Consider the following 61,927-nt stretch of genomic DNA (forward strand, 5'->3'; position numbering starts at 1 on the left):
GTTAGAGCTCAGTGCAGAGCAGAAAATGACTGTGTTAACCTTCAGTAACATCACTGCTGCTCAGCCTGGCAAATTTAATCAGGCTGGGCTTCAGTCTCAGCTCAGTGCAGCTGCAGTTTGAGTTTCTCTGAATGTGGTGATTGCTTTGGTTGCTCACAGATTGCACTGAAGATGCTGACTTGTCTGCAAACACTTGCCACTGGAATCAGAGACCATCAACCTTCAAGTAAAAGCTGTGTCTGCAACAAAGGTGCAACAATATCCAGCGACCACAGCAGTCACACTGAGGTTTGTGGTGCAGCACTGCTGGTTGCTGCCTTGTGACTCATTTCACCCAGTGACAGCTTCAGTGACCCTGTCTGGTGTCTCTAAATACTTTAATTCAGTTATAGCTGCCTTTATTTCTCCGTTTAGCTTGGATATATTTTTAACAGTTCTCTGAAAGCACAGTTTGGATGGATATCATAAAAGGAAAACAAATCCATTGTTCTGACATATTTCCAATTCACTCATTGTGGTCTTTAGAAATCATTTACAGCACATTTACAGGTAACACTGTACAGGAAGATGTAACAATGATACAATGCTGTGTTTGTCTGGGTCTCGATTTCAGCCTCTGTTGTGCAGAAACCTGTGAAAAACATGGGCAGGTGTGACCTGCTCAGAGGTTTAGTCACAAAGTGCAGATTCAGCTTCAGATGTCTCCATATGTGCTCACCTGATAAGCTTCACACTTGGCAGGTCGGTAGTTTTGGACCTGAGTGAGCACAGCGCAGAGAGTTTGAGTGGTTTCATCAAAAAGTTGCTCTCTGTGGGAGTGACTGCTGTCTGCAGGTGCCATCTTTGTTTGGCTAGCCCCCCCAACCTAGTTACAAAACTGCACATTGTGACCCTTGTACCATGCACTTCATTGCATCCATATTGCCTAAATTCGAAGCAGGCTGTGTCTCAGGAGTGGGTCACCTGCTTGCTGGACTCTCAGCCCCTCGTGTGCAGATATTTCCAGCTTATCATCACAGTGACGAACCATCTGAAGGATGTGTTACAGGGTCATTAAGTTAAATTTAGCAGCCTGTTGGTGGTTTTTGCTGCTCTCCACATCTGTGCAGTGAAGAGTCTAACCCGGTTATTTTACTTTGACTGTAATTTACAGGTGTTTCCAAAAAGCCTGATTCACCTGCACCTGCGACCCTTCAAACTACACGACTAAAATCATTTATCACAATCAAAGAAACCGGCCCTGTGGTTTGGGTCTCAGACATCTGAGCGATGATGTTTTCCTAAAAGCTAGAAACCTTCAGAGTCCTGTCTGAGGGTAAAGACTGACTCAGGGGTAAAGTTAGAGTTCTATTCAGCTTAGATGGTTTCATAGCCCTTTTCACTCTGAGCACTAAAAACACTTTTTAGGATGTGCTACATTCAGTCCTTCACACAGCGCTCTATTCTAGGCCTTTAGGTGCTTCCTGTCCAAAAGGCTGCTAAATTTAGCTCAATGAGCCTGTAACACATCCTACAGATGGTTCGTAACTCTGAGGATGCACTTTTTTTTGTCGCATTTATATTTAGCACAAATTTGATGAGCTGGAAATATGTGCACACCTTTAATTTTGTAATGAGAGGACATTTTTCTCCTGAGCTCACATGGAGAAGGTGCACCGTGGTTTATGATCTGTATTCAGGCTCATCTGCTGCGCAGAGAGGAGGCGGAGGAACAGAGGGTCACAGGGGATTGAAGGAGAGAGAACCGATAAGGAGAGAACAGAGACACTTTGAAAAGAAAGCAGCTCAGCTGGAGATGAGCGCTGCATACCAACGAGGAGGCCTGCAGGGTCGAAACAAAGCCGCCCGAACAGCATCAGCGCGTCTCTGCTATTCTCTCTGAAGCCACCGCTGACCCAAAACTGGGACTAACGACGGCGGCTTTGAGCTCTTTGTTCAAACGGTGCCTCTGAACTTCATGTCTCACTCTGATCATCCCTGAAAATATCCACCCTAACAAGAATCCTAATCTGCAGTTCAGCATCAAAGCGGCTGAGATTTCAGAATAAAAGACTCACACAGCCAATTGATCAGATCTGACTTTGAAATGAAGTTCTGGTTCTCCTTATTGATTCAAGATCTCATGAATTCCTCTTCAGAGTCTCATTAAAAGATTCAAATGCATTATTTTGTATTCTGAGTCCAATACCCACCCCCCACAGTTTCTTATTCTTCCTGTTCAGAAATGCTGAATTCTCACAGCTGCTGAGTCACGTCAGAGCATGTCCTCAGTTAAGTTTACATTTCCCTGTCCAAAGACTGTCCTTTGTGAGGTTCACTCACATTTCTCACTCTCTGGATTGATTGCTATATATAAGCTACCCAACTTTTTGTTCAGTAACTGCAAAGCAGATCTAAAAAGATCTCAGAAGTCCAGTCTTAAGTATACAGAAGGCATTCATTTTACCACAGCAGAAAATAAATGAGGGAGGGAGGCCGACCATCCACAGGGAAAGGATGGAAGGGAGAGGAGACACTCTGAAATACTTTGGCTGTTGTCTGATGGCGATTTGGTTAAAAATAAATAAATATTTGCATTCATAGCTGTGCCGCCAACAGTCAGAAGCACAGGGATCAGGAAATGTCAGGCTGGATATCAGCAGAGGCCCTAAAGCTGTTCTTCCACTGCAGCACATCCATCAGAAGCTACACCTTTACTGTACCGTGTCTAAGAGGAGGCTGCAGGAGCAGCTGGAATCGAGGATGCAGCGGGGTGTCCTTTGCAGAAGTGTTAGCAATCTTAAATGTGGGGGTGTTGAAAAATTCATGTTCAGAACCATTTTTATGATTAAAAATATCACCGTAGGTCATGCATGACCTCACGAGGTCACTCGAGGGTTCCTCACACCTTCCTGCTGTGAGAAAAATCAAAGTGTGTGCAGCTGAGTGACAGAAAGCACACACTCCTGCTGATGTCTCAGAGATGAGTTATGATTTTAGGTTCAGACTGTAGATCTGTGAGTATGATCCGGCTCTAAGTGGAGAACACTCTAAAGAATACCTGAAAGCTGATGTTTGGCAGCTGCTGGTGCTGAAACTGCAGCTGTATGTGTGTGTGTGTGTGTGTGTGTTTGTTTGTTTGTTTGTTTGTTTGTTTGTGTGTGTGTGTGTGTGTGTTCCTGTAAGGGTGGATGGGTTTCTTCAGCTCTCTAGTTGCATCTTTGTGTCAAACTGTTGTGCGGCTCATGAAATCTCCACCTTCTGTCAGATGCTAAAGCAACAAAGTGCTGCTGAATGAACGAGCGGCTCTGTGTGTGGCTTCTTCCCCGACCTCTTAATATTTACCTGTGTTTATGTAGTGAATAGAATCATCTCTGTAGTTGTGAACTGCTGGGAGTTGTGTAGCTCCATACAAACATGAGAGAGAAGTGAAAATAAAGCAGGTCTAATAACTCTCATAACTGAGAGCATTTCAAGACTGAATTGTTTCTGTAGCAGCTCTCACTCAATATCACATTTCTAGACTGATATCTAAAATGATAACTTATGGCTCAGTCACACGAGAGGAAAAATCAGTGGTTCCCTGGTGACTGAAATGAATGATTCCAAGCAGTTGTGGCAACCAGCTCCACCTCTGGGTTTCAATCACAAAGTGATTGAAACCCAAGTGGGGTGGCGCTGTCACTTGGTGTTGGCTCTCACTGCGGTATTGTATCACTTCCTGTTCCTGTTTCGGAGCACAGTGTTTTGCTGTCTGTTAGCTGTTATATCTGTATAACTAGATTTATCTGGATAATAACATATTTTAGTGTAATCTTCACCTACTTTAAATAGCATACTCTTTGCTGAATCACCTGTATTCACATTACTCACTTTATTTGTTTTTAGAAATTCGCTAGCTTAGCGCAGCTAGTAGCTTAGCCCTTAGCCGACTCACTACCAGCATGGCTTCTTCTCCTGTCTCTCCTGCACTTTCCTGCTCTGGGTGTCACATGTTTAGTTACTCCTCGGCCTCCTTTAGCAGTAACGGTACTTGTAATAAATGTAGTCTGTTTGTAGCTCTGGAGGCCAGGCTTTCTGAACTGGAGACTCGGCTCCGCACCCTGGAAAATCCTACATCTAGCCAGGCCCCTGTAGCGGGTGCGGACCATGGTAGCTTAGCCGCCGTTAGCTCCCCCCAGCAGATCCCGAGCAGCAGGGAAAACAGGCCGGCTGGGTGACGGTGAGGAGGAAGCGTAGTCCTAAGCAGAAGCCCCGGGTACACCACCAACCTGTTCACGTCTCTAACCGTTTTTCTCCACTCGGCGACACACCCGCCGAGGAACAAACTCTGGTTATTGGCGACTCTGTTTTGAGAAACGTGAAGCTAGAGACACCGGCGACCATAGTCAAATGTCTTCCAGGGGCCAGAGCAGGCGACATTCATGGAAATTTGAAACTGCTGGCTAAGGCTAATCGTAGATTTGGTAAGATCGTTATTCACGTCGGCAGTAATGACACCCGGTTACGCCAATCGGAGGTCACTAAAATTAATATTGACTCGGTGTGTAACTTTGCAAAAACGATGTGGGACTCTGTAGTTTTCTCTGGGCCCCTCCCCAATCAGACCAGGAGCCACATGTTTAGCCGCATGTTCTCCTTGAATCGCTGGCTGTCTGAGTGGTGTCCAAAAAATGACGTGGGCTTCATAGATAATTGGCAAAGTTTCTGGGGAAAACCTGGTCTTGTTAGGAGAGACGGCATCCATCCCACTTTGGATGGAGCAGCTCTCATTTCTAGAAATCTGCCCAAATTTATTAACCCTCCTAAAACCTGACTACCCAGGGTTGAGACCAGGAAGCAGAGTTGCAGTCTTACACGCCTCTCTGCAGCTTCTCTCCTCCTGCCATCCCCCCAAAACCCCATCCCCATAGAGTCGGTGCCTGCTCCCAGACCACCAAAAACCAAAGCTAAAATCAGCAAAAAGCTATTTAAGCATAAAAATTCAAAAACAATAAATAATACAGCTTCATCAACTGCACCAAAGAATAAAACAATTAAATGTGGATTGTTAAACATTAGGTCTCTCTCTTCCAAGTCCCTATTAGTAAATGATTTAATAATTGATCAACATATTGATTTATTCTGCCTTACAGAAACCTGGTTACAGCAGGATGAATATGTTAGTTTAAATGAATCAACACCCCCGAGTCACAGTAACTGTCAGAATGCTCGAAGCACAGGTCGAGGAGGAGGATTAGCTGCAATCTTCAATTCCAGCTTATTAATTAATCACAGACCCAGACAAAGTTTTCATTCTTTTGAAAGCCTGACTCTTAGTCTTGTCCATCCTAATTGGGAAAATCAAAAACCTGTTTTATTTGTTATTATCTATCGTCCACCTGGTCCTTACTCAGAGTTTCTGTCTGATTTCTCAGACTTTTTATCTGATTTAGTGCTCAGTTCAGATAAAATAATTATAGTGGGTGATTTTAACATCCATGTAGATGCTGAGAATGACAGCCTCAACACTGCATTTAATCTATTGTTAGATTCAATTGGCTTCTCTCAAAATGTAAAGGAGCCCACCCACCACTTTAATCATACTCTGGATCTTGTCCTAACATATGGCATAGAAACTGAAGACTTAACAGTATTCCCTGAAAGCCCCCTCCTGTCTGATCATTTCTTAGTAACATTTACATTTACTTTAATGGATTACACAGCAGTGGGGAATAAGTTTATTACAGTAGAAGTCTTTCTGAAAGTGCTGTAACTAAGTTTAAGGATCTAATTCCTTCATTGTTATGCTCTTCAGTGCCAACACAGTACAGAGCAGCTACCTAAACTCTGCTCCCAGTGAGGTCGATTATCTCGTCAATAGTTTTACATCCTCACTGCGTATAACTTTGGATACTGTGGCTCCTCTGAAAAGGAAAGCTTCAAATCAGAAGTGCCTGACTCCGTGGTATAATTCACAAACGCACAGCTTAAAACAGATAACCCGAAAGCTGGAGAGGGAATGGCGTCTCACTAAATTAGAAGATGCTCATTTAGCCTGGAAAAAGAGTTTGTTGCTCTATAAAAAAGCCCTCCGTAAAGCTAGGACATCTTACTATTCATCATTAATGGAAGAAAATAAGAACAACCCCAGGTTTCTTTTCAGCACTGTAGCCAGGCTGACAAAGAGTCAGAGCTCTGTAGAGCCGAGTATTCCTTTCACGTTAACTAGTAGTGACTTCACGGATTTCTTTACAAATAAAATTTTAGACATTCGAGAAAAAATTATTCATAACCATCTCAAAGATTATTCTTCATGTTCGGCTGCTTTCAGCACTGCTGGTATTTGTTTAGACTCTTTTGCTCCAGTTGATCTTTCAGAGTTAACTTCAATAGTTACTTCCTCCAAACCAGCAACATGTTGTTAGATCCCATTCCTACTAGACTGTTCAAAGAAGTCTTTCCAATTATTGATGCTTCTATCTTAAAAATGATCAATCAGTCTTTATTAGTTGGCTATGTACCACAGACCTTCAAGGTGGCTGTAATTAAACCTCTGCTTAAAAAGCCATCACTTGACCCAGCTGTCTTAGCTAATTATAGGCCAATCTCCAACCTTCCTTTTCTCTCAAAGATTCTTGAAAGAGTAGTTGTAAAACAGCTAACTGATCATCTGCAGAGGAACGGTTTATTTGAAGAGTTTCAGTCAGGTTTCAGAATTCATCACAGTACAGAAACAGCATTAGTGAAGGTTACCAATGATCTTCTTAGAGCCTCTGACAGTGGACTCATCTCTATTCTTGTCCTGTTGGACCTCAGTGCAGCTTTTGATACTGTTGACCATAACATTTTATTACAGAGATTAGAGCTTGCTATAGGTATTAAAGGTACTGCACTGCAGTGGTTTGAATCATATTTATCTCATAGACTCCAATTTGTTCATGTAAATGGGGAGTCTTCTTCACACACTAAGGTTAATTATGGAGTTCCACAGGGTTCTGTGCTAGGACCAATTTTATTTACATTATACATGCTTCCCTTAGGCAGTATTATTAGAAAGCACTGCATCAATTTTCATTGTTATGCAGATGATACTCAGCTTTACCTATCAATGAAGCCAGATGACACACATCAATTAGTTAAACTGCAGGAATGTCTTAAAGACATTAAGGCCTGGATGACCTCTAATTTCTTGCTTCTAAATTCAGATAAAACTGAAGTTCTTGTACTCGGCCCCACAAATCTTAGAAACATGGTGTCAAACCAGATACTTACTCTGGATGGCATTACTTTGGCCTCCAGTAACACTGTGAGAAATCTTGGAGTCATTTTTGACCAGGATATGTCCTTCAATGCACATATTAAACAAATATGCAGGACCGCTTTTTTGCATTTGCGCAATATTTCTAAAATTAGAAACATCCTTTCTCAGAGTGATGCTGAAAAGCTCATTCATGCATTTATTACTTCTAGGCTGGACTATTGTAATTCATTATTATCAGGCTGTCCTAAAAGCTTCCTGAAAAGCCTTCAGCTGATCCAAAATGCTGCAGCTAGAGTACTGACAGGGACTAGAAAGAGAGAGCAGATTTCTCCCATATTGGCTTCTCTTCATTGGCTCCCTGTTAAATCTAGAATAGAATTTAAAATCCTTCTCCTCACCTACAAGGTCTTGAATAATCAGGCACCATCTTATCTCAAAGACCTCATAGTACCATATCACCCCAATAGAGCACTTCTCTCTCAGACTGCTGGCTTACTTGTGGTTCCTAGGATACTTAAGAGTACAATGGGAGGCAGAGCCTTCAGCTTTCAGGCCCCTCTTCGGTGGAACCAGCTCCCAGCTTGGATTCAGGAGACAGACACCCTCTCTATTTTTAAGATTAGGCTTAAAACTTTCCTTTATGATCAAGCTTATAGTTAGGGCTGGATCAGGTGACCCTGAACCATCCCTTAGTTATGCTGCTATAGGCCTAGTCTGCTGGGGGGTTCCCATAATGCACTGTTTCTCATTCACCTTATTTACTTTGTTTATACTCCACTCTGCATTTAATCATTAATTGATATTAATCTCTGGCTCTCTTCCACAGCATGTCTTTCTCTCCCCTCAGCCCAACCAGTCGCGGCAGATGACTGCCCCTCCCTGAGCCTGGTTCTGCTGGAGGTTTCTTCCTGTTCCTTTCCTCTGTCACCAAGTGCTGCTCATAGGGGGTCGTTTTGACTGTTGGGTTTTCTCTGTATTATTGTAGGGTCTTTACCCACAATACAAAGCGCCTTGAGGTGACAGTTTGTTGTGATTTGGCGCTATATAAATAAAATTGAATTGAAAAAATTGAATTGATTGCACAGGTCACATGGTGGGAGGCAACCTGTCTCCAAACAGTTGCAGTCTGACTCTGACTGACTGCAGCCACTCTCAGACAGGTTGGCAAAGTCACTTTGTGCTAATGTGTACACCTCATCTGTGACACGTTTCTTCGCAATAGGGGATTTGGCTCAGCTGGCTGTATTCTAGGTATAGTCCTATGAAAAGCAGGGTTGCTGAGCACTTGTGTCGTTTTGCAGTTAAATCACCGTCAACTGCTTCACTATTTGTGGAGGAATTTCTGTTTCAGATCTGTGAGGTTCTGCCTGGACTCTGAATGTAAGTAGTTCGTGGAAATTTCTGTGTATTTATACAACAACCAATATGCAATAGTCTCTGACCTATCCCAGTTAATTGCTGCATCATCACAAGCTGGCTGCATGTAATTTAAAACTTCACCTGTTCAGTTGCAGACTGACTTATCAACGTCGTGATGCACCAAAGCCATTTTGTAAGTGGTCGCAGGCCTGGCCCTCATCTTCAGTGTGACCATTTCAAAAGCAACAAACTCGCAATCTCAATAATTTTGCTCAGTCTCCAAACATTTTTCCCTGGTGTGGCTGTAGCATTAGAATCATAGCAGGTGGCGTGCTAAGTTAAGAGCTGATGCTAAATAGCTTAATTAGGAAGTTGCATCCACAGACTGTATGGGAACAACACACACACACACACACACACAGATACCTGTTAATCAGTAACATCCAAATAAAATCCCAGTATCTCAGCAAAGTGGAGTGGAACTTATAGGACCCCCCCAAACAGCTGTTATGAAGGGGGAAATTATCCACAGGAACAAAAGCAGTTTCTGTATCAGGTTGTAAACATGTTGATTTAACGTGGGAGTCTATGGGGACTGACTCTCTGCTGGCACCTCTGCTGGACTGCAGAGGAACTGCAGCTTGTGGTGCTTCAATTTCAAAGTGATGTTTCAGCCTCTGAGGTTTCCGCGTATTTCCTACCACAAAAACACCAAAGCACGCGTACACAGTTCGACTGGATTTAGAGACTGCTGCGGTGTGACATTCAGAGCTGTTAGTGGGAGAAGATGAGCTGCTCTGACTTGTTCTTATTCCCAGGATGTCACGTTTTTATCAAAGCTGCTCGCAGATATGTTATGTATCCTCTGGAAAAGATGCTTTTACGCACTGGCTGCTACAATATTTTAACATAAATCACATGACTGTCAACCAGTCAACAAATGAAGGTGTGAACAGCCAAATATTCCAGCTCTGGATCCGCAGTAAAAAATTCCTTCTAAGAGGATTCCCTTCAAGTGTAAGACTGGAGATTGGATGGGTTCAGCAGCTGTTTTTGGCTGAGGGTCACCACAGCTGGTCTCTCTGCATGTTTGATTGGGCAGACTTTTACACCGGATGCACACTGTAAACCCAGATTTTGATTTGACTTAAAAATATTGAGTTCATATTACTTATTGCCCAGTATGTGAACATTACTTGTTAATGTTGAGTAAGCTGAACTGTTTCATGTCCTTTTTTATTGTAATTGTGTTTTTAAGTCCAATCCACAGCTCCTACTGAAATAAACTGAGTTTATATTACTTAAATATCTGTCATTTCACAACATTACCTATTAATTGTCATGACTTGAGTGTGTGTGGCAGGCAGGAAAGGACCCCAGGATGCAGACTCGGACAAAGGTTAGAACAAAAACGGTGGATTTATTGACAACAGAAAAATCCAAAACTCAGTTATACTGGGGCTGGACAGTTGCCAGGACTAATAACAAAACCAGGGCGCAGGAACACACACAGCACAAGAACACTAGACGACGACGCAACAAAGAACAAAGGAAACTGAGGGCTTAAATACACAATAGGTAATCAGGGCAAGAGGAAACAGCAGGGCACAGCAGGTGAAGCAAATGAAACTAATAACACAGGGGAAGCAAAAACAAAGCACAGGGAAAACCACACTGGCAAAATAAAACAGGAAGTGACTAACCAAAGAACACGCAGAGTCACAACACTGGGAACAAGACACCATAAGAAACACAGGAGGTCAGAGTTAATACAAGACGACAAAACAGACATAACACCATAGATACAGGGGAGACAGGGACAAAGGGAACAAGAACATCAAAACAAACTGGGGACTGAAACACAGGAAAAATAAAACGCTGGGCAGACGGCCCAGGACATGACATTAATGCTGAGTAGACTGTACTTTTTGATGGTCTATCTTATTGTAATTATGTGTTTGAGTTCAAACAATCATCAGGTTTTGTACCTGCTAAAAATCTAGTTGATGCCAGTTTTAACAGATTGGATTAATGAGCAGCAGCATGGTGTGTGGTGGTTAGCAGTGCTGCCTCACAGGTAGACTGACACCTAAAAGGTCTGGGTTCGATTCCACCTTGGCCTAGGCCTCTTGCTGTGCAGAGTTTGAAATAGTAGATATTTGGTGTTTTTGTGTTCACCCTCTGGTTCTCTACTTGTGCAGTTTTTCATTGTTCCATGGACAAATGTTATTTGTAAATGTTAATGTACCAGCGTTCAGCAGGGCTGAGTTTTATCATGTTTATGTATAAATGTAAACAGACACAGTTCAACATCATAAAAAATACCTCAGCTGCAGGCAGCACGGTGGCGTGGTGGTTAGCACTGCTGCCTCACAGCTAGAATAACTATCTAATAATCTGGGTTTGAGTCCACCTTGGCTTGGGCCTCCTGCTGTGCAGAGTTTGCATGTTCTCCCCGTGTCTGTGTGGATCTGAAGACATGGGGTTAGGTTAACTGGTCACTCTAAATTGCCCACAGGTGTGAGTTGGCTGTCTCTCTCTGTATAAGCCCTGCAACAGGCTAGCAACCTGTATGGGGTGTACCCTGCGTCTCACTCTGTCAGCTGGGATGACATAAGGGCCCCCCCCAAAAAGGATAGGGGATGAAATTGTATGGAAAAATAGATGTCATGATTGATTAAAGGACATATTTTAATTTGTCCAAAGTATAAAAGAACAGTTTGGTCAGTTAGAGCATACAGTTTAGAATGATTGCTTAAACTAAGTAACTTCAGTTACTGAAACTCTGTTATTAGTACATTCAACTTAAATCTTTCATTCCAAAAGGGCGTCAAGTACATTGAACACAGTCCACTGCACTTATTCAACTGATGCTCATTACTTAAAAAATTTAAGGCAACGAGTTACCTTGGTTTTTTTTTATTTAAGTAGATTCAATTTATCCGGGCTTACAGTGTACTTCTACTTTCTATTTTACCTCTTATTTTTATTTATATATACTTTTTTTATTTTACTGTGCCCTAGTTTATCCTCTGCACAATACCTTTGCTACACTGACTTTCCCCACTGTGGGACTAACATTTCTTCTTCTTCAATAAAAACAGACGTTCTCTGAGAGACATGTAATAGAAAATGGATTAGAACTTGAAGTCATGGCCTTGAGTTCCAGCTGAACCACAAAGCTCTGGGGCTCACTGGAAGGTGGGTCATTAGTACCCCATGGGTGACTTGGGACCATCAGCAAAACCTATAATGTCAGAATGTCATTGAGCAGAAGCTTTGAAAACTGCAGGAGAATTTGATGTGAAGGTGAGATCAGATTTCTGTGAAGAGTCCGTCTGACATAAAGGAGAGCAGGTGTTGGCAGGCAGCCAGGAAACTTGAACAGTTGTTGACAAAAGCAGCACAAGTCAAACACCTGCAGGGGTTCAACATTAAACTGAAGAAAAGTGGAAGAAGTTTTAATAACAGTCGCCTGCTGCGACTTGCCCACGCTACGATACATTTGACAAAATAGGGAAATCCTCATCAGAAATTTCAAGTCTCTGCATGTTGGTTTTCACAGGATCCAGTGAGCTGAAGCCAGCTGCTGACAGGAAGAAAGGAAATCAGTGTGAAAACAGACTTTGTAATCTGGAAAATGGATCTCAAACATCTGCAAATTGGAACCAAACATTCAAAACTACCTAAAATGTGCTCAGCTTGTTGAGACACCTTTAACAGTCAGATCCATGTTTTTGTAGTCTGGCAATATTTTATTGGTAATTCAGTGAGCAATCATCATTCTCTGCAGGGGCATTTTACTGCACTGGCACAGAAACACCCATCAGACATACTTCTTTAATCAGGGTTCGGTATTTTCTCCCTACTTCAAATATGATGCGATGCCTGCAGGCAGAGATGGCAGCCAGGAAAACGTGCAGCTCTGTATTTTCAGTGTGTTTCTGTTCGGGTTGTTTGCATGCAGGCATGTAGGTTTTATTGGATTTGCTTCCAGTGCTGAGGCACGCTCCAGCAGGGTGAGCTCTCAGTTTTCTGCCTTCAGGTTCATGATGAGCGCCCTGACACTCTCTGAGTCTCAACATGCCGTGCAACCGCAGGCACTTCAGAGAGCTTAACAACCTCAGAGGCTGTCTGACGGAGTCAGGGCTCCGTGGCACGCTTCAACCAACCGCTGCCTTATGGGTCTGAGCAGGCAGCCATCACCACATTAGAACAGTGAGCGAGAGTTTGGCTGCAGGAAAATGGTTTCAAACCTGCAGCACAGGCAGCTGCAAAGGGCCAACATTTAAAAAAGGTCACACAATAAAGCACACAAAGGAACACCAAAGGAGAGCACAACCATCACTGTGTGAGGCCAACAATACAGAGACATCATGGTGAACACACAAATTCCCCGACTGAGATGAGAAAGCAGAGATTGTGCCTTCTTAGATGGAGGGAGCTGAAGCTGAAATGCAGGACTTTATGCTCCAGGCTGGGTCACTACTCTCAGACTTACCTGACTTCATTTTATTACCATTTTTAGCTTCGTTTCCACTTCCTGTTGCTGAAGTTAAAGCAGGTACAGACTCATGGGCATTCAAGTACATCAGACACTAATGTGACAGAGAGGCAGGGAAGGAAAGCTTGTTACAAAAAACACAAGAAAACAGCTCTGCAAAGGGTGCAGGTGAGGCCAACATAAGATCCAAAAGAAAAGAAATATAAAAATGGTGAGTGAGAAACTCAAGGTCAGAGCTGAGACTGACCTGCCAAAGACCGAGAATACGCAGAGAGGGATAATAAGGTACGGGTACCCTCAATCAACACAGTAACAGGGGCGCAATAAGGAACCGAGGAAGCAGAAACTAATGACCTGAATGTTCTGACAGGTCACATGATTTGTTTGTGAAGGAAGACACCTGAAACACTTTAATTAAGAAATAATACCTTTAATCTATTAGAGAATCAGAAGCTATCACATGCACATGTAGGCAAATCTTGTTGAGGGAGACACAGGTTTTCTCAGCAGCTGCCTGTGCCCCCCCCCCCCCTCCCCCAGCAGAGCACCGCTCTAAGCTAAACGTAACAATTTTATACTACAAGAACTTTCAGTTCAAAATCAGATGGAGAGAGCCGAGGTTTAGACTTGGCCTTCTCAGATTGGTTCGTCGAGTGGTTGGTTCCAGGATCATGGCACAAGCTTCTCCAATCAGTAATAAAAACTCCATAAAAGACACACACCTTCCTCCCTCACATGTTCCTAATCATGATTCAGCAGTTTTATTCTCCGTAGCAACAGAGTACAATGACCTACACACGCCCTTCCCTCCTCAGGCAGATGTTCATTTTTTTGGCAAAACCTTTGAGGATAAGATGAACATATTCTTCTCTGAGACCGAGAAGGTCATAAATAAGATAAACATGTCACCCAAAGGCCGTGAAGTTGGTCCAGCACTATCTATCTATCGCTCTGTCTAATGTATTATTTAATTGTTTATTATTTGGTTCAGCCACTGTTTATTAATTAATTTACTGGAGTTTATTTTTAAACATTTGTCATTTTATTCACTCAGTAAAAAATAATCCCCAACAGTTCAAACAGATGAAGCAGAGAGAGGGACAGGGAACAGGTGAAGGAGGTGTAGATGGTTAATAAGGCACAGGTGAACTCAACACAGTAACGAAGGCCTGAAATTAAATAAAGCAGTGTTGGTAAACTGATAACAAATATTAGCAAAGAGTAACCTTTAGAAGGACCAACAGTCAGATAAGTCCTGGATGTCCTCTCCTGTATCCTCCCGTCTGCATCTCATGAAGGACTGAAAGAATAAACAGGCCTCATAGCTCAGCCCGTGAAACCTACTGAAAAATCATGGTTTGATTGGTGGTTATGCTGCAGGCGTATTGTGTCAATGACCAACCTGCTTGATCACAGCAGAATCCACTGAGGTGGTGAACAGTCTGGAAGTATGGACCTGCTGCTGGCTGGTTTTCCATGAGGTCTGCTGGCTTTTCCTTCAGTGTGACAGTGGAGTCGTCGCTCATATTTGCCTCCTCTGTCACAGTCCCGGGTCAGTGTACACTTATTTCAATGATTCATTGGAGTCCTGGTTTCTGGGAGCAGGTCTGTTGGTCTGAATTCTGAAACTGGTTTTTGTGGAATTCAGCTCCTGATTTGAGTCCCAGCATGTGTACAGATGTTCACATCTGTCCAGTGGCTGTTGAGGAAGCTTCTGGCTCTCAGCCACCCCCCCCAGCTGCAAATGGCTTCAATTAAGAGCCCATTAGTCGGTGTCCCCTGAATCTCATCCCTGTTCATGCAGCGCCAAGTTTCAGAGCAGTTGGTCCGAGCCAGCAAACGGAGCTGATGTGGCTGCCGCGTCTCGAGCTAATGACAGGAATAAATGAGTATGGAAGGTAAATGAGCTCCAGACTGAATCATTAAGAATCATTAATGAACTCTGGGTCTGTTGGTCAGGTTTTAAATGTTACTGTGGGCTTTTGCTTCTAGTTTCCACTCCAAAGATCTTTAGCTATTTAAGTTTTACTCCTCTTAATTTATGGGTTCACATTTTGCTTTCCTGCTGAGATAAACAGCTCAGTCCTCCTTTCAGCTTCTTCCTACTTTCCTCTTTAGTTTCCTCTCCTAGTTTCCTCTTTTTGGCCGTGTTTCCTTTTCCGGTGACCAAAGTAAAACCATCATTATAACACCATTCACCTCGAAGACTCGGTAAGTTCACTGTATTTTGAGTGTCCTACACAGACGAGTTTTTACGGTGTTTTAGACACCTGAACGTTCACCTGGCAGATCTTCTGTCTTTGAGTTCCTGCTCACATTTCTTCTGTGTTTCCAACTTTCATTGCTTTTCTCACAATTCTGAACTCATACAGGAGACTGAAGTACTTTTTCACTTTAATTATTCTTTACTTACTTCAGTGAGATGTGAGTGCAGTACTTTATACTCACTGTCATTTCTGCCTTCACTTTCGGAGAAAGCTGATACTCTTCTGGTCTCGTTTCCAGTGAAAGGAGGTCTTTGTTGTTGCGCTCTCACCATTACATTCCATAACAGTAAAGCCGAGTACACGAGGAACATTAATGGGCTTTAATGACATTCTTGTGTTTATTCAGCCCAGAGGCCGCGGCCGGCCGAGCCCTTCTTGTAGAAGGTTCTGCCTCAACTTGCAGAGGTTGTTTTTGAAGAATCAGGAGCCTGAAGCATTTTAAGTGGAAACTGTTAGAACAAATGAAAAATGTTCTGCAGGAGTGAATTGATCCAAGCAAGCATTAAATACTGGTAGTGTTAATACTATTTACAGTATGAAGACAAAAACCTCACAAAGAATTAAACCAGTGCAGCTTTTGTCCTTCCATAGACAGGGAGGTGTAACAGCCTGGAGCAGTGTGCCTGTGCACTGTCCAGCTACTTAAATGCACATCTTTGAGTGATCCAACAGTCCCTGGATATAAGGGGAATTCCCTCTATATGCACAAGAACGTCAAAACAACATGAAAATCAGAAACCTTTAGATCTGCAGTTCTGCAGCACACCCTGACCTCTGAGCCGTAATATAACAGGAAGAGGAAGTTTCCCATGCGAATAATTTTTTTCTTTTAAAGCTCCTAAAAGGGCGACAGCGAGTGATTTATCACTGCTGACAGGAGGTCAGAGGTCAGGTGCAGTAACATACAGTATCCCCACAAGCCTGTGGTGTAAATCAACACCTCCCGAGTGTTCCTGTTGTGCTGAGCACGCTGAACACTGCAAGAACAATAGTGTGATTTTTACAGCCTGCGGGGTGAGCGAGGTGTGGGCTGAATGGCTCATATTCATCGCTGATGTGCACGACGCGTACGCGTGCACACTCCGTGGGCGGAGCTGCTGACCCAGGGGTCAGTTCACTGGAAGTGTAGGCTGATGAGTCAGCAGCCACAGGCCACACAGCGCCACTGATTCCCCACGAACGACCGCACACCGCACACACTGCAGGTACACACCCCAATCCATTAAACACACTATTAAAGTTTGAGTGTTTGGCAGCGGTTAGCCTCCACAATGAGCCAACGAGCAGGTGAGTGTTTTTATAGGTGTCGACTTAATGGAGCACTAAACACTGCTGGTTAGTGGGCGACCACACTCATCTGTCACTGCTCTGGTTAATGATGAAGAGGAGGAGAAATGTGTAGCTGAGGTCTTTGTTCAGAAAGGAGACGAGTCGCTTCAGGTGGAATCAGATTTCTGCACGACCACCAAAATCTTTCAGACAGTCTCACAGGCTCAGCGCCGTCCTCGCGAAGCCTGAGCACAACTTCTTTGAACAATGGCTGGAAAAGAGTTCATATTTAAATCTTTACTTAAGTAAAAGGATTTAAATGCTACAGAATAAATACTGTTACAGTCCTTTAAGTACAAAAGTAGGCTTGTTTGGTGAGTTCTGACATTAAAATTTTAGTTTCCAGATTCAGGAGGGGGGAAGGTGAAAGAGTATTTTGGGAATCTTTGCAGTTCTTTGCACATAGCTGAGCTGTGCATCGCAAACATGGGAGGAACAACTGCATATATTGTGGAATCTGGATCTTGTTTTCACTTCAGGAATCACATTTCTCTTCACACTCGGAGGGGAATCTGATCCTCTAAACGGGGCAGTGGGAAGGTTTATGGGCTGAGCTGGAACCAGGCAGCTGGACAGTGTGATGTGATGTGCGGTGGAGGAAATCCAGGGAATTAGAGTGGATATATGTGAAGGCTGCTCTGAAATGTCCGAGCCTGTGGGGGGAATTCTTCTGCTCAGGGATCCTCATCCTCCGCTTGAAAGAAGGGGCTCGGTGTCACATCGAATTCTTTTCGAATGAGATTTCAGAGCTTTGGTTGCATGAATGAGAAGCTGTCAGCAGAGCGAAGGTGGGAAGGAAAGTCTCAATCACATCTGCAGCACGTTGAGTTTAAGTGCTCCTATTATTACTACAAATGAGAGGTTTGGGCCTGTTGCCAAGGCAGTTACCCTCACTTTATATGCCCAAGACCTTTTCTTGTTTTCCTTCTGAGATGCTCACACAGTCTCACAGCAGTTTGTCGTGTAGTTATGAAATTTAATCCATTCATTCACGCTCATGGACTTTACTGATAGAAGTTTGAAAGAGTTGTCACCCCCACAGTTTTTCATTTCCACAAGTGAGGTACTGTGTGGACGTCACACGGCCTCCTTCTTATTATAAGTATTGATCTCTGTCTCTGCACTTCTGAGCCAACAAAACTAAAAAAAAAACCTATTTGAATCACTCTAAAAAGCTCAACAGTGACTTTGCTGGAATTTGTCCCTTTCATATATATATATATAAAAAATCAAAAATAGTCTAAACTGAGCCTGATGTGACAGATGAGGTAACGTCTACACACCTATGAACTCACCAATTTGAGTGGGTAAATGTCAGTTTACTGTGACAGCAGGCACGGCTCATTCTCGACAGGAATTTAATGCAGAGACATCGGATTTGGCTTTTAGTACCCTATGATCATGTGTACTGAGCGCATGAGAGAAATGCCACCATCTGCTGGGGTTGCACCCCTTGCCAGGGGTGGGTGGTCTCACAGAAACAACAGTTCACTGACACTTAATAAAATATCAATAATTAAAATGCAGACAACATGCATCTAACCAGGCAGTCACACTCATCACTGTGGGCCACTTCATCATTTCATGTTAGACCTGCTTTTTCAACATGACGTGTTTTGTAGTTCTACCTCAGATTTATTGGGGCTGAATTAGGCACTGACAGTCTGAAGGCAGAAAAAATAAAAGTGTACCACTCTCTGAAAGTGAAGAACTCCTGGTCGCGCTCTAAAGCCGCGTTTCCATACGGGACGACTCGGCACAGGTCGACTCGGTCAACACGATTTGGCACAGTCGTGTTGTGTTTCCATTGCAATTGAGGACCACCACAGTGTGGGTGGAGTCGATATAGCAGCGCGGGCAGCAGTCTCATGACGTGACTCGTGTACAGCTCAAAACACAACACAACAATAGATGAGAAAGAGGCAAGCTAACAGCTAATGCCAGTTTAATATAATCATCATGCATAAGTCCCCGTACAATGTTTTAGAAGAAGAAGAAGAAGAAACAGCCTTTATTGTCCCACAGAGGGGAAATTTGGGTGTAACAGCAGCCGCAGTTATTATAAATATAAGTAAAGATATAATAATTTACACTATTAAGAAAAGAATATATATAAAATCAACAAACAAGATTAACCTTAATACTACTAATAATAACACTATATACAATGTACATGATGTGCCTGTGTGTTGAACGAAGGTTATCATTGTTAACTATAACCCTATACCCCCGAACATAATCAGCTCAGTGTACTTCAAAATTGCGCCGTTCGCGGACTTACAGCAACAATTACTGTAATAACACCACAGTAATGCCCTATATTGGTTGTGAAGTGCAGTTTCTCAGCTTTCAGAAACTGCTTGAATTTTTCCGATAGGACAAACGGTCGCGTTATTACGGTAAATCAAAGGCTCTGTGTTAACCAGCTGTTCGGCTGGTAGGGGCAGGTAATGGTGCTTCAACGGAGATCGCCCGGCAGTATAGGGTTATAATATGTATGCTGTGTGAGCGTTTCAGATGGCTCCCATGTTGCAAAACTAGTGCTGCAAACTGTCGGTCTGGGGATTCAAACGGTGCTTTGTGCTTTCAGTTTCTTGCTGTTGGGTTTTAAAAATGGTAGGCTTGATTCTGGTGAAGGAGTCGCTCTCATGCCTCCGATAGTGACGACACGCCCTGGCCAATCAGTGGCATGCTGTCCTCCGCGTCACATTTTTGTATCGCCTTGTATCGTTCAGAACCTCGGGTGAGTGGGTACTAAAAGATACCTGCAAACTTGTACCAGTTACTAATGGAAACGGCGTCAAACCACGGCGAGTCGAGGTGACCCATGCCGCGTTATCCCGTATGGAAACGCTACTTAAGGTACACTATCCCGGGGCCTCCTCCCGTAGAACCTCACTCAAGAGGTGCCCAGGTGGCATCCCAATCAGATACCCAAACCACCTCAACTGGCTGCTTTCGATGTGGAGGAGCAGCGGCTCTACTCCCGAATGGCCGTACTCCTCACCCTGTCTCTAAAAGAGAGGCCAGCCACCCTTCAAAGGAAACTCATTTCTGCCACTTGTATCTTATACTTCCCATCACTACCCAAAGCTCGTGACCATAGGTGAGGGTAGGAACATAGATCGACCAGTAAATCAACAGCTTCGCTTTCACACTCAGCTCTCTCTTCACCACGACAGACCGGTCCAGTGTCCGCATCACTGCAAAGCAGCCCCGATCCGTCTGTCGATCTCCCGATCTCCTGACCCCAAGATACTTGAAATCTTCCACCTGGGGCAGCAACTCCTCCCTGAGCCAGAGAGGGCACTTCCCCATTTTCTGGCTGAGGACCATGGCCTCAGATTTAGAGGTGCTGATTCTCATGCCAGCTACTTCACACTCGGCTGCGAACCATTCCACTGTGAGCTGGAGGCCACCACCTGATGAAGCCAACAGGACCAAAGAGCAGAGATGAGACTCTGAGGCCACCAAGGAAGAAGCCTTTCTGCCACCTGGCTATGCCTAGAAATTCTGTCCATAAAAATTATGAACAGAATTGGTGACAAAGGGCAGCCCTAACGGAGTCCAACACCCACAGGAAACAAGTTTGACTTATTCCTGGCAATACGGACCAAGCTCTCACTGCAGTTGTACAGGGACTAATGGACACCGCATACTCCCACAGCACCTCCAACAGGATACCCCAAGGGACACGGTCGAATGTCTTCTCCAAGTCCACAAAGCACATTTAGACTGGATGGGAAAACTCCCATTGACACTCGAACATCCTTGAGAGGATAAAGAGTCCAGCGTTCCACAACCAGGATGAAAACCACATTGTTCCTTCTGAATTCGAGGTTCAACTAACGAAGGACCCTCCTTTATAGCACCCTGGCATAGACCTTACCGGGGAGGCTGAGGAGTGTGATCCCCCGATAGTTGGAGCACACCCTGTGGTCTCCCTTCTTAAAGATGGGGACCACCACCCCAGTCTGCCAATCCAGAGACACCGTCCCAGATCTCCACGCAATGTTGCAGAGGCGTGTCAACCAAGACAGCCCTACAACATCCCAAGCTTTCAGAAACTCAGGGTGAATCTTGTCCACCCCAGGGGCCCTGCCACCAAGGAGTTGTTTAACCACTTCAGTGACCTCACCCCGAGACTCTGCTTCTACCACAGAAGGCATGTAAGTGGGATTAAGGAGGTCCTCAAAGTATTCCTTCCACCACCTGACTATAGCCTCAGGAGTGCCCCACTTACACTATAAACCGTGTGAGTAGAGCATTGCTCTCCCCTCCTGAGTCACCTGACGGTTTGCCAGATTTGCTTTGATGCCATCCAAAAGTTTTTTTCTGTGGCCTCTACGAACTCCTCCCACACCCAAGTTTTTGCTTCGGCTGCCACTCGAGCTGCGTTCTACTTGGCCTGCTGGTACCTGTCAGCTGCCTCCAGAGTCCCGCAGACTAACCAAGCCCGATAAGACTCCTTCTTCAGCTTGACTGTTCCCTTCACCTCCAGTGACCACCATCTGGTTCGGGGATTACCACCAGCTCTAAGCAGCAGCCTCAACAATGGAGGTGGGATGCTTTCAAAGTTCTGCTGGAGGTGGGATTTGAAGATCTCGATGGACTGGGGCCTCTGCCAGGCATTCCCAGCGCACCCTCAAACATTTAGGTCTGTCCAGCATCCTCCCCCACCAACTGATCCAACTCACCACCAGGTGGTGATCAGTTGACAGCTCAGCTCCTTTCTTCACTTGAGTGTCCAGATCATACAGCCACAGATCTGGTGATACGATTACAAAATCGATCATTGACCTGTGATCGAGGGCAGCACGGTGGCGCCTTGGCCCAGGCCTTTCCCTCTCTCCGTGTGGAGTCTGTATGTTCTCCCCGTGCTTGCGTGGGTTTTCTCCGGGTCCTCCAGTTTCCTCCCACATTCCAAAGACATGCACTTACTGGGGTTAGGTTAATTGGCTACACTAAATTGCCCATAGGTGTGAATGAGAGCATGAATGTGAGTGTGAAAGGTTGTTTGTCTCTCTGTGTTGGCCCTGCGACAGGCTGGCGACTTGTTCAGAGTGTACCCTGCCTCTCGCCCTATGACAGAAATGCCATTCGGGTTCGATCAGGCAGGCTGTTCTTCCCACTTGGCCTTTTACACTTGGCACACTGCCAGGTACTGTTCCCCTGGCAGCCACCAAACCCAGACTCCTCCATCAGATTGGCAGATGGAGAAGTGTGATTCATCCCTCCAGAGAACACGTCTCCACTGCTCTAGAGTCCAGTGGCGGCGTGCTTTACACCACTGCATCAACACTTTGCACTGAGCTTGGTGATGTAAGGCTTGGATGCAGCTGCCATGGAAACCCATTCATGAAGCTCTCTACACACTGTTCTTGAGCTGATCTGAAGGTTGATTTTATGTGGCCTACCACTTCATGGCTGAGTTGCTGTTGTTCCCAATCACTTCCATTTTGTTATAATCCCACTAACAGCTGATTGTGGAATGTTTACTAGTGACTGGACTTGTTGCACAGGTATCATCCTATCACGGTACCACGCTGGAACCCACTGAGCTCCTGAGAGCGACCCATTCTTTCACTAATGTTTGTGGAAGCAGTCTGCATGCCTAGGTGCTGGTTTATACACCTGTGGCAGTGAAAGTTACTGGAACACCTGTGTATCTTCCTATTATCTGGCTTCATGCTAACATCTGCAGTCTGGCTAAGTGGTCACATGAAGGTGGTAATCAACCCAGTATCTATCAGTGTAGCAACAAATGCATTCACATGAAAGAGGCGGCCTTTACAGCATCTGACCAATCTCAGTTTTTACAAAGGAAGATAAAACTGTAATATTAGAAAACATGAAGAGGATCAATACAGTGTATGAGAGGAAAAGTGATGTATGGCTGCATTTAAAGGGAGATGCCGATTGTGTAAGGTGACAGACTCAACGCCCTTTGTTACGGCACAGCTAAACTACGATTAAATATGTGTATAGATATAAGTGTGTGTGTTATATTTATTCTTCTATAATATACTTGGAAAACTGTCACAACTATTACAACACTGGGACCTGAGGGCAGAATCTCGTTCCACTGTATGCAAATGTGAATGACAAAGAATCCTTGTAAAATTAGCATTGCATTAATTTGCTGCTCAGATGTTTCCTTAAGGTGTGCACAGCCTCATCCTTTCAGCTACAACCCTGGTTGTGCTAAACTGTGTGAAAACACCAGCAAATATTAGAAGACAGGACAGCCTGGCAGCAAGTTGCAGGATTTGGTGTTTCAACAGTGAAATGGCTTCAGAGTCACAGCCAGCAAGAAAGAAAAAGGTTTAAAGTGGACTTCACTCTTATAGCCATGTCAGTGCTCGTGTGAACTGTGGAGTGAACGCAGCCCTGTAAGCCTTTACACTTGAAGCATGGACGACTTGCTCCAAGCGGTGCAGCATCTCTCTCTCTCTGTGTAATCTACAGCTACGCATCACTGAAATGCAGGTAAACACCAACACGCTTGTACACCTGTTCAGTAATGTGAGCATTAACTGACAGTCACTGCCTGGACATGGAGGCCCACGGGCTCTCCCAGGAGTGCTGCCATATTCCAGGAAACCGCTTATTCAGTAGGTGGTGGTTTTGTGCAGCATAAGTTACCATGGCAATGTATCACCTTTTTCCTACTGAAAACACAGTGTTAAACCTGAGGCATCGGTGGGCAAACTACGGCCCATGGGCCATACCCAGCCCGTTGGTCTTTTTAAGCCGGACTGCTGAAGATTGGTACAGAATTGCCCAAAACAAATCCGATCATAATTATGACTGATGTCGAGGATTCTGAGAATGGCTACAACAAACTGACACTAGACTTCGATGCACTGGCAAAAACAACACTGTTCCTGTTAATTCTGTTAAAGCAGAGCTCACAAAAAGAGGAGAATTTATGCCCACAGCCACAAACATCTGCTTCCACGCAATCAGGCTGGATGTTCACGCCTTTGTGTCATTGTCAGGACCAGAAGATGAACTTTAGTGATAGTATGCATGTACACATTTACAAAACTACAGGTTCCACACACACTTTCTGCAGTGCTTTAGTGTTTGTGTCAGAGCTTCATGAATCTGGATGCTTCAGAGACCAAAACAGGAAGAGTCAAAGATTTCACCTGTTTCACAGATCAGCAGTTTATCCACCGTCTGCCACACTCACTGCTCACCATAACACACACACACACACACACACGCACACACACACACACACCAGTGGGTATCATTCACTGTGAAGAGAGACAGCAGGAACTAAAAAGGAGGAGGGGGGTAATAATTGCTGAGTCTCCTTTGACTCTCAACAGCTCCCCTCCCACACCTGTTGAGTCCATTAGCACAGACACACACACACACACACACACACACACACACACACGTGCACGTGCGCACACACACACACGCACACACACAGATAAAAGAAACACTTCCAGCTTTTATCTGAGGGAGCAGAACAGCGAGCAGCTGAAGGATGCAGGTGAGGAGGAGGAGGAGGGGGCTGTGGATATTTCAGGTATGCAGAAGGTTTACAGCTGCAGTTTCTCATGAATATATTCTCAGAGAATCAATGAAATCACTCCTCCTTAAATCTTCGATGTCACATTTTTTACAGTTCCTCATTGTTCAGTCAATGAATCGCTCTCAGCCTTCACCAACAAGGATAAACAGCACTCCACTGATCTTAATGGAGGTTAGTCAGGAGGTCCAAACATAAAACAGGCAGTCATAAAGTGAAATGTGCAGCATGGAGCTGCTGTTTGTGCACTCATTAAATCAGCTTCCAGCAGCTTCAAGCTCACAGTTTATCGTTCCTGCGTTTCACTTCATGTCAGTATGATTTAAATTATTAGAGTGTTTCTGGTTTAAATTATTAGTGTTCTTTTTATACGAAAAAGAGCTGCAGCTGTAACAACTGAAATTTTCCTCTGGGATCAATAAAGATTTTCTGATTCTGCAGCCAGTACTTCCCACAGAATTCAGCTCCCAGTCTGAAATCAGCAGACTGCAGAGAAACAATGAGGTCGACGCTGCGTTCTCACCCTCAGGAATCAGAGGCGGCCTGCAGCAAACAGTCGGCCTCTCTGTGTCTGTGCTCTGATGCACGTCTGAGCAGCGAGATGATCGTCCTGTTTACAGACATACAAAATCCACAGTAGAGTTGGAGCGGTCACAAAGGACTGGAAGTTCATGAGGCAGGAGCCCACGGTTGGATCCTGTGAGGGGCTTTGTGTTTTTAACCTGGTTTATAAAGTTTTAGCCACTTGGCACCAATCCTGGGAAAACCTCTGTGCAGTTATCTTAAAGTGCTGATCGAAAATAAATAATGAATTTCTGGGATCCATCCATCCTGGAGCCCATCCCAGCTGTCACTGGCTCAGAGGCTTCTGATTGGCTCTCAGCATCTTTGCACATTCTCCCACTGATTTTATATTCAGGCTTTTTTTGAGTTTCTGGTTTCGTGTCTCTGGTGTAACTGGGACATGTCAGCTTTGGGAATGAGTGATGCAATAATCACTCTCTGGACCCTTCAAAATAAGAGTCTGAGCACAGCTTTGCATCTTTCTGGAGTGTTGAAGTGCCCGAAGCAGAAGGATTTCAAAGCGACTGTAATCAGCAGAGTCACAGGCAGCGCTGCGGTGTATGTGCTGCTTTTCCCACCAGCTGACTCTGGTCTCTAACAGATCGACTCCAGCCGGCACGGCTTTGAGCGACGCACCACTCGGAGATGTTACCATTCGCTTTTATCCCGATTTATGGGCCATCTGCAGATGTTTATGAGTCAGGAAACAGATGAAGGGCTGAATATCCACATTATCTAAACTCTCCCCTTCAGTACATAAACTGCATGATGCTGAAAAGATGAACGGTGGTTCATCATCACTCAGCTTTCATCAGCTTTTATCAGGGCCTCTCTCTCCCAGGCCAATTAACCTGTCTGCATACCTGCCTGTCTTATCTGTCCTCCCCCGCTATCTCGTCCTTGGATTCTCGTTCTCACTGCGCGCTTTCTGTCTCCAGCACTTCCTGCCTCTTCATGACTCATGTTACCTTCTCAGCTCCATATTCTTATTTATTCAGCCGCACAGCGCCGTGGTGCAGGAGATAAATACTTATGAAGCATCGCTCACTTCATTTTCTGCTTTCTGCTGAATTTGAAGCAGCAGTTCATGCTGGAAACGTCTTTATTTATGGAGAGGAAATCAAATAAATACATGATGCAGCACAGAGGTTCTCATCACACTCACGCCTCCGTGTGTGTGTGTGTGTGTGTGTGTGTGTGTGTGTGTGTGTGTGTGAGGACTTGACATTATCACAAGTGATCGTCAGATCAAAGCTCACTAACTTTTGATTTTTGAACATGTTTATTTCTTACAGCCAATCAGAGGCAGAGTTTTTTTCAGAACGCGGGTGATAAAGTAAAATCATGTATCAGTGACATGTGCACATCTAAGCAGGATATTTCCCCAAACCAAAGACAGCAGATATCAGACAGAAGCATCGACTCTTTAAGCTTCTGCGACTCTGCAGGGATTTTCATGCAGGGACAACATCAAAGAGAAATCTGGAATAATCATTTCAGATGAGCCTGACAGCCTCACATATGTTACCTGCTGTTTGTTTTTCTTTACATAAATAATTTCCACCATAAAATCCTGCAGATCACTGAAAGATGAAGTTGAGCTGAAGCATCTTCCTCAGTGCTCAAAGGAAACCTGCTCACAGCTCAGCAGATCAGGTGCAGAGGAAACATGAGGAAAGGGCACGTCTGTATGAATTTGAGCTCTTTATAAGCTGCTGCTGGTCACAGTTGATGATGAGGCCCTGATTGTGGCTCTTTGGGGAAAATGAATTAGTCGCCACTGCCCAGGGTGAAGTAAGGCTCTGATTCAATAATGTGGACTCCAGAGAAGGAAACAAGTCCATACAAGCTCAAACATGGCGGCCAGTGAGAGCCGTGCAGGTGTGTGACTGTGACGCCGGCTTTGAGCCTCTGAGCTGCTCACTGACTGATGTTTGTGTTGGAATGTGGGCACAGAGAGGATCAGCCACATAATCCCCGACCCTCACACCTCCGAACACTGAGCTGCTCAGACAGCCTGTGTGTGTGTGTGTGTGTGTGTGTGTGTGTGTGTGTGTGTGTGTGTGTACGTTCATTACAGTGTTCACTCAGATGTGAGATCATCTGCAGGTTTCAGAGATTAGGAGGAAGAAAAACAGGAGGAAAAGATCATTTTTTCCCACAACCTTTGTTTTCTCTGGTGTTCAAAATGATAAATTTAGATTGTTGTGACTTTTCCAGTTCGCCATCATACCATACCAATTTATTTATAAAGCACCTTAAAACAACAACAGGGCTGGCCAAAGTGCTGTACAACACATCAATCACAGCAACAAGTGATTGAGCCTCTCTTACATATAATGGCAACTTGTTCCATAATTTTGGAGCCACAACTGCAAAAGCTCGATCTCCTCTGAGTTTGTGACTTTGGAACACACAGCAGCATCTGGTCTGCTGACCTAAGGGAACGAGATGGAGCGTAAGGGAGCAGCAGTTCAGACAAATACAAAGGGGCATGACCCTTTAAGGATTTAAAAACAAACAAAAGAATTTTAAACTGGATTCAAAATCGAACTGGAAGCCAGTGAAGAGAAGCCAAGATTGGGGTGATATGCTCCCGCTTTTTTGCCCCAGATAAAAATCGGGCAGCAGGATTTTGCACCCGCTGTAGGTGAGCAATAGAGGCCTGGCTGATTCCAAACAAAAGCGCATTACAGTAGTCAAGGCGAGACGTTATAAAAGCATGTATCACTGTCTCAAGATTACCTTTGGAAAGAAAAGGCTTGATTTTTGATAGCCGTCTCAGCTGAAAAAAGTAGGATTTCACTGCTGCATTTACCTGAGCGTCGAGCTTTAATGTCGAGTCCATTTTCACACATAAATTTGTGATAATGGCCTTCTCATATGGGGCCAGGGAAGAAAGGTCAACACACGGGATGCTGCCAGTGCCACTGGGCCTAAACATAATTTCAGTCTTTTTGTCATTTAAACTTAAAAAATTCAGTGACAACCAACCCCTGATGTCAGAAAGGCAATCCAGGAGGGGCTGGATAGAGCATACATCAGAGTGTCTCAGTGGGAAATAGACTTGGCAATCATTGGCATAGCAGTGAAAAGACATTTCATGTTTCCAAAAGATAGTACCAAGTGGCAACAGGTACAACAAGAAAAGGAGAGGCCCCAAAATGGAGCCTTGTGGAACCCCCCCAGGGAAGATCAGCAGAGGCCGACTTACAGTCATCAATGCTGACACTGGATTCACAGGATTACTTTGAAATGTTCCAGTTACAGTAGGAACAGGCAGCAGTTAGAGCCTTAGTGGGTGACAGCAGGTTCATTTCTGTACTGTGCTGTACTAGACAAATATGGAGCTGAGTGAAGAGGGTCAAAATTCAGAATATGTAAGATTTAAGTTAATTGGTGATTGGCCAAAGGTGTGAGTGTGAATGGCCCCCATGTGTTAGCCCTGTGACAGGCTGGTGACCTGAACTCTGCCTCTTGCCCTGTGACAGCTGGGATAGGCTACAGCCCTGAGACGAATAAGCAGTAGAGATGGATGGACGGACGGATGGATGGACGGACGGAAGGATGGATGGATGGATGGATGGATGGATGGATGGACGGATAGATGGACGGGAGGATGGATGGATGGATGAATGGATGGACGGGTGGATGGATGGACGGATAGATGGACGCTTGCTGCAGGCTCACTTGAGTGTCTCGTAGTGCTGATGTCAAAAGTGGAAAAAATCTCCCCTCTGAGTCATGAGATGTTGCTGAGTGTTTAGTGACCTTTGACCTCTGTCTGCATCAGTGTCTGGAGTTCGGCGAGGGCTCGGTGACAGGCGACATGTGCGAGGACCTGTGCGTGCTCGGCCTGGTCGAGTACAAACGCTGCCTCTACTACGAGAACGGGAAGAAGGTGATCGAGGCGCGCTGGAGAGGAAACCCCGTCATCCTCAAGTCCAAGCTGGAGAACTTCTCCTCCTATGAGCCTCTGGGAATACTGGACTACGAGGTGATGTCACCGGCTTGTGTCTGCTCATTCCAGGAAGCTCAGCTTCTTTTAAAGTAATTCTCCTCTTTTCCTCGGCTCCACAGGATGCAGCAGAGGAGCTCTCCCCGCTCGATGTCGTGTTTTATGCCACTCTTGAGGTAAGTGCTTTCAGTTTGGTGCTAATGAATCAAATTTTCTGGGTCAAAATTTACTTCCTGTGACCTCAGGTACGAAACTCTCTGGGGTTGGCTGAGGAGAATGAGGATGAAGGAGGAGGAGTGAATAACAGCTCTCTGGCCAGACTTTTGGGGAAGAAGCTGAAAAACAGGGAGAAGAGCTACTCCAGAGCAGAGCTGGCCTCCCTCTGGGCCCTGCTGCAGCAGGAGGAGTACACCTTTCTCAGGTAAAGGGTCACAGGTGGGGATTTGGACAGTGTGGCAGCAGAAGCTCATTGTAATGGAAATATCAGAGGATTTTACAGATGTTTAAATGCAGGGCTGTAGTGTCTCTCATACTGAGAGCTTCAGAGGAATGTTCAGAGCCTTCTTGAGGTTCTCACATATATTTAATCAAGAACGATGTTCATGTGTTTAATCAACAAACTGAAGAGAGACACCCCCAGCACTGTTACTGCTTAATCTCTAGGCTAAGGTTGGGTTTGGGGTTCAGGGGTTGAAATGAGAAACCTGGCCTCATTGATATGGTCTCCATTTTTGCTTCAATGCATTTTAAAGTAAAAATCTTTGATTCTTCCTGTGAAGCAGCTGAAATGCATCATATGATGTCTCTGAACGTCTCTTTGCACCTAAAGAAAAATGAACAAAAGCTAAAAAAAATGTTGGTGCTGGCACCTCCATCCACATTTTATGAGCAGAGCTGGAGAGACTATTTTCAGCAAGAGGGCACAAACTTTCAGGCTTTCAGTCACAACTCTGAGTCCAGAGCAAAAGCGGTGAGGGGAGGTGACCTGCACTGCTGCTTATCTGGAGCTGCAGTGACAAATGGAAGAAAGGAACTGTGTGTATGTGGTGGTGAGCAGAAGGTCAGACAACACAGAAGGAGGTCACGCCAGTGTTTTCCACTTATTATCTCTCCTGGAAGAATAACTCATTCACCACCTGCTGTTTTATATTGAAAATGATCCTTTTTTTTAATCAGAGTTCAGCATCAGTCAGTAAACCTCTGATACTGATGTGGTCAGTAAGTATCAGAGGGTGGTGTTCATCAGTTTCAGCTGCTTTGGTGTCATCAAATTACCAACAGGTGCACTAGAGGGGCAACAATGAGACCCCCCCAAACAGGAATGTTTCACAGGTGGAGGACACTCACATTTTTCCCTCCTCATCTTTTCTGACTGGTTTTCACTAGTTCTGCATGTAACTAGGGTCAGAGTCACTGCTGGTAGCATGAGGTCATACCTGGATCCTACAGAGGCTGCACAGGTAGTCCAACTCCTCCAGGATGGCACATCAATACGTGCCATTGGCAGAAGGTTTGCTGTGTCTCCCAGCACAGTCTCAGAGCATGGAGGAGACTCCAGGAGACAGACAGTTCCTCTAGGAGAGCTGGACAGGAGAAGGTCCTTAACCCATCAGCAGGACCGGGATGTGCTCCTTTGTGCAGGAGGAACAGGATGAGCACTGCAGAGCTACAACATGACCTCCAGCAGCCGCTGGTGTGAATGTCTCTGAGCAAACAATCAGAAACAGATTTCATGAGGGGGCCTGAGGGCCCGACGTCCTCTAGTGGGCGCTGTGCTCACTGCCCGGCACTGTGGAGCCTGATTGGCATTTACCATAGAATATCAGAACTGGCAGGTCCACCACTGGAGCCCTGAGAGAGCAGGTTCATCCTGAGCACATGTGGCAGACGTGTAAGAGTCTGGAGAAGCCGTGGAGAACATTATGCTGCCTGTAACATTGTTCATAACGACCAGCTTGGTGGGTCAGTGACAGCCTGACAGGCTTATCCATGGAGAGACACACAGACCTCTGCAGGCAACGGCACCCTGACTGCCATCAGGTATCAGGATCTGTCAGACCCTACGCTGCTGCAGTGAACTTTCAGCTACATGTTCCAGCCTGCTGCATCATTTTCACTTTGATTTTCATTTCCATCAAATGATGTGGTGTCCTGTCATTCCTAACACATTACCCAGCCCATATCAGTGTAGATACCCAGCATGATTTTTTTTTCCCCCACTGAGTGTTTTTAAAGTGTTCCTTTATTTTATTTTTTTTAGTGGTGTATTACCCATCACGGGTAAAAATGTGTTTGTAGCTCTGCTCAGCTTCACTGAGGAGGAAATGGCAGTCAGAGTCAGTGGTGAGAAGTTCCACAGGTGCACCAAAAACAGGAGTCAGAGACCGGGAGTGTAATAGCTCCAGCTTTTGAACTTTAGTTACAAGAAGGTAATGGAGCAAAACTGCTCAGTCCGGAAAGAGCAGCCCCCTGCTGCAACCACAGAGCTCTGCAGAGCGAGCACTGAATGCAGCCAAAGCTCGATTTTCAACAGGGAGCAAAAGAAAAGATGGATCATATATTTCTACTCACAGCTGTTCCTGCAGTGGAATCAATGGGACTCATTCACTAATGTTAGCACAGAAATGTTCTCACCCTGCACCAAAAACAAATGAAAGTGCAAAAGTGAAAAATTACTGCCAGAGTCATGAAACCTGCACACAATCTACTTCGTTTCACTACTTTTTTGTGTTAGTGAATCACAACCAGTCTGAACCAACAGAAACCAAACTACAAACTCATCAGCTGATTTGGAAAAAAACTCTGCAAGATGAGATATGGATATGTTTGAAAGTTGAAAGCTTATACCTTTCATTCAGCATCTAGTTCTCTTTATATACAATTATCATTATTATTATCGTCATCATCATCGTCATTATTATTATTATTATGGCAGTACAAGTTGTCCTTTAAAGACTTGAGGTCTTCATTCGTTGATACACTCTGAAGCACTTCTAAATTTCTTCATGGACTACAAATGAATTCAGGTATGAAATATTGCTGAGTGACAGATTTATGTGTGAAATGTTCGTCAGCAGGTTTTTGTGTGTCTGTTTGTGAGTGAAGAATGAGCACAGCAGTTTACAGTGAGATGCTCTGCCGGCTGTTTGCCTCTCTCTGCTGTCAGCGTTGTGTGAATGTGTCACTGAGAGAAACATTTTCTGTGACGTCTTTGTTAGGACAGTTTAATGTTGTGTTGCTGTAATGCCAAAGCAACATAACATTTATGTAAGTAAAATTACACTTTGTTATTTTTAAAAAGTAAGAAAGTGTTGCTTTTTAAGGGCAGACCCAAATCCTGTCAGAAACTGACATTCAGCAGGTATGAGCTCCACCTGAGAATGGAGCCTGGTCCCAGTGACCGTGAGGGCCACAGCTCCAGTACCGACTGGTTTGTGACAGCAATACAAGCTGAAACCTTCTTCTGTCAGTGAGGCAGAAGAAGGTTTCAGCTCATTGATGATTTCAGCTGAAACATGATATCAGTTTGATTAGTATTGGTTTAATTTATTTTTCCATTGATCGGCTTTCTGTCCCTCTCGGCTCTCCAGAGTCCTGCAGGACCTCAGCACCCACGTGGCCAAGGTGTTGGGCTCCTGTGGTCATTTCTACGCTGTGGAGTACCTCTCTGCCGGGCACGCCTGGGACCAGAACATCTTCTCCCTGGATGATGTGGCTGTTTCTGGGGTTAAGGATCAGGGCCAGGCCGGAGCCCGAGCCAGGTGGACGGCCCGGGAGATGGTGCACCGCATTGCGCTGAGCTTCCTGGACATGGTGTGGCACTTTGACAACGACTTCACCCACAAACTGCACCTGTGTGACATCAAACCGGAGAACTTTGCCATCAGGAAAGACCTCACAGTAAGTGTCTGACTTTGAAGGCACTTACCTCGCCTTCTCCTCGCAGTCACTCAGAAACCACGGAGGAGGCTAAATGGCCTTAACGCTGGCTGAGAACATAATGAAGGTAAGCTGGATGAAAGCAGAGCAGGGAGCTGGGACAAAGAGATAAAAGGGACGTGTTTTTAGAAAGCTATTAGAGCAGAGATGGAAATCAGAGGGTGGATTACGTGAGGCTTTTCTTGAACAGATGTTTTTTTCAGCCAAGAGAAGAAGACATGACGCTGCTGCCGGGAAAAGAAGGTCGTTCTGCGAACACCTGGGTACCTCTGTCTCTGTGAGGACACTCAGGCACACAATCAAACTTTAATCAAACCTTTATAATTTCAGCCTGAAAAATTCTGCCATATCAAATATTTATAAAGTCAAATTTACTCCGTGCTCTTAATAATCTCTTAGCATTGTTCATTTTTGGGCCACAAAATTAAGGACCTGGGCTGGAAGTGCAGGAGTTCTTGGGATCCTGATGTGGGAGTTTAGAAGAGAAAGCTGAGCTTTTAGTATATCAGTGCAGACCTCAGTGATGGTCACGAGCTCTGAAAAAGATCCCAGATTTAAGCAGGAGAAGCGAGTTTTCTGTGGGCTCCGTCTCGGAGGATATCCATTTGAATATCCACAGCGAGCTCGGAGTAGATCTGCTGCTCCTTTGCTTTGAGAGAAGGCAGCTGAGGTGGTTTAAGGATCTTACTAATTTTCCCTGATCCTGAGGTTGTGTCTCAAAATAACCTCAGGAGGAACTGAAAAGCAACTCCACTGCTTCGCCTGCTGCCGATTCGGAAAAGTGGAAAATATAAATGGAAAAATGTTGGAGATGGGAGAGCTTTGATGGGCGTGTGCAGTCATACAGCACCAAGAAGATGGGACAGCCTGGGTGCAGCCTGAGAGGAAAGCTCAGGAGAAACACTGATGTAGAAATGATTTCCTCTGCAAACTCAACACGACTCCAAGATTTCCCTGAGTGGGACAATGAGAGGAAAACGCTATAAGGTTCCGAAAAAAGCCCGCTGAATTAAATAGAGAGTACCAAAGTTTCGTAGTCGGTGTTTTGGTTCAGGTTATGCCAGCATGCATGATAACAGTGATGTTCTTTGATGCCAAGAAGGAGACAAAATAAAGTTTGTAGCACTTTTAGCTGATACCAAACACACTGCTGGAAGAAAAGGACTTTTTTAATAGAAAGAAAGCTGCTTTCATTTCAAAGCACTGCATGGCACCAAAAACAGGCGGCGGTAAAAATGGAACCGGGAAACCTTTTGTCTGGAATGCTGTGGAATAACAGCAGTGGGAGTTAAGGACAGGAGCTGCATTCAGACGATGTGACTTCAGTCAAACCTGGTGTTAGTTTTTCTTTCTGTGTGAATTTCTAGTCTTGTTTGGCACTCCAAAGTCATGTGACTTTGGCTGGCAGCAGTCCGGATGTGAACAAAGAGATGGAGAATTTGAAGGGTGGAGTTTTTTGATTGCACCTCGTACTTCATGGTGCCGAGCTGCTCATTTCAAATCCCAAATCCAGGAATTCCCAGAAAGGATCCAAGAATGGATCCATAGATAGGTGGATCCACTTTTGGATCTGTTCTGGGAATTCCTGGATCCATGCATATGTGGATGCTTGAGCAAAGTCCAGAAGTGCTTCAGTCTGCTGAAGAACACTGCAGGCGGGTCCTTCGTTAAATAAACACATGAAAGACTAAAAATAATGTTTTCCATGAGCTGGAGCCAGAAATCCTCATGTCCAAGTCACCATTAATCACCTCTTATCTGTCTTCATTAATATCTGTAATGTTCAAAATAAAAGTAGAAGCCTGCTTACTTTAAGATGAAGCCAAAGAAAAGCGTTTTTTCCTTGGGTTATAAATCTGAGCCGAGAGCGTGTGAACTGAGCGGGGCTCAGGGAACCGAGCAGGAACCGAGCAGGAACCGAGCAGGAACCGAGCAGGGGTTCTTATCTGATGCTTTTATAGTTTGTCATTGATTCAGCACCACTTCAGGTCTGTGCTGGACTCCAGCCAACAATCACAACTCCGCCTAAACTATTTTATCTTTCACTGTTCAGCCTCCTGATGGCTGGAAAATGAGCAGTTAATGGAAAAAATGAGGCATTTGCAGTGCCAACAAAAGTCAAGTAAACCAGAGGCTCATTATTGCTCGCCTGGTTTTACCAGGATTCATGTTTTTCTTGTCAAAATGCTGACGAAGAACTCGTTTAATGGCTCCCACTGTATAATGAAACAGTAAAACTGGTCTGCAGCCTCCGCTCGTTTCTTTCAGGTGTGAGTGGGATCGTTTCGTCTTATTAAAGGAGATCCAGATTATTACCAGCAGACCTCCCGTGCACAAACACACACTCTGTGCCACAGACAAAAACACAAATCTCACTGCAGCCATAAACGAGCATTAATCCACGGCTGAAAATAGTTCCAGATGAATATGAAGCTGATTTTGCTTCCCTGCCAGGACCGAAAACAACAGTTTCTGTGTGACTAGCTCACTGGCAGAGGGGTCATTATCCCAAGAAACAGCTCAAAATTTCAGAGGGTCAATTTAAAAGACAATTTTTTTTTCTTTTAGGAGAGAAAATAAAGAGTTTTTTTGAGATGAAGTCATAAATCTGCATGAAAAAACACATTAAAGTACAAATATGATCCACTCTGCCTGCATATGATGACCTTAGAAATGAATTAGATTTGAAATCATAGATATTCCATCATGTGTGAACTGGAGATGATTTCAATGAACTGCTACAAATGTGTCACTGTGATCTCCTCAGGTGTGAACCCAAACCAAATCCACAAAAGCAGGTTTCTGTTATTATATCCAAACTGCTGTCATTTCACTATGAATTTATAGATTTATTTACAGCAGAGAAGGATGCTTTAATTCAGTTCGTGCTCCCTCACAACCAGCAAGAACTTTTCCTACCTGCAGACTTCCAAATTTGCCGTCAGAGATCGGACATGCAAATATTTCAGGGACTTCTGTGTTAACCGGAGCTGCAGTCACCGAAACAGAGATTTACTCTGGCACATTCGAGGGGCCGAGCTGAAGGCTTTTAGCGACAGCAGGGACCTGAAACTGTCCTGCTGAAACAGTGAATCTTTCCCCTGGAAGTTCCTGAAAAGACGTGTGGGAAGTTTTTTTTTGTGTGTGTGTGTGTGTGTGTGTGTGTGTGTAATTCAGTGAAATGAGTTAAAACTGTCACTGCCTGCCCTTTGGTGCTGTTGGTCACATTAAAGTAGGATTTTTTGCACCTTTAAATGTATAAACCTGCAGGACAAGCTCACACAGGCAGCTGTGCTTCTGGTGTCTCCTGCAGGTGGTTGCGATCGACGTGGACATGGCGTTCTTCGAGCCGAAGATGAGGGACATCCTGGACCAGAACTGCAGCAGCGACGACGACTGTAACTTCTTCGACTGCTCGTCCAGGTGTGACCTGATCAAACGCAGGTGCAGCCCGCGGCGCAGGAACAGCAACCTGCAGGTAAGGCCGGCATGCTTCCCCTGTTATAGTCAGAGTGTGTGCGTGTGAGTCTGTGAGACATTTTAATTGAGTGTGTTTCTATTGATTAATTCTCTGAATTCAGCCTCACTCAAGACATCAAATTAAAGCAGTTTTTTTTGCAGTTCTTTGATTTTTCTGTTTCAATCATTCGTTTATTTGCTGCGGATAAAATCAGGTGCTAGAATTTTGTAAGATTATATTTTCCAGATTTTACACCAAATGTTAGAATTCAATGATACTATTAAATAAAATCATTTTCAGAGGGAAAAGCTGCTGAAGGGAAAAAAGCTTTTGTTTCTCTCTGAGCAGATTTTTTATTTCTGAACCTGCGCTCGTGCTCCTCGCTCCGTGACGAGGCGGCTGCTAAATTACAGGGTTTCTCCGTTTCTCCTCTTTCGCTGCCTTTAATTCCACGTGTGCCGCGGAGCGACAGGTGGAATGATAATTACCGGCTGGAGGAGACGAGGCCTGAACCCGCTGAGACGCAGAGTTTATCTGAATATTTGATTGGACCTGTGCACGAGGATTGCTGCACAGGAAATATAATTTAATGTCTGCTCCAAAAACTCAAAGTAACACTTAAGTTTCATATTGGACCTTGATGGATGATTTTGTTATTTGACCAATAAAATATGAAATAATCCTTCCTGTCAATTTTAGGATGAATTTTAGATGAGCTGGCAGCTCGTGTTCACGCTGAGGTCTGCTGATCCTCGTTGGTCCTGAGCTGAGGGAACGTTTTCCTCGACATGTTTTCATTTCATATCAGAACAGTTTCTACATTTAAGTCTTTGCTCAAGACTCATTTCTCCTCTTTTAATTTGAGCTAAATCTTCAGATCTTCTTCATTTATATTTTTTAGTTATATTGATTTAGTTATTATGTTTTGTTTTGGGGGTCTTTTTACGTGTTTTTTTTTTCTTTTTTTGGTCAACTCTGGTTCTTTGAATGTGCGTTATAAATAAATTTAACGTTGACATAATTTTGAAGTTTCTGACTCTACAGATTCAGATTAGACTTTTTTTTTAATATAAAAAATTATTAGTATGAAAAAATCAAAGGTTTCATTACACAACAGATTTACATTGTTCATCCAGCGGAAACTAAAAGAGCATGAAATCATATTTTAGTCTCACATGAAGATATTCCAGCCGTCAGTGTGAGCCTCACACTTCTTTACAGTATTATTATTATTTTGTTTCTATTTAAAATTATTCTGTTCTTTAACTGGAGATGTTGGGAGAATATTTTATTTAATATTAATAACATTTTATTTATTTACTTGCAACAAACTAAACAATGAAACAAGACTTTTAGAAACATTTATAAAAATTACTTTTAAATCACTTAAAATTCCACTGACTGCTAAATAAAAATGTCATTACAATAATAATAATAATAATAATAATAGTAATAAACGGTGTGAGCTTGAAGCTGTTTCGATGCATCGACCCGACAAACTCGGACGACTCCGGACACAAAAAGCTGAGCCTGACGTTCCCGCCATCACCGTGACAACACGAAGACAGACTCTCATCGCCCGGCTGGCTCCCGTATCACATGACTCGTGATACGTGATACCTGCATTCATTCACCAGAGGAGAACATGTGAATATGAGATGGATGGAAACTGTTTCTCTAACAGGTGATGAAGCTGGAACTGTAGGAACTGACATGAGAGGACCAATCACAGGAGAGAACGCAGGATGAGCCGACGGACGGGAAGAAAAAAGCTCAAATTTAAAAGAAGGCAACAGAAACTAGAGATGGAACAAAATAATTATCAGTGCAAATAACAGGAAGTCAAAGGAGAGTGGAATAAAGCAGGAAGAAGTGCAGATGAAGAGAACAAAAGAAGAGAAAGAGAAGAGAGGAACCAAAGAGGAGAACAGAGAACAGAACCACAGCTGAAAGGAGGAGGTGAGAAACAAAGGGACAAAGAAGAAAGGAGATGATGAAGATGAGTGAAGACCAGCACAGGACACATGGTGATGATGCATGTTGACAACACACTGCTCTCCTATTGGCTGATCTGAGGCTTCACAGGTGTCTCTTGAGCACGACCTGTGATGACCCTCCACCTGCCAATCAGAAGAAGTCATTGTGTGTGTGTGTGTGTGTGTGTGTGTGTGTGTGTGTGTGTGTGTGTGTGTGTGTGTGTGTGTGTGTGGTGGTGATGAAAAGCGGGGTGTCGTCTGCATAATGATGAACCACTCAGCTCCTGCTGAGACTCAGCGGCCTGCTTTTCCTTTGTGATTACCTCTCCTCTCCTCTCCTCTCCTCTCCTCTCCTCTCTCTCCTCTCCTCTCCTCTCCTCCTCTCCTCTCCTCTCCTCTCCTCTCCTCTCCTCCTCCTCTCCTCTCCTCTCCTCTCCTCTCCTCAGATTCAAGTGTGCAGTGTTTTTTCCCTTTTTTCCTCTTTCAAATCTTCTTGTTTTCTCCCCCTCATGTCTCTATCTTCACTCATCCCTTCTTTTCTCTTCTTCTTCTGCAGGTCATCTGTGAGAAGATTTTTAGACCTTGGTTTTCTCCCACGCTGCTTGGGGCCAAAGCAGGGCTCCCTCTACAGGTAATGCATCTCGAACCGTCAGACTGTGGAGCTTCATTCTGTATTATTATTGTTTCTGCCTCCCTCTCACCCCGCCCCAGTATCCTCCTCTGTCACACCAACCCTCTGCATCTCCTCCGTCACTTCATCCATGAATCACTATCTTCAACATCCTTTGACCAAAATATGGATATTATTACATCCGTCCATCACCACTTTGGTATACAGCATGTAGAAGACAAATTCTCATCAGACAATTTAATAACCCAGTCAGTGTCTGGTTGCCTCTATGCTCATTAGTATATGAGGTGGGATTGAGAGGAGGACTCACAGCTCCTTCAGAGCACCCCTTTAGCTGTTGATAGTGTGCCATTCACCTTAACTTGCTGCATTAGTCACAAGAGAGAAAAACAATGTAATAATAGGATTAAGGATTCATTTCTAACTTTAAAGCTTGTGGCCCAGCAGGTGTGGCTGAACAGCATTAAAAGCAGAACTAAAAATCAGCAAATAAAATCTGAGCAGGAACAAAATAATGTCCTGAGTGGAAAAAGGTTGGCTTATTTATCCAAACCTATGGGAGGGAGCTGCCAGGGCAGTGTTCAGATTACAGCAAATATTCAATTCAGTTTTATTTATATAGCTCCAAATCACAACAAACAGTCGCCTCAAGGCGCTTTGTATTGTGGGTAAAGACCCTACAATAATACAGAGAAAACCCAACAGTCAAAACGACCCCCTATGAGCAGCACTTGGTGACAGTGGGAAGGAAAAAACTCCCTTTAACAGGAAGAAACCTCCAGCAGAACCAGGCTCAGGGAGGGGGGGTCATCTCCTGAGGGGGGGAGGGGGCTGCGACAGAGAGTTTAAGAGTGTTAAAAGTGAAGAGGGGGAGAAGATGAAGAAAAAATGAAACAGTGTGATCAATCTCTAATACAAACTCTCTCTTTTTCATCAGGTGGAGCTGCAGCGAGCGTGCAAGAGTGCTCAGAAACTGAAGGGGGCGTGGAGGACTCAGAGGAGGACAGAGGTGGTGGAGGAGGAGGCAGGGCCATCCATCAGCGCCTCCTCAGTGTCCTGAAGCACCTCCTTCATGAGGGAGGGGCTTCAGATGAAGGTGAAGGGGTGTGGGAGGGGAAAGGCCACATCCACACTGCACTGAACTTTTGAGCTGGTAGCGGAGAGCTGAGACAGTCGATACAGGAGGAGGATCTCTGAAAACCACAGAGCATTTTACTACAGGAAATACTTCCATTCCTTCCACTGCACAGTCATAACCAGCAGGATCCCAGGTAAGAAGATGTTCATCCACTGATGCCTTTTTGGGTCCAGAGCCACAGTTTGAGCCACAGGGTGAAGTATGTGGACACTCCTGTTCCTGTGTCCTTTTGGTCCATTTCCCACTGGAGGGTCTGAGCACAACCCAAAGTGACCACTTCAGGAGATGGCACTGAGTCAGGTATGAGGTGCTCACAGGGAGAACAGTTTCAGCTCAGTGTGCATCAAATTCTTATGATGAAGAACAGTTTTGAACACATACACAAAGAAATTATGGTTTTCCTGCTGTTCCCAGTGGATTAAGTTTTATCCTTCCTGAAATTCCTAAAATTAAAGTGGAATGAATCTTATATGACTTGAAGGTTGAGTTCAGGGAAGGTCCAACTTTATTGCAAGAACTGGTTCACTGTGGAAGAACCTCCATCCATCGCCTTTAGTGTCCGTGAGTTTTCCAGATGAAAACCTGTGATTGGAGTGAATGACAGCGAGTCTGGAAACTTCGGAGAGCTCGGCGATGCCTCGAGTGTCTCCTCGTTAGAGGAAGGTGCCGTGGATCCAGTGCAGGTGGATCCTCACAGATTTATTCTCCTTTTCCTTCAGCGGTTAGTCTCAGTGAGATTTAGACAAAGAAGCTCTCTCATTTGAAGAGAAACCGTAGAAACGTTATAAAATGATAAAAGCTGCAGGTACAAAGATGACAGGAAAATGACAGATGTGATTCCTAACTGAGTAAATGACTGACGGCTTTTGTGGCCTCTCTTCGGGCTTTTTAAGGGTTATTTTTACATGTTTGTTTCCAGTTTTTTAAAGATGGAGCAGAGAATGACGAATAAGCTGTAAGTTTTGTGTGTTTTCCAGAAAATCCATGTAAAACTGTCGTTTTTGAATCAAAGCTGTCACATCTTCAGTGATTGGTGTACAGAGGCAGAGCTTTGAAAACATGTCTTTGTCCTAATAAAAATGGAGTGTACTGTATGTTTGCAGTTCAGGCTGTTGATTGGCTCCTGGGGGGGCAGCACTTCTAAAGCTAACCGAGAAGATTATATGTTGTTTATGCACAAACGACCTCTGTTTGTCAATTTATGGGGGTCAAATTATGATCATGGTTCTTCTATAATTCATTCACAGTGAGTTTGGGTCCTGAGCAGCTCCTTCTTATGTTCCAGTGATAACACACTGCAGCAGCTGAGCGGACGTCAGTAATTCAGCTGCAGATGAATAATAAAGATGAGTGCACTTTGTGCTGCTGTTGTGCTCCCAGTGATGCACTCTGTGTTTCAGTAGAAGGCTGGGCTGCAGAAACACTGAAACACTAACAGGTGTCAGAGAGTTTTGGTTTTCAACATCATTCGATCAAACTGCAATAATTATATATTGTTTAAAACTGTAGATGCTGTTCTTGATGTTCTGCAGAGTGACTGCATTGAACCTTCATCTGAGACGTGAAAATTTCTAAATTTCTTTGTGGATAACGTGGCTAATGTGAGAGCTCAGATATGTCCTGTGCCATCGACCCATCATTCACTGTTCCCCGCTCTGCTGTTTTCTCTCAGTTTGAAACTGTGACTTTACCTTTTTTGCATGAGGTTGTTGGTCATATGAAGCCCTCTGGGTCCCCTACAGATGCAGTCCCACCACGACTATTTAAAGAGGTGGTTACCACTTTGGGGCCATCTGTTATTAACAGCAGTTTGTCCTCAGGTGTTGTTCCATAAGACTGGAAGCATGCAACAGTGCAACCTATAATTAAAAAGGCTGGCTTGGATCCGACTGTGCTTTCAAACTTTAGACCAATTTCCAAGCTGCCTTTTCTCTCAAAAATTTTGGAAAAAAATGTCTATATACAGTTAAGAGTTTTTAGAGTCAATTGACATTTTTGAAGTTTTTCAGTCTGGTTTTAAGCCCTTCCATAGCACAGAATCTGCACTATTAAAGGTTTTTAATGACACTCTTTTAGGTACAGACTCTGGGGATTATGTTATCCTAGTTTTACTGGATTTAACAGCGGCCTTTGATTGTATTGTGCAGGCATTCATGGCGCTGCCCTGAGTTGGTTGAGGTCCTGGCTGAGAGAACATTCTGTGTTAGTCTTGACAGTTTTAAGTCTTCATGTTCTCCTCTGCTGTGTGGGATACCCCAGGGTTCCATCCTTGGACCACTGTAATTCTCTTTATTATGGGGTTTCCCAGTCATCCCTGTCCCGTCTTCAGCTGGTGCAAAACGCAGCTGCTCGTCTTTTAACAGGTACTCGGAAGAGAGATCATATTTCTCCTGTTTTGGCCTCACTGCACTGGCTCCCTGTTCATTTTAGAGTACATTTTAAAATTCTTTTATTTGCTTTTAAGTCATTAAATGCTCTTGCCCCCCCCGATCAGCTGCTCCTGGATGTGCCGAGGACACAACAAAAGCTCAGAGGGGACAGAGCTTTTTCTGTGGCAGCACCAGGCTGTGGAATTCACTTCCACTGCATATCAGACAGGCTTCTTCACGCTCCATTTTTAAGTCACTTCTTAAAACCCACTTTTTTTCATTGGCAACTGTTTGAGAGTTGACTTTTACTCATTTGTTTTATTCATCAATTCTAATTATGTTTAATGTTTTTAATACTTTCATATTTTATTGTGTTTTACTGTTAAGCACTTTGGTCAGCACTCACTGTTTTTAAAGTGCTATATAAATAAAGTTGGCTTGGCTTCAGTTAGAGACCAGCACACATTTTGGATGTATTCACATCTCCTCCAGCTGCTTCTCTTTTAGACGAGCTGCAAGTGCCTGAGCAGAGCAGAGCGAGTTAAACCAATCAAATGCTGCTCATTCCCTCTGCTGTGGCTCTAATGTGTCCGTCACTGAGGCACTGAAAGATTTCTCTGTATTATCTGCTCAGAAATAAAACATTTCTTCTACACAAAAATCACAAAACCAACTCAGGGATGTAAACTTAAGTCTTGTTTCCACCACTGAAAAAAAAAACAGCTTTCCATCCACAAGTCAGGATTCAGGTGATTATCTTCAGTTATTTTCTTAAGTTAGTCAAAGATCTGAAATAATAACCCAAAGTTTGAATTATTATTTTATTTTCCTGTGAAGGAAAACATGCTGCCGAATTAGCCCACCAGGACCAGGCTCTGACAGCAGCATCTTTATCTCGTGGTCCAGACAGCGAGGCCCCGGCTGATCGAGTTTCTGAGAGACGAAGCAGCAGCTGGAGACAGAAGGTAGACCCACATGTCTGAGACTCCATCCTCCAATCCCAAATCTAACCAGAAGCTCAGCAGCTCCAATCAGAGCGTAATGTGCTCAGACTATCAGCCAATAACAGAGGACTGATGTCAATGATGGAAGATATGAATGTATATAGATAGAAATAAATATACTTAATTATATTGTCACGGCCCCTCCTCTGACCTGCAGGGGCGGTGCTTCCTGCAGGCAGAGGTGGGCCTTGAGTAATTGGAGCAGCCTGGGCTCACTAATAAAAGCAGGGCTCCACTAACTATTCTCCCCTCTCTGCTCCTCCAGGTAATCTTGGTTTGCCTTTGTTCTGGTTTGGTTTGGTTTGGGTTGCAATATTCGTTCAGGTTTCCACATACATGTCCACGCACTCATACATTGCATACAGTGGACATAATGACATACTCACATCTCATATTTATCTTTCTTTTTGTTTGCTTAAGTTTCAATAAAACTAATTTATTGGCCTATATCTTTGCCTCCCCTCATTCTTGTTACGGGCCGTGAGCCAGCCTGTGACAATATATACTTATATTTACTGTGACAGACTGGCAACCTGTACAAGTGTACCCTGCCTGTCACCCTATGACAGCTGGGACACACACACACACACACACACACACACACACAGCGACCCTGAAAAGGATGAGTGGAAGAGAATGGATGGATATGTATTTATTTAAACATCAAGACTGTAAGGCTGTCAGCAAATTAATCAGTACAGCCTGTACCAAAACAATTGTATTATCTGAAATTTGACTCCCTGACCGGCCTCTTAATTGCTGGATATCTCATTTTTTCCTGGATGTTATGTAAACAGATGCTCTACTCCCCCCACACCACCCCGTCTCCTTCTGACTTGTGTGAATTGATATCCTTAGACTTAGCTGCTGATGATCATTCCACCTCTTGTCAGGAACTGTTAGCTGAGGGGGGAGCTGGGTCAGCTCCACAGTAACCCAAACCCACTCTCCTCAGCTGGCAGTGTTCTAGCTAACGGCTGATCGCCAGGTACTGCACCGGGCTGAGGATTTCACCTTCACTTTCAGAGCTCTGCTGTCACTGCATTTAGCAAACAGCAGCCCGCTAGATCGCTGCTTTTATAGCTGCTTGCGCCTGTATTATTTCACTGCAGTTTGCAATCTACCACAGAGCACAGAAAGTTCACAATGTGCACATTTGATCTTCCTGCGGCAGCAACCACCAATAGGCGGACCTCGGTCTGGATCCGGACCGAAATGATGTCTCAAGCGGACCCGAACCCAATATCAAAACAGAAATAACCACTTAATTAAAATCTTGTTGAGCGCTTTCTGGTTTACCGGCACAGATTTTACAGTCCTTACGGTAGTAGCGAAGCGTCCAAGGAAACCCACTGACCAATTGCACGCTAGTTTAGCTATAACACGTGATACCACCAAGCTGGTTCCTGCCAGCTGGTAAACTTTGTAACAAACAGGGTTATTATAGTTAACGAAAACAAACTAAATCATGAAAACTGAAACTGAAAAAAACATTTTCATTAACTGAAAAAAATAAAATCTATAATTAAAAGCAAAAATCAGTATTGTGAGTTTACAAACTAACTAAAACTAAGAAATTATAGATAAAATGACCTTTGTTTTTGTAATTTTATTTTAAAAAAACCCTTGTGGATTCAAATGAAATCGTTTTTTCTGCTCTAACAGTTTAAGCTGGAGCACCATCGGGCAACTGTGTGCATGCTCACCACATCTGTCCGCAAAGTAATGGCAGCGGTCTGCCGAGAAACCGCACTGATCCTTCACCGTAACCTGACCTGCTCCTCCGGAGAAATCGAACTACATGTCGGGTCCACACAGCCCACAAGGTTGTAATGAACCTGTTCAGTCCTTGTGCAGTTCGGCCTACTTTTTGCTGCAGTGTTTGAATTCATCAGTGAGAGAATAACAATCAGGACTAATAATCAAAGCATCAATATAGGACTCACAAATGTCAGCAGATTCCTGGAGGGAGACTGCTGGAACTATCAGAATGGATGAAGAAAGTGGACAAACAGGGACAAATATGTTTGCAGCCAAAAAACTGAGCACAAAGAGGAGGACCAAAAAAGTCCCAGCACCGCATATAAAACACCAGCACGTGACCGCAAGGTAATTAACACACACAATCCAGCTACACAAGCATAAATGGTCGGCCACTTAAGTAGGTTGTGTACAGAGGCTGCAAAGCTCTCCGAGCAGCTCCAAAACAGAAGCAGCTTCATGTGGTGAGAACATCAGGATGCAGCTGGATTTGAGCTTTGATTCCTTCAGAGTTCAGATGTTTTTGTGCAACATTCGCTGAGTTCTGATGTTTTACACCACGTGTTCTGCACGTGGTGTAAAACATCAGTGGTGTTTGTTGTGTTTGTTGTAGAGTTTATTCAGTTTGGGAGTTCATGTTTTTCTTGTTGATGTTCATGTGTTCCTTAATATTACACACATTAAACACATAATGCTGCTATTTTGTGAACAGTTGATTGTTGAATGCAATTTTTTAAACGGCATCTTTTGTCGAGTTATTATTACACAATAGTCACTCTGCACCTGACAAAGTATGAAAAACTAAAACTGATGAAAACTAAACTAAAACTAAGCATGAAACCAGATATAAAAACTAATGCTCTGAAAACTATATATATATATATATATATATATATATATATATGTGTGTGTGTGTGTATATATGTATATATATATATATATATATATATATATATATATATATATATATATGTATATATCACATTAAATAGTTGGACTTCCGGACCTTGGCCTCATGAAATTTTGTCTGACTGGACCTCTTTAAATTTTATTTGAATACCCCTGCCCTACGGTCATGCGCGCGCTTGATGGGCTACAGAAATCGAAATGACAACCGGCATGAACACGAGGAGAAAAAAAAAGGAAAAACGAAGATCAAATGAAAACTTCAGGCATGATTTAACACGAGTGGATCATCGCTGGCAAGTTTTTCCACATCTACATTGTTCTGTGCTGTGAGTGTGCGTGTGTGGCTGCACATGCGTGTTTTGCTCGCTGTGCAGAATGTCAGCTGTAGCCACCAGAACGATCACTATAACCACAGTTTGCTAGAGGGGCAAACTGTGGTTTTTTAACAAAAACTCAACAGCAGCTGTTTTACATGCAGTCTGTCTGCACAGGCGCAGCAAGTGCAAAGAGGCGGAGCAGTTACTGAGACGGTGAGCTCAGGTGGAGCGAAAGATGTCCAAAGCAGCAGCGCTTGTTCCTGTAACCACCTTAAAACCTTTACTGGGAAACAGCTGGAGGTCCTTCATCAACCTGATCAGCAACATGAAGAACAGAGAACTTTGTAGCTGCTCCATCCACCCTGTTTGTTTCACACAGAGAAACATCTGCAGTACGGAAGTTAAAATGTGCAGATGAATTGTTAACATGAAAAATTTTTTCTCATCTGATTACTTGATTAATTGATGGAATAATCGATAGAATACTCAATTACTAAGTAAAGTAATGCTACCCTCACAGTTAGAATACCATCTGGAAGGCCTGGCTTCGATTCCACCTTGGCCCAGGCCTCTCCTCTCTCTGTGTGGAGTTTGCATGTTCTCCCCCCGTGCTTGCATGGGTTTCCTCCGGGTCCTCCAGTTTCCTCCCACCATTCCAAAGACTTGCACTTACTGGGGTTAGGTTCATTGGCTACACTAAATTGCCCATAGGTGTGAATGACAGCGTGAATGTGTGTGTGAAAGGTTGTTTGTCTCTGTGTTGGCCCTGCAACAGGCTGGCGACCTGTTCAGGGTGTACCCCGCCTCTCGCCCTGTGACAGCTGGATAGGCTCCAGCCCCCCCGCGGACCCTGAACAGGATGAGCGGAAGCGAATGGATGGATGGATGGATAGTTGCAGCCGACCTACTTGTATTCAGAAAGCCATAGTTGAACATTACTTTCAGCACCAGTCACTTCCTGTTATTGCATTAAAATCGTGCTAATTCATGCTTACAACATGGTGGCTGATATTCAAAGTAGGAAATGCTTTTAGCAGCTGATTGATAAAAATCTGGATTATGTTTTTGTTGTGTATGCTTTTTATGTGATTTCTGCAAACCCATTAGTGAAAGTAAACTGCACTCTGGGCACATTAAATGCATGATACATAAGTGTAATTCTTCTGGATTATTTGCAAAATTATCACTATCGATGTAATAAGGCCTGATTTAGAGTTGTGCATTGGTCCTACCTGCATAACCGAAAATCCTCTCTGACCTAACCTGACATGCACCTCAAGAAATGTAACTACGGGTTCACAAAGACTGTGATTAGGCTTCAGACATGTTTTCTGGTTACATATGTAGGCAACCGTCATTCACTTAACAAGTGGGAGTGGCTTTTAGCGGTTAGCATTAGCTTGCTAATTAGCATTAGGAGCTGAAAAAAATTTTCTGGCTAAAACCCTGGGCTGGCTCCCTTCCATCCCCACCCTAGCGCTCCCATGAAGTATATGTGCTCACACTACGCTGTGCAGAGGTATTTTTAACCTCATATATTGCCCTGTTATGGGGCAAAGTATGAGATGCTTGTTTTCTCCTCACTTGCCCCATTTGTGTTCACTATGTTTCCTTCTTCTTTTAAAACAGCAGCACCTCTGATTGCTGCAAGGCCGCAGACACTTATCTCACCTGTTTGTTTGATTTGTTGGTCTTTTCTTGGATGGGTGTTCTGGAACGTAATTTCGTTGTATGTTTGACATAATGACAATAAATGCTTCTGATTCTGAACAGTCAAAAGTTTGGGCACACCCATTTGTGACTGTATTTATATCTAAATATAATAAAATTAGCGTCACACTGCAGCTGTGATTTCTCCTGATGTCCCAGAAGAGGAAAAATGCTGCATCTCAACTTCACTCTTAGAACCGACGGATGCTTCTGGAACCCTGATTTTGTAAAGACGAGAATTGGACGCTGCTCCTGTGATGTCATCATCTCAGCTTTTTATGCCCACCCCGGCTCATGGACGGAGGTGCTCACACCCCCCTGACCTAAAACTGTGTGTGAGAGGTGGCAGTGAGTCTGTGGAGGAATTTTGTTGAATTCAGACATGTTGGAGGGTTTTCCACACAAAGGTAATGAAGGCAGGCATTGGCTTTTTTCACAGCAGTGCTCCCAATCTGTAACTGAAGCCTTCCTTTTGATGTGTGAACACAATGACCTCACTAAAAAGCAGTCGGCAGGTCTTGAGACAAAAGCTAAGCACCCAAACTGTCCTCTGACCCAAAGTCTCGCTCCTCCACTGTTGGACTAGGAGCCCAGAGAGTAAATCAGAGTGCTGAGGTTCATGTTACAGGTGTAGAATATGACGGAGCTGCTGATGCCTCCCCTGATGTGTTTAGTTCCACTGCAAACGGTTTTCCTTCCTGTAAGAAAGAAGAGCAGCGGCAGACCAACCGTGTCACCACAGCAGCTTTCTGGAAACCAATCAGCTGGAAACCTTCCAGAGCTCTGCTAGCAGTGAGGCTGCTCAGCCTGCATCCTTCCACTCTTTCATTTCCATAAAAACACACACTGCAAGCTGAAGGTCCACACTTCACACTGCAAACATAACAGTCTAAAAACTGAGAGCAGAGAGGAGAACATCATCATCTGTGATATCAGACCCTGCAGGCCTTCCCTTTAAAGAAACACACTTTTCCAGTTTAGCAGCACCCCATTCGCACACACTGCTGTGCAGCGGCACACAAAGCTGCTGAAACTTCACTGTTTCCTTCTGGCAACATGTTTTGTTCTTCTTATTCAATGAAGCAGATCACAGGAAGCTTTACTTCACAACACACAACACAACTTTTTATTTAATTAATATTCATGAAGTGGTGTTTGTTTCACTTTAACTACGAGTGAGCGTGTTGTTCTTCCCACAGGGACAGAAGTGATCTGCAGAAAAAGCTTCCAGTGGGAGTGTTTGTCCAGGCTGCTGTAGGACGGCAACAAAAGAGGTCACATGATCTGGTCCAAACACTACAATCACATTTCTAAGCAGTGCAGCTGAAACTCAAAGACGTGAGTCTGAGCTCTTATTTAAAAGGATTCTTGGCTCCCGTTTAGATTGTAATCAATGATATTTGCTCTGATCTCTCTATGTAACTGATGGAATAAAGCAGGAAACCAGAGCCAGTTTGGCCTGAAAGGAGTTTGGGACCTTTTCCTGGATCAGAAATCAGTGAAGTCATCTGCATCCATTTTACTCATATCTAATGTTTCCAGCAGCCTCCGGAGGAGTCACACAGGTCCATTATCCTGAGAGGAGAGGTCTGCTTGGAGCCACGGCTGGGCTTTAATAAAGATGAAATCACTTCAGTTTAGTGGCACGAGAGAGAAAAGTTCAAGACGAGCAGACTGGCAGCAGAGGAGGAAACGATCAGAGACATGAATCACGGAAGACTGTGATGAGCATGTCACAGGTGCGGGGCGCAAGCCATGTGGTGGGTGAAAGAGGTGAAGACCCCAAACGCAGGACACAGGAGCGGGTAGAGGTGTAAACAAAATGGGCCTTTCTTGTGGCTAACGCAAGCAAACAAAAGACCAAAAGAATTCAATTCAATTTTATTTTATTTATATAATTCAAATTCAATTTATTTATTATAGCGCCCAATCACAAAAAACTGTCGCCTCAAGGTGCTTTGTATTGTGGGTAAAGACCCTACAATAATACAGAGAAAACCCAACAGTCAAAACGACCCCCTATGAGCAGCACTTGGTGACAGTGGAAAGGAAAAACTCCCTTTTAACAGGAAGAAAACCTCCATCAGAACCAGGCTCAGGAGGGGGGGGGGGGTCATCTGCTGAGGCGGGGGCTGAGGGAGAGAAAAGACATGCTGTGGAAGAGAGCCCAGAGATTAATATCAATTAATGATTAAATGCAGAGTGGAGTATAAACAAGTAAATAAGGTGGAATGAGAAACAGTGCATTATGGAACCCCCCAGCAGACTAGGCCTATAGCAGCATAACTAAGGATGTTCAGGGTCACCTGATCCAGCCCTAACTATAAGCTTGATCATAAAAGGAAAGTTAAAGGCCTAATCTTAAAAATAGAGAGGGTGTCTCTCTCCTGAATCCAAGCTGGGAGCTGGTTCCACCGAAGAGGGGCCTGAAAGCTGAAGGCTCTGCCTCCCATTCTACTCTTAAGTATCCGAGGAACCACAAGTAAGCCAGCAGTCTGAGAGCGAAGTGCTCTGTTGGGTGATATGGGACTATGAGGTCTTTGAGATAAGATGGGGCCTGATTATTCAAGACCTTGTAGGTGAGGAGAAGGATTTTAAATTCTATTCTAGATTTAACAGGGAGCCAATGAAGAGAAGCCAATATGGGAGAAATCTGCTCTCTCTTTCTAGTCCCTGTCAGTACTCTAGCTGCAGCATTTTGGATCAGCTGAAGGCTTTTCAGGGAGCTTTTAGGACAGCCTGATAATAATGAATTACAATAGTCCAGCCTAGAAGTAATAAATGCATGAATGAGCTTTCAGCATCACTCTGAGAAGGATGTTTCTAATTTTAGAAATATTGCGCAAATGCAAAAAAAGCGGTCCTACATATTTGTTTAATATGTGCATTGAAGGACATATCCTGGTCAAAATGACTCCAAGATTTCTCACAGTGTTACTGGAGGCCAAAGTAATGCATCCAGAGTAAGTATCTGGTTAGACACCATGTTCTAAGATTTGTGGGGCCGAGTACAAGAACTTCAGTTTTATCTGAATTTAGAAGCAGGAAATTAGAGGTCATCCAGGCCTTAATGTCTTTAAGACATTCCTGCAGTTTAACTAATTGAATGTGTGTCATCTGGCTTCATTGATAGGTAAAGCTGAGTATCATCTGCATAACCATGAAAATTGATGCAGTGCTTTCTAATAATACTGCCTAAGGGAAGCATGTATAATGTAAATAAATTGGTCCTAGCACAGAACCCTGTGGAACTCCATAATTAACCTTAGTGTGTGAAGAAGACTCCCCATTTACATGAACAAACTGGAGTCTATTAGATAAATATGATTCAAACCACTGCAGTGCAGTACCTTTAATACCTATAGCAAGCTCTAATCTCTGTAATAAAATGTTATGGTCAACAGTATCAAAAGCTGCACTGAGGTCCACAGGACAAGAACAGAGATGAGTCCACTGTCAGAGGCTCTAAGAAGATCATTTGTAACCTCACTAATGCTGTTTCTGTACTGTGATGAATTCTGAAACCTGACTGAAACTCTTCAAATAAACCGTTCCTCTGCAGATGATCAGTTAGCTGTTTTACAACTACTCTTTCAAGAGTCTTTGAGAGAAAAGGAAGGTTGGAGATTGGCCTATAATTAGCTAAGACAGCTGGGTCACTGATGGCTTTTTAAGTAGAGGTTTTAATTACAGCCACCTTGAAGGCCTGTGGTACATAGCCAACTAATAAAGACTGATTGATCATTTTTAAGATTGAAGCATCAATAATTGGAAAGACTTCTTTGAACAGTCTAGTAGGAATGGGATCTAACAAACATGTTGCTGGTTTGGAGGAAGTAACTATTGAAGTTAACTCTGAAAGATCAACTGGAGCAAAAGAGTCTAAACAAATACCAGCAGGCTGAAAGCAGCCGAACATGAAGAATAATCTTTGAGATGGTTATGAATAATTTTTCTCTAATGTCTAAAATGTTATTTGTAAAGAAATCCATGAAGTCACTACTAGTTAAAGTGAAAGGAATACTGGGCTCTACAGAGCTCTGACTCTTTGTCAGCCTGGCTACAGTGCTGAAAACAAACCTGGGGTTGTTCTTATTTTCTTCAATTAATGATGAATAGTAAGATGTCCTAGCTTTACGGAGGGCTTTTTATAGAGCAAACAAACTCTTTTTCCAGGCTAAATGAGCATCTTCTAATTTAGTGAGACGCCATTCCCTCTCCAGCTTTCGGGTTATTTGCTTTAAGCTGTGCGTTTGTGAATTATACCACGGAGTCGGCACTTCTGATTTGAAGCTGAAGGTTTCTGCCTCCCATTCTACTCTTAAGTATCCTAGGAACCACAAGTAAGCCAGCAGTCTGAGAGCAAAGCGCTCTATTGGGGACCAACTGATGTTTTCCTTCTTTCATGTGTTAACACTGCGACCATTACAATAAAGCTCCTTTAACCTCCTCTCAGCTCACAGTGGCTGTGTCCATCCTTTATGTACAGTCTATCAAAGTAATGGCCGCCATGACCAAAGTGACGCACATTTTCACGTGTTTCTTTGGGTGATCTGGTATTACCGTCTGCTTTAATGAACCAACCATGGAGTCCAGTTTGCTGCTCTGCTCCAGTCCAATTAGAGAACAGGAGATAACAGGTGATAAAACTGCACGTCGGTTCTGTTCTACAGGAGCTAATTTCACACTGCGTTAGGTCTAAGCTGGGAGCAATAAACCCTCTGAGCTGTGATGAAGAGGAGGGGGGCGAGCAGCCGATGACACATTAAAGTTACTGACTGTGTCCTGCTTCATCTGCAGCCACAGAAAACCATCCAAATGGAACCATCAGGTCCCCACAATTCACCTTCTGTTCCCATGATTAAAAAGAAAAGAAGCTTCTGGAGAGCATGCAGAAAGAAACCCTAACACGTTAGGATTTGTATGTATCCCACTGTTACGCTGCTCTTTATCTGAAACAACATAAGGCAGAGATGAGGCTGATAAAGACCATGTTAAAACCCTACGTTAATCCTGTTGATCCATCTCTGCTGAGAACTCTGCACACAGTGAGACCTCCTGTTCTCCACGAAGCTTTTAAATGACCCATCATTGATCAGACAGCTGCTCCTGCCAGACTTCCACTGATGTACACAAACACACTCAGGACAGGATCAACAAATATTACACAAATAAAACCCACAGCTGAGGTGAAACCATCAGATTGTTTTATGCCTTATTAGCTAATATGAAGTTATGTGTTTATGGTGAGCTTTTTTGTTGCTCTGCCTCTCAGGCCCTCTTTAGTGCATCCTCCCTCCTCCTCCCTTCTTCCACCGTTCCCGGAGCTGCTCACTCAAACTTCTCAGCACACACACACACACACACACACACACACACACACACTCACACGCACACACACACTCACACCACACGCACACACACACACACACACACACACACGCACAGACACGCACACTCACACACACGCACACACACACTCTAACGTGCACTGACCTGCAGGAAGAGCGGGGGGGGGGGTTGTGTAACATGAGGCTGAAACGTCTCCGGTCTCTCCTGAGTTAAATAAACTGCACTGATGGCCTCCACATGTTTCTCTACTCGTGGATAGACTGAAGTCTCCCGGGTCACTCGATCTTTCCACCTATGACTTTGAGCTGCAGGAATTTAGCGTTACTCTCTCCTCGTGGGGAGAAAATGAAACATCTGTTGAGCTTTGCTCCAAGTTAGTCCATTCCTTCTTTGCTGATGAGGAATATAAATTTGAGGAATAATAAAATGCTCGTAGTGGATCTTTTGGAACCCATCAGAGTAGAATCTGACGCTCTCGGGTGATCAGAGGCTTCAGCGTGGGTCATGGTGGAGAACTGTAGCCTGAGGTGGTTGTAATGTTACACCAACTGTTAGCTTGACCTTCTGGTCTTTAAGGGTCAGGAGTGGTAATCACCTCACTAACCTCACTGGTTCACAGAGCACTGTGGGAACTTTGAGGGCCAAGAGACGTGATTAGAAATGAAAACAAAAAGCTCCTGGCTGCTGCTGAGTTCACAGCTGTAAACTACAAACATCTGTAAACTGGTCAGAAACCATCAGCCTGACGACTCTTTATTCACCAGGAAGTCTTTATTAGCATCAGGGCTCGTGTGGTGTCTCTAATCATTTGACTGCAGTTTCCCAGAAACATCTGGAGCCATCATGGACGTCACGTGAAGAAGCGATGAAAAATGATGTGCACAGATAAATAAACAGACTGTGGCGCTCCGACTGACGTCGTCCTCAGTTAAACGTTCAGCACTTTAAAGTCTGGCTGCGTCCTCAAAAACCAACCGGATGAACTCTGACCTAGTTTGTCAGATCTCTAACAGAGAACATTTAATGCATTAAGAAACAGTTCCACTCTATTTAAAATTTGATTGCTGTTCCATCTATGATCACATATTTAGCTGCAACACTGTTCTGGGATCTCCTGCCTTCACTGCTGTCTTCATACAGCCAGAAAAGCCAAAAGCTGGGACAGCAGCAGCGAGACGCCCCCTACAGAACGGAGCCTGCAGCAGCTTCAGCCTGCATCATGTTCCCCATGAGCAGCACTCAGCGACAGAAAGGAGGAGCAACAGTGAGGGACCTCCAACTGAGCCACCTCCCCTAACCTGAACTCAGACATGTGTCTAAATCACAGACAGGGGGATGCTTGGCCTCAGGTGCAAATATGGAGACCCTCCATCCACCCTCACAACCTCCTGCTAGCAGCAGTTTATTTGTGTTCTTACTGTAGTAGGAAACAACTGTGTGAGCACACAAAATCTGCCTGAGCTGCTTCTGTCCAAGATCTTTAATTTATCTTTAAGCTCAGCACAAGGTCTGTCGCACTATCCAAGTACATCAGGACACAGTGGCTATAAATGCAATCATATGTGGCTCATTTCTCTGGATGTCTGATATCCTTACTCCTTTATCCTGGCTTTCCTATCTGCGCTGACTGGTCCTTAAAGCATCCTTTATTCCATCCTGATTGGATATCTGGACGTGACTGCATAGATCGAAGGTGAAATCAGAGCAGCAGCTGCTTCGAATCAGCTGCAGGAGAATCGATTAGTGACGCCTGTTTGTGTTTCACAGTGTGCAGAATTATACACCGTGCCCTTCAGCAGAGGTCGCTGTGTGTTACTGTAAGTTCATGTAAATGTGTAACTGTGGTTTTCTTGCACCAACCCTGTGTGTTAGTTCTTCATTGTGCTGCAGGCAGACTCATCCTACAGTTTTTTACCCTTCATGTGAGCCTCTCACAGAGGGTTGGTTGGTGAGGTTTGTCCTTTGTGACCTTTGTGTTACTAACATGCTAACATTATGCACAGAGCTTCCACAGCAGCAGGCTTTGCCTACATCAGATATACCATGCTGAACAGCTGCTCACCTGTCCAGTGAAAGGGCACCTCAACAGATTGATTACAGACACATTTTTCTGCCTTTAGGCACATGAAAAATGGTCTCCTTTAGTAATGACGTTCACACACTTCAAAAAAGTTGGGCCGTTGAAGTGAGGGTGGGGATTGGGTGGAGAAAGGATACAAGGGGCCTTCTGGGTATATCCATCCATCCACATTCTTAACTGTGGAGGTGGCTCGAGGGGCCCCGACTGTCATAAGTTAAGGACAGGTCTCAGACCATCACAGGGCTAGAACACCGAGACAAACGCCTCTTCCATCCACACCAGCTTAGATCCACCAGTTAAACTAACACAGCATGTTGGTCAGCACTGCTGCCTCACAGCCAAAGGTTCACAGCAGCTGCACTTCATCCTATCAAATACGAACATTTTCCAGTCAAAGTAACGCAGTCTGGATCACATCAGAAGTTAGAAAAGCTCAAGCAGCCCAGCGGGTGGTGACCAGTTCACATCTGCACATGTGAAACTGAGATCATGAGAACTCACACGTGTTCCTACATACGTCAGCGCCTTTGGTGTCATGTGTCGAAGGACCTGTAATAAGTCCAGGTTACATTAAACTGCTCACACTCTGATCGCCTCCAGGAAGCTCCACAGGAGGTCCCAGACCAGCAGAGAACTCTTAACCAGTTCCAGCTCTTACTGGTTTTTAAAGATGAAACATCCTCTGTTCTTTAAATGCTTCATACTCCTGTCCCTTAGACAGGATGTACAAGTTGTATACATTTAATACACCAATAACCAAAATAATGTTCAATCATTATAACAAATCAGGATCATTGTAAGTTAAAAATAAGTATATGTGTCGGGGAAATGGAGGTAATATTCATAGAAGAAAATGTTGTTAATCAAAAAAAAGAGATTCTCTGACATTATGAAGTGAAACTTGCAAGAAAAATCACAGAAAAGCAACAAAAAGAAATGATCAGAGGAGCAGATAAAGAAGCTGCCTGTATGATAAAAAAATATATTATATATTATTGTAGTACATTGTGGTAATATAGTATCATTAGAGGTGCAAGCTGGTCCCAAACTTCCAAAACTAGTAATACTTGAAGTGTTGGCAGTATTATAAAGCACTCTGAACTGCCTTTCTTGCAGCATATTTTACAGAGTAATATTTGAAGAGTGTACTGCATCATAAAGTAGCCTAACCTCTGCTTTATGATGAAACATTGAAGTAGCAGCTGTATTATAAAGTATCCAAACTAAGTGAAACTCACACCATCAGTGTTGGGATATCACACTGTATGTTTTGGTCTGTCTCATGTAGTACTGATGCTGGTCCTTCTGTCCTCATGAGAATCTTCATACAGTCTAACCTGGACCCTAAAACGGAGTCCGCCTCCTCCAGCAGCCTTTGAAGCTCCAAACCGTCCAAAACCTTCCTGCAGTCCAGCGTTAAACTCTCGCAGCCTCGTTGTCCTCGTTGTCCTGCATGTGTGAGCCGCCTTCAGGCTGCAGCTCCTCTGTGAAGTCACGGCCAGATGGCAGGAAACTGATCGCATGTTAGAGCCGTCATGGCCGTCCTCCAGGAGAGGTCACCTGTGTGTGGTGTGCGTGTGTGTGTGTAGGTGTGTGTGTGTGTGTAGGCGTGTGTGTGTGTGTGTGGTGTTGTGTGTGTGAGACACTGAGACCACATCAGCATCAGTTCCATGCAGAATCTAAAGTTACATTGTTGCACTTTTGAGCTGAAACTGGTTGTTTTGAGGAATTTAACCATTTTGTAATGAATGTAATAAAAGAGCCCCAAACTGAGTCCAGCTGGGATTGTCGCTGAGACAATCTGGGAATCCGTTGAGCTTCTGTTGTGGTCAGGATTTCAGATATCCAGTCCATGACTCTCTGCCTTTTTAAAAAGAAAGCAGCGGTCACACGGTCGTTTCACAGCTGCAGTTTGCTAAATGCTCTCCCTCTGCAGCACCAGACCAGGAGCAGCTGCTTGCAGATGTTAAAGAAACTCAGAGATTGTAGCTTCTGTCTGCCTGGGTGTAAGTTTTGATGGGTGTGGTGTTACACATATGCTCTTCTGGAGTGGAGGAGTGGAGCAGAGGACTGACGGATGGATGGGTGCAGCATCTGCAGTGATGGGCCTTGGATGGACCGACCCAGAAAACATCTCAGTAACTTTATAGAAACCTTCAGTGGCAACATTTTGGTCTTTTTTTTGGAAAACTGAACCCAAAAATATGTAAGCCAAAGAAAGCTGAGGTTTCACTTCCTGGTGAAGGTGGCAGTGTCTCCTCCTCCGTGTGAACGAGAGCTCCTCTGATCCACAGAAAGGTTTGATCACAGAGCATCCACAGGAGGCCTCGGGCCTCGTCTTTCATCTGCTCGCTCCTCTTAATTAATCAAACCTCCAGCAGCACAGTTCAGCTTCCTGCCGGCTTTTTAATTAATCAGCTCCTCTAGGAAACGTTCATTACAGCGAGAAAAGTGGAGGACATTCGTCATGCTGCTGAACTCAGATGGCCTCCACATTTTTAAAAATTAATCAGTTTGCTTTTTTATCAAATCACACATGTTGGACCCACTTTGGTTCGAAGAACGAGTCAGAAAAGATCAAACATGCTAACATAACTGTGCTGATGTTAGGGCAGCTCTGGAACAGGAAGTGAGAGTTCTGCTGGGTTCACAGAGGCACAAAGAGGCCCGAGCAAATGCAAAGACATATGAGCCCCGTTTCCTGGAGTACAGTAAGTCACAGGACTGTGGGTCATGTCCCATTCGGGAGGTTCATTTGTCTTTATTCCCACTCAGTTTGGAGCCACTTCATTCTGTCATTGTGATGGACTCCTCAGGCAGAGGCACTAAAATCCACCACTTTAGCTTTAGGCACCAAAATTACTCTGCACTCCAGAACATTTCCACCTTAAAACCTTTGTGGTTAGGGTTAGACGTTCAGTCAAAGACCACCAGGATGCTCCAGGCTCTCCACACTTTTCTTTCTTCTATCATAGCTCAAAAATCTAATTGTGAAATTACAGAACAAACATTTTTACTGCAAAACGAGCCGACTGAAAACAATAGCTTTTCCAGTGATATTTCCTTATTTCCTGATCTGGGTTGGTGCTCGTCGAAGTCCCGGGAGGGGAATTAATTTTCTGTTTGTCTCAGCCGTGCATGTCGAGGCTTGAAAACGACACACAGCACTTCTTTGTAACCGCAGACGGTTCAGTCAGCTTTGGTTTCCTATCAGAGCCCAAGATCTGTCCAAAACCCACGGCCAAAGTAAAAGTGTGTGTGTGTGTGTGTGTGTGTGTGAGAGTGTGACATGTATCCATTGGCTGGCACCCATCGTCACATTCCTGACTGATGAAGGCAGTTATGTCTTCGAATCAGATAGAACCACCTGCTCACTGCACACGCTCAGACTGGGTCAGCAGATCATTTCTGTCCTAAGCCTTAATTGGTGCAGAAGCAGAGAAAGACTTACACCTAAACACTGAAAATGACTCAGACTCAGAGTAACCTGCCATCATTTACAAACTGCTGGGACTGGCTTTGGCCTGATCTCTGAGTGAGGACTGAGAGGATCCTTCTTATGCCAAAAGCTGCAGTTCCTCTGGCGTCCAGCAGAGGCGCCACAGCGAGTCAGTCCCCATAGACTCCCACGTTAAACTTTCCAGCAGAATAAACATGTTTACAGCCTGATACAGAAACTGCTTTGGGGGCAGATGTTTCTATAACTCACCTGTTTAAATAAAGTTTGTATTATTAGGGGCGTGGCCTCTCTGACTGACAGATTGATGATGGCTGTAGCTGCCAGCTGTCTGCTAGGCTTACCCTCAGCTAACTGAGTCCCTGAACTGGACCTCTGGACCGTGTTGGTGCTGTTGGAGCCTTTTGGAGCATTTTTAATGTAATTATCTGCCCAATAATATGGCTGCTGTGGCTTCGTCCAGGAAGGCGGACGTTAAATAGCGTTAGCTGAACAGCCAGAATAATATGATTAAGACTCCAGATGGGCGTCAACAAACCAGAGGGTGAATAGTGTTTTGTCACAGAAATGTTCAGTGATGGTTGGCATGCAGAGAAGGAGATGTTGTACCCGACTGAAGAGAAAGCTGAGTCTGAGCCGAGGCCTTCGGGTCACCTCCCTTTGGACTGCTCTTGGGCTCAGAGGGGAGACCTCAGAGTAGAGCAGGTATGCATAATTGTTAATGAAATTTTTTAACCCAGGGTGGATTCGAACCTGGAGCAATATAAAAGAAGAGCCTGCCGTCAGAGTGAAGTTGGACTGGAAGAAAGCTGAGCCATCACTGTCCACCCGGAGCTTTGTTGCAGGAGCGACTGTAGATGTGAGATGCTGAGCTCCTGTGTCTGATCAATTCTTCACACACACTTTCTTTTTAATGTGCAGCAGCTACAGTTAAATGTTCTCTCTGGAGGGATTCGCACAGACAGGCGTGAAATTTCCTCTGGTTTTTCCTGACCTTACACGCTCCCTGTCAATTAGTTATCTCCTCATCGGTTCAGATCGTTCGTTTTCTCTGATGGAAATCTCAGATAAACCTCCTGAATCAGATTATTTGATATAAAGCAGATGCAGGCGGCATGAAGGAGGCTTCTGATGGAGAAAGTCAAACCAGCAGCCTGCAGGCTTCCTTCTTTCACTGTCCTCATTTTGCCACCTTCCAATGCTGAAAGTTTTTCAGAAGAAAATCTGTCTTTGTGGGATAAGAAGTCGATTGTTTCCTCACTGAACGGGAAGAATGAGACGGATTCTTTTCACTTAAAGCCGAATAAATGACAGGAAAGACGAACGTTCCCACTGAGAGGCCGACACAAGGACTTCACAGGAATATTGGAATCATTTTTTCTCCAGCTCATGATGGATTTTGCAGTGGGAACTAATTAATCCAGCAGCAGAAAGACATCCTCTCTGTGACCAGTGAGGAAGAGGAGGAAAATAGCGATGAAGTCTGAGGCTCCGACATGTCCCGAGAGGCAGCGTGCAGTTTGGAAATCCTTCCTTTGTTACATCAGGGGAAAAATGAACCTGCAGAGTTCAGTTTACTCAAAGGCTACTCTCAGGCCGTACACGTGCACTTTATTAGGAACACCTGTACAGGCTAATTCAGTCCAAAGCAGCAGCTCTGCCAGAAGTCCAGCTTCTACTGTTTTCTTTGGCACAGTCAGGAAGGTGAAGCTGTTTCCTGCTAACTCCTGTATCATGCACCCATCAGACCATCAGCTGAGGTCAGCTGCAGAACCCCAACACGTCTCCTGTCATTGTACTCTTGAGCCAGGCATGGCTTTACATCAGGAGCAGGTCCCACACACTGCACAGTGGCTGCTTCTTATACTTTAACTGGGAACAGTGGATAAAGACACAGAGGAGACACGGTGGAGGAGACACGGAGGAGGAGACAGAAGAGGAGACGAGGAGGAGACAGAGGAGGAGACAGAGAGGAGGAGACACGGAGGAGGAGACACAGAAGAGGAGACAGAGGAGGAGACATGGAGGAGGAGACACGGAAGAGGATACACTGAGGAGGAGACAGGAGAAGTAGACACAGAGGAGGAGACATGGAGGAGGAGACACAGAGGAGGAGTCAGAGGAGGAGACACGGAGGAGGAGACACAGAAGAGGAGACAGAGGAGGAGACAGAGAGGAGGAGACATGGAGGATGAGACACTGAGGAGGAGACACGGAAGAGGAGACACTGAGGAGGAGACACGGAGGAGGACAGAGAGGAGGGAGGAGAGAGAGAGAAGTGACACAGAGGAGGAGACATGGAGGAGGAGACAAGAGGAGGAGTCAGAGAGGAGACACTGAGGAGGAGACATAGAAGAGGAGACAGAGGAGGAGACAGAGAGGAGGAGACACAGGATGAGACACTGAGGAGGAGACACGGAAGAGGAGACACTGAGGAGGAGACACAGAGGAGGAGACATGGAGGAGGAGACACAGAAGAGGAGACAGAGGAGAGGAGACAGAGGAGGAGACACGGAGGAGGAGACACTGAGGAGGAGACACGGAAGAGCAGACACTGAGGAGGAGACACGGAGGAGGAGACACGGAAGAGGAGACGAGGAGGAGACACGGAAGAGGGAGACACTGAGGAGGAGACACGGAAGAGCAGACACTGAGGAGGAGACACGGAGGAGGAGACACGGAGGAGGAGACACGGAAGAGGAGACACTGAGGAGGAGACACGGAGGAGGAGACACGGAAGAGGAGACACTGAGGAGGAGACACGGAGGAGGGACACAGAAGAGGAGACAGAGGAGGAGACAGAGAGGAGGAGACACTGAGGAGGGACACGGAAGAGGAGACACTGAGGAGGGACACAGGAGGAGGAGACACAGAAGAGGAGACAGAGGAGGAGACAGAGAGGAGGGACACTGAGGAGAGACACGGACAGAGGAGGAGACACGGAGGAGGAGACAGAGAGGGAGGAGAGAAGGAGAAGAGACACAGAGGGGAGGAGGAGACATGGAGGGAGACACAGAGAGGAGTCAGAGGACGAGACAGGGGAGGGACATGAGACGGAGGACAGAGGAGGAG

General features: G+C 44.4%; 1 protein-coding gene across 1 annotated transcript; it reads left to right on the forward strand.

Annotated features, from left to right (window-relative positions):
• The first annotated feature begins 26,650 nt into the window (after positions 1-26,650).
• LOC115799868 (divergent protein kinase domain 1C) lies at positions 26,651-40,459 on the forward strand. The gene is made up of 8 exons (XM_030757170.1): positions 26,651-26,675; positions 28,544-28,791; positions 28,875-28,928; positions 28,998-29,173; positions 32,343-32,652; positions 36,005-36,169; positions 38,684-38,758; positions 39,696-40,459. Exons 1-8 carry the CDS (start codon positions 26,651-26,653, stop codon positions 39,816-39,818), a joined length of 1,176 nt encoding a protein of 391 aa, XP_030613030.1. The 3' UTR covers positions 39,819-40,459.
• Positions 40,460-61,927: the final 21,468 nt, after the last annotated feature.

Source organism: Archocentrus centrarchus, chromosome 20 (genome assembly GCF_007364275.1).
Source record: "Archocentrus centrarchus isolate MPI-CPG fArcCen1 chromosome 20, fArcCen1, whole genome shotgun sequence".
NCBI lineage: Eukaryota > Metazoa > Chordata > Actinopteri > Cichliformes > Cichlidae > Archocentrus > Archocentrus centrarchus.

What these genes read in the sequence shown, in the direction of transcription:
- LOC115799868 (XM_030757170.1), top strand. Translation starts at nt 26,651, where the DNA reads ATGGCGGCCAGTGAGAGCCGTGCAG. An exon ending in TGTTTTATGCCACTCTTGAG is followed by an intron (nt 28,929 to 28,997) that starts GTAAGTGCTTTC and finishes CTGTGACCTCAG; the next exon opens with GTACGAAACTCTCTGGGGTT. An exon ending in CCATCAGGAAAGACCTCACA is followed by an intron (nt 32,653 to 36,004) that starts GTAAGTGTCTGA and finishes TGTCTCCTGCAG; the next exon opens with GTGGTTGCGATCGACGTGGA.